We start from the raw sequence: 72,089 nt of genomic DNA, 5'->3' as shown, positions 1-72,089 counted from the left end.
GGTTTAATTGAAATATTATTGATTTTTAATTTATGCAACGCTGTAACCAAAATGTCCAAAAACTATAGTCTAAATAAAGTTTATAAAAAATATATTTAAAAATTCTTTGTTTTGTGCATTAGGCCGGGTATACACTGTGCAATTTACATTCAATTTTGAGCCGAATTCTGACTCGTGCGAGTCGGGCTGGATTTCAACTTTGTCGTGTGTCTTTTGACGTACAGTGTTCAGTGGGTAACAAGAGGTGATTATTAGCCTCTCCCGAGCGGCAATTGGATGGTTGGATGAATTTCTCACATGTCAGAAATTTTGGTTGCCCCTCATGAGGGTATCACACAGTTGAAGCAGAACTATGAACTGACTGCCACAAACTCAGTGCTTTTTCCCTCACTGCGCCTGTGTGAGAGCAGAAATGAAACCATGGCGACATGGTGTGTGGTAGCCTCTGCACATGTTTATTTTGCATGTATAGTGTGATCAGTCAAGTTGCAGCTCGACGAACGGACCGTATAGTACATAAATCACATAAATCCTGAGCTTTGGCTTGACATCGCATACAATTTACTCGTACAGTGAGAGTTGGTATTTAACAAAAACACTGCATTCGCATATCCTGGGACATGATAGCTGAGAATGCAAAGGTCTGTAATGTAGTCTAATGTAATTCAGAACAACTTTTTGGTAACAATTTTGGTAGCATTTCTTAGTGCATTATATTTCACAATATACGCAGTTAGGTGACTAATTTCCTTCGAGACAGACAGAAAGGTCAAATCAACTGTTTTACATGGGTTTAAACCATTATGTCATCGTGATTTTCTCATCTTTCTGTTGTCTCTGACATCAGAAGATGTGTTCTTCATTCTCAGGGAGTATTGTTTTGTAATGTGAAAGCATTGTGATTTGTCCACAACACACAGGGAATTGTGGCATAGCTGGTCTCTGAGACAGCACTGATTACCCTGTCAAACTGCCTCTCTCTCTCTTTCTATTTCTGTCTGTGTCATTGCGAGCCTGCTAATAACACCTCAAAACTGCCGCTGACGACAAGGGCTTGGATGACAACATTCTTCATCTGCTGTACAAACTGCCCTTTTTCAAACTGTGAAGAAAAAATGTATATAATATGCACGGTGATGTTAATGTGTTTGGTATTGGTGGAATAGATGCTGCTGTGGCAGAGCAAGGACCAAGACTTGCTACTGCCAATAAATCCACAAACATGCTGCTGTGAGCATGTAAGAAATACTGCTGCTGCACAAATAACACATATGAAACAACCCCCATTAACATACATGGCAGATCTATACAGGTATTGCTGGGGAAGGTGGAGGGTTTCTGAAGCATGCTGCATCTGCTACAGCAAGCACTAGCCAAGTATTTGAATGTTGAGCAGCAAGCTCATTGCTCACAGATTAAGTTAGAACGTATTGGCCTGCGCCATCTAGAGTTTCATGATAGAAGTTTTTATTTATATTAAACTAAAATACACTTTAGTGTCATTTCTATTTAAACTTGTTTGTAATTATTTTGAAGAAGACATAAGTCAGATTTTTGGAACAAAATGATGGTGAGTAAACAAAAATTTCATGTTTTGTCCGAACTATTCCTTCAATCTTCAATCTAGGTAGAAGATAGAGCATATAAACAGGTTTCACTTGATGAGCTAGTAGTTCTTTGAGAGATGGTGTTCTAAAGGATTTCACAGTGACACCAGGGTTAGATGTCTACTAGGAAAGGACATTCATTATGTCAATGACTTGAAGGCTGGATTTAATATGTCTTAACTTTTCACGAAGTTCTCTTTCTTCTAAGCATATTAAATGTCTATTGTAGATAGGTAAAATTCCAACACTGCTTAGCTTTGATGTGTAAGGAAGGAAAATAGAATGAAGTTTGTTGTTAAGAAAAACAGTTATGTATGTATTCAGAGCCAAAATCTAAGGGTAAGAGAAATTAAATCAGAAGCATGTGTGTTGTGGCCTTGACAGTGAGAGAAGTGATCGAGGTCCGTAGCATAGAATATGTGTGTGTTTTTGTGTGTAGAAAATGATGGTCAAGCGGCAGCTACACTGCTGACACCAGGATTAAATACTTAACGCATTTAAAATATTTTTAGGGGAGGGGGGGCATATATCTGGCACTTTATTCTGTCTAAATATAACTCTGCTGGGGTTATATGGTTGTGTTCTAACTTCCTTCACTCTAAAAAAAATGCTGGGTTGTTTCAGCCCAAATTTGGATCAAATATGGACTAACCTTTACATTTTCAAACCAAAAGTTGGATTAGTCCATATTTGACCCAAGGTTGGGTTGAAACAACCCAGCATTTTTTTTAGAGTGTTGTCTAAATTAAAGAATATAATTTACTGCTTTGTTATCTATACACATGCATAAACCAGAAACATACTTTGTGTTCAAAATAAATAGTATGTATACCCTTCCAACTTGTGAGGAAATATAATAAAATTATACATAAAAAATGGGGAGGAATTATAAATCCTACAATTAAGACGATGACACCAAAATTAACCCTTTTCATTTTCTTAATGCATCTTACTTGTCTTATTGTGAATAATTAATCCATGCATTTTTTATAGGCCATTGTATTTTTAATCCAAATTTCATATCTTTTTCATAACTATTTTTTTAATGTCCCAAAATTGGTTACCAACATTATTTAAAATATTGTTGTCTTCCACAAAAAAAATAAATAATAAATAATAATAATAATAATTCAGACAGTTTTGTGATGAAATGTGAGTGAGTAAATGATTACAGGCATGTTTTATTTTGTGACTGTATTACCCTGACCTGTAATATGTGGCGCTATCACCACCCCTGCTCAATTTTTTGGCTTTTAGCAGGTTTATTTATTATATATATATATTTTTTTTTTGTAATAGGCTGAACATTTATCCAGTTTCTATGGTGTAGAGAGAGCTGCTTGGATTTTTTTTCCATTAGGTTATGATATAGTTTCACTGAGAGACATAAGCAAGATGGAGAGTGGGTACAAAAACCATGAAATTGGGCCAAATATGGGGCTGACGTCTGAGCTGTCTCTGCAGACTGTGCAAAGAATGTCAAAGAATGTTGTATATGCCAGTATACAGCACTGCTCAATCAATTAGTTTCACAATGAATTTGTAATTGTATGTTGGAAATGCATATTTTTGTTGTTTGTAAACACATAGTAAAGACATAATAATTTGGTCAGATAGAGTAGTTAGTCTAACAACAAGGTTAATGGGTCTCATTCACTAACCATGCAACTCCTTGTGGCCTGAATGAAAGATGGCATATATATTAAAACTGTTTTTAAACATGTTTTCAAAGAGATAAAGGCTAAATTGTGCATGCATGTATACAGATAGATATACATAGAACAATAAAGTGTAATAGTATTTTAGCCTCAGAGAGATTAATTGCATGATTATGGCCAATCTGAGCCAGACATGACCTTTAGTGCAGATGTTAGAAATCTTGTCTGGGCAATTAATGGTGTGAAGTATGGCCTGCAAACAAACGCCAGTGGCCCTGACTGTTAATCCATCAGTTCAGTGTGGCTTCATTGATGACAAATGGCTGGTTTGCTTGTTTACTCAGATCAGCATTTGAAACGTGATGAATGATGTCTGGTTTCACAATTCTAGGAAAAAGAGACAAAGCATTGGAAATGCAGTACATATTTTTGACTAAACTGCAAAGCTGACTGTAGACGCTGGCAAGGGATTTCAACACAGCTGTGCTGGTTTAATGCATTTCATATAAACTGAAAACAACATTTCATATAGAAGACCTTTCTTGTTTGCATGCGGGTCCTATTTTATGACATTGACTGGCTGTGCATTATCCCTTACTTATTTTCCAAGTATTATTGTGAGTAACATGTGCACCAAAAAAAAATATGTTTATTCTGTTGTAATAGGGTTTGATGTAAACTTTCAAACATGTTTCCTAGTTCCTGTCAGAGCTGGTTTGTGGGAAAAAATCCAGGACATGACAGACTGTACAGGTTGTCTTTAATTTAAGGCAGTGAGCTGAGACGGAACTGCCTTGAAAAGCTGTCTGCCTTTTTGTTTTGGTAGGAAGAAATTCCAGCTGAACTAGACTCATTTTCACATAGACTGATCATGCCCAACTTTGAACTTTTGGCTATTTCAAGTGGTTTATGTCAATTACATCTTAGGGACCCCTTACAAGACACAAAAACAGTATATCCTCATATTAAGTGTAAGGAGGATTTAGGCCGAGTGGATTCCATGAGCGGGTCTTTATTAAAGGATCTGAGCATAAAATCCAAACGATCACAATTCGTGGTCAGGTCACAGGCTTGGGTCAAAACACAGGCAAAACAATCCACAGGCAGACAAATCCAAAACCGTGAGTCAAAAGAGCAAAAGCAAAGGTCATAACAAATGTCAACAATGGAACAATGGAAGAACGCTTAGTAAGGCAGTGAACTGGCAATACTTCACAATATGGCAGTACAAACACATGACTTAAATACAGGGTGACAGGAAATGACAAGACAGGAACTGATGTGGCAGGAACAGGAAGTGGCAGAGTTCAATATTCAGGTGAAGGCTCCCTCTGGTGGACTGGAGCCTGATCAAACATTACAGATTCCCTCCCCCTTGGAACACCTCTAGGTGTTCTTCTAGGACGACCCCTTGGTCTGGGTGGCGGACGATCTGGGTGAGTTTGGTGAAAGTCTCTGATAAGCGTTGAATCCAAGATGTCCTTATTTGCTACCCACGATCTCTCCTCCGGGCCGTATCCCTCCCAGTCAATGAGATATTGCGTCTGACCCCTCCTCCTGCGAGAATCTAGGATCTCCCGGACTAGGTAGGCAGGAGCTCCCTCGATCTCAAGCGGTGGAGGCAGTTCTTCGTCAGTGGCTTCGGGGCTCAATGGGGCGTGGGCCGGTTTCAGGAGGGACACATGAAAGGAAGGAGAGATGCGGTAATTAGCAGGCAACTCTAAACGGTACGTAACAGGGTTAACTTGACGCATAATCTTAAAAGGTCCAACATACCTTGGACTTAATTTCTTGCACGGGAGTTTCAGGCGTAGGTCACGAGTGGAAAGCCACACCATTTGACCTGGCTGATACTCAGGATGTGGACGTCTATGTCGATCAGCTTGGATCTTTTGAGATCTAATAGCCCGCTGGAGATGGACATGAGCATTGTCCCAGACCTGTTCACTTCTTCTAATCCAATCATCCACAGCAGGCACTCCAGATGGCTCCCCAGACCAGGAAAAAACAGAGGAGGCTGATATCCAAGGACACATTGCAAGGGGGTAAGACCAGTTGAAAAGTGAGTGAGGGAATTTTGGGCATACTCTGCCCATGGGAGGAATATGCTCCATTTCTCCTGTTTCTGGCTACAGTATGATCTCAAGTATCTACCAATCTCCTGATTAAGACACTCTACTTGACCATTATCTTGAGGATGATAGCCAGATGTGAGACTGACATTGATGTTTAAATGTTTGCAAAAAGCTCTCCAAACACAGGATGTGAACTGTGGCCCTCGATCAGAGACAATATCATCTGGTAGTCCGTAAATCCTAAATACTTGATTGAACAAAACTTGGGCAGTTTCAATGGCAGTGGGTCAGTGAAGCGGTCAGTGGAGACCATGATGGTGGTGAATCTTTGAGAGTTAGGCAGATCAGTGACAAAGTCAATAGACAGGTGTGACCAGGGCCGTTGGGGAATTGGTAGCGATTCTAGAAGTCCTGCAGGCAATTGTTGAGGTGTTCGTGACTGAGCACAGATCTGACAAGCACTTACATAATTACTGACATCTGCAGATAATGTGTGCCACCAAAAAGAATTTCTGACCAAAGCTGCGGTGTGATTAATTCCAGGATGTCCAGAAGCAGGGGATGTGTGAACCCATTGAATGGTTGTGTTACGAAGACTGGTTGGAACATAGATTTTTCCAGCTGGGCACTCTGGAGGGGATGGCTCTTCACGTTGGGCATGTTGAATCTCTTCCATGACATCCCACTGGATGGGTGCGATGATGATGGAGGGTGGTAAGATGGTTTCTGGTCTTATCTGTAAATTAGCAGAGTCATGGATATGTGACAATGCATCTGCCTTACTAATTTGGTTTCCTGGACGGTATGTGACTGCGAAATCGAAATGAGTGAAAAAGAGCGGCCTTGATGGATAATAATTCCTTGTTACCAATATCGTAATTGTTTTCGGCCAGGGTTAACTTTCGTGAGAAGAATGCACAAGGGTGTAACTTGCCTGGTGTTCCATGACGCTGAGATAGGACAGCACCGATTCCACAGTCGGAGGCATCAACCTCGACGATGAAGGGAAGTTTAGGATCTGGATGCTTAAGAATGGGAGCTGTGGTGAAACTGGACTTGAGCTTGTTTATTGCTGAAATAGCTGCCTCCATCCATACTAACTTCTTGGGTTTTCCATTAACCCTCTGAAGTCGATTAACGCGTATACGCGTTATGAGGCATTTTCTCCTGATAACCCCGAATGATCGTACAGATAAGAGCAATACATCAATCGAATCTGTAAAGGGTCTACTTTTTTTTGTATACATACATAATAACAACAAAACTTTGTGCATTTATAAAATAAAGATAACAACAAGGTGTGCTGTCTGCAGCCTTTGTCTGGAGTGATCTTCATTTACAAACGCGTCATTAAAATGAACTGTAACTCCGTGAATACTTAACGAAGAGACAAGAGAGATATATCTATAGAAAGCCTGACATGTCTACTTTTAAACTAAACAAGTGGTGCCGAAAACAAATATTCTGTGATAAAGTAATCCATATGAAAACAACGCGATGTCCGTTTTTCACGTCTCCCTTCATTATTTTCTAATGTGACCACGCCCCCGCGCTGAACGCGCATTTGAGATGATAATGTTTCACTGAAGCGCGCGGCTTGAATACGCCTACACAACAGAAGACAACGCAGCGAGATTGTTCTTCAAGTTTTTTTTATTTTACTGTTTGATTCGTGATGAGAGGAATAAGACATAATTCACCCCAAAAAGATGTGATGTGGTTGAGTATTTGAGATTTGGATTTCCTCAGAAAAAAAGAATGAAGCACTTTATTCAGCAGAGATCATAAACATGAGTAAGTCTCTTTTATTTATTTATATACTTATACTAGTTTTCACATAACGTGTAAACATTTTACTAGTTAGACTTTTTCCAAAGACTTTTTCCAAACTATAATTCCTGACTAAATGTATAATCAAGTGAAATATTATGAAGTTTCAATAACAATATACACTACTATACCATTCAAAAGCTTGATCTAAATAATATAAATGTAACAAACAATGCTGTTCTTTCAATTTATCCCCCCTAAAAAACCTGAAAAAAATATTCTCATCTCTTTTCAACATTAATAATAATAATAACAATGATAATAATAACAATAAATGTTTTTTTTTTTTTTTTTGTAGAAAATAAGATTGTTAAAAGGATTTCTGAATGATTGTGTGACTGGAGTAATGATGCAAAAAATTCAGTTTGAAAGTCAGCTTTGATTGTTCCTAATAAACTGTTTAACTGCACTACAAGTGAATATTAAATTATGTTGTGGGATAATTAAATATATTCTAAATAAACTACAAACATAAAATTTTATACATTTATTTTGTCCTTACATTCTTTCTTGTAACTCTTCCCCTCTCAGTGACACAGCTGACTGAATGGCTCATTATGCAGCTCATTATGCAGGCCTTTGTCTTCTCAGGTGTGAATCACAATGATATTCATGATAGTTGACGCCTACTCGCATATTACTTTTTCCAACAAAAAGTGTCTTAGAAAATTTAAATCAATATATTGTTTTCTGTAAGTGAGTAAACAAGATGATTTTCGCATCATTTAGAAAGAAAAATTCTAGGCTACAAGCTCCAGTTCTCAAAAGTCCCGGGAACCAATGTTCTGTATGTATTTTATTGCCTTATTCAAGTGATTCAACATTTTTAGTTTTTCACTGACCACACATAACATTTTTTTTCTCAAAAACACAATCATGTACATACATGCTGCTCACATATTATTATAGCCCAGTTTGTGCTGATTACAGTGAGATTAGACTTTAGCCATTTAGATTTTTATAAGAAACTGAAAAAAGCACAAATTTCAGGGCATGACAAAACTTCTCCAGGCCCCAAAAATACCCTTAGACTCCAGAGGGTTAAGTAGTGAGGTGATAGGTGCAGCTATGGTACTGAAATCATGGATGAATCTACGATAGAAGTTTGCAAATCCTAGAAATCATTGTAACTCCTTGACCGTGCTGGGTATGGGCCAGTCTGTGACAGCTTTTACCTTGGTGGTATCCATCTCAACTCATGAATGGCTAACATTGTATCTCTGGAACTTAATTGATGTAACATGAAACTCACACTTTTCCACCTTGACAAAAAGACCATTCTGGAGCAGACATGACAAAACAGTTCTTACATGAGATATATGTTCTTCCATGGAGCAAGAGTAGATCAAGATATCGTCTATGTAGACAATCACATACTGATTCAAGAGATCTTTGAAAACTTCATTAACGAAGAACTGGAATATTGAAGGTGCACTGGCCAACCCAAATGGCATGACCAAATACTCGTAGTGCCCCCTGCTGGTGAGAAAAGCTGTCTTCCATTCATCACCCTCACGGATTCTGATGAGATTGTAGGCAGATCTGAGGTCCAATTTAGTGAAATAGCTGGCCTCACGTAATAGGCTGTATGCACGGCGGTGAATGACGTACTTCCGGTGAAATCTAAGGATGCTGGATTACTTCCGCCGATTGTAGAGTGCTACGCTATACCTAATAACTTATATTGTCTTCTATACTCTTTGGCTATACTACAGGAACGTTAGTCACAAAAAAACAGACAAAAACAGCCTCCACTCATATTGTTGAAGCATATTTGCTTTATTATATTAAATAAACATATATAATATATATATATATATATATATATATATATATATATATATATATATACATATATATAAAATGACATCTAAACATATGAAAGTATCGTTTCAAAAACGAGAGGACAGCACCTCTAGCCATCACTGCTGTGTGCCGCAGTGTACAGCATCTGCTAAATTTAACACCTTTCTAAGTTTCCACACGTTTCCTAAAGACAAGGAAATACAGAAGAGGCGGGTAGTTAATATAAGACGAGACCATTTTACAGTTACAAACCAGAAAAGAGTGTGTAGCCGACATTTCCAAAGTACAGACCTGATCGAGCCGCAAACGCCGTCCGGCCGCAGACGTCTGAAGAATGGAACTGTCCCGTTGCTTTTTCATTGGAACAACTTCAGTCTTCCAGCCCCACGGACCGGAGTTTGGGAAAGGGTAGAGCGACCAAACACAGACACACTGCATACCGAAGCCCCTTCTATGGATGTGGAATATTCGGACCACGACTACTGCTCTAGTGCTGAGCCTGCTGCCCTGGATTTGTCCCTGGACCACAATGAAGATCAAATAGCGAGGCTGCAAAAACAAATTGAGGAGATAACCATCAGCACCAAGTTCTGTTTGGAGCGGTTTGCTGCCTCCGATGATGACATTAGGTTTTACACAAGGTAAGCTGACTCAGAAGTTCCATGAACATTCATTAACACATTAATTTCACCTCACCAGACATGTACTGCAGCATTGACCAACAGTAAGCACTTGTGCAAATTGCGCATGCCAATCCCTCTCGCCTACGACAAGTCCAAAAGGACATAATATGTTACACACTGATAGGTGTATTATTCTGTAAACGCTGGCATTAGGCTTTTTATTCTATCTCCTAATATAATGTTGTATTAATGGGAATTACGACTAGAATGCTAATAAATCTGCAATTTAAAACTGTCAATGGGCACTTAACACACCATCAAATAAAATATGGGTTGCACTTTATTTTGTGTCCCTGTTACAGTGTAATTTTGCATTTAAGTACTGAGTAATATTAATGAACTACATGTACTTACTGTAGGGTTAGGTGCATGTAATTATGCCTAATTTATAGTTTTTTACAATAATAAATACATGCAACATCTGTAAATTTAGTAACATAAAAATAAAGTGTTACTGAAATACTGTATGTCCCACGGGTTTGCGACTCATGCCCACTTGATGGCCTTTTGGAGGCAGATAGAGCCAGCAACAGGCAGAATCGTGCGTGTGACAAGAGCCCGGACTGAAGCCAGGACAGATGAGGTCCCTCATGCTGTCAATGCAACGGTACATGTATTCTGAAACATTTAATATGATTAAGATATCTTTTTGTTTTACAGTCAAACTTACTGTACCAGTTATGGTGTTTGTGTAATAGTAATAAAATATTTTCTTCTTTTCACAGTCTCTTCAACCCATTGATGAGTTTTTTCTGTTCATGACATATCTGTCATTGGGTCTGGTGCAGAAGGATCTGGCCCACAGATTCAGAATAAGCCGAATAATCAACACATGGGCTAACTTTCTCTACACTGTGCTTGGAGCTGTTGGCATTTGGATGGATGAGGAGACGGTCAAAGCTCACATGCCAGATGTTTTTCAGTCTTACTCAGATACACAAGTGATTTTGGATTGCACTGAACTACGCTGCCAAACACCACACTCTCTTCTCCTTCAGAGCGAAGTATTCTCCAACTACAAATCTCACTGCACTTATCAAAGGGTTGATTGGGATGGCTCCTCACGGTGCTGTAACCTTTGTGTCATCTCTCTATGAAGGAGCCATCAGTGATAGAGAGATTTTAAAGCAGTCTGGTATTGTGTCTCTTCTAAAACCAACAATGGCTGTAATGGTGGATAAGGGTTTCCTTGTGGAAGACTGTGTGCCCTGCAAAGTCCACATACCTACCTTCCTGTCAAAGAGAGCACAACTGTCTGGACCAGAGGTCAGGAAAACACAGTCTATTGCAAGACTCAGAGTCCATGTTGAGTGCCTCATTCGAAGGGTGAAGGAGCACAAGATATTCAGTACAGCAATACCTCTTTCTCTCACAGGAAGCATCAATCAACTGTACACAGTAGCCTGCCTCTTGGTTAACTACCAAAACGGGCCCTTAGTTAAAGCATGGGCAAGCAATTGCTAATGCTGAAGAAGCAGAATTAGACAGGCAGAAATGTTTATACAGTTTATTACTGTATAATCACAGTAATAATCATTTTGGTTTTAACTTTAGAATGAGTCCTTATTCTCTGTACATAATTTGAAATTTGATTTGAAATTAAATTGTCAACAAATATAGAATTGTGAAACAAATATTTTAATGACCTTTTGATGACAAGACAAAATAAAATGACATGTTTGTAAAATCATGCATCAATTCATTTCCGCCGCACTGTGCCTCTTTAGTTACTTGTGCATAGAGAGGTATTTTGGCAGATATGTAAAAAAGAAAAACAAATCACACCTCTGTTTCAGGGAGCTTAACACAGAAGTGTCTCTGTAAATGCGCTTCACAAACATGTCATCATGGGCACAGACAACAAAGTCACACCATTCCATACCCGTCATAAGCAACTGCCCCTGCACTTACCAATAATAAGCATGGATTTCCTTTAATTTATATGTTCCATGATCAACTCTGAGGTACCTGCAGTCAACGTAGCTTAGTGCATTTGGGCATTTCATCTCAACCAAGCCGAATGATGGTCTCTCAAGCGGGTCATATACCAGCCCATCAGGTGACGCACCCAGCCAAGGTGCATCTGGATGAATCACCAGTCCACATTTCCTTAAGTTCAGGTTTTTAAGAGTTGCATAGTCCTTTAAGGCACCTGCCTCCATGTCCAGTCCCCTCTTCATGTGTGTTGTTTGTCGTGTCCCTCGGATGATCCTCTCAGCTAGGTTTTCTGCAGCATTTGGACCTCTAACATGGCTAACCTCCCTAAAATTTGAAGCAGTCACCCTCTCTTTCCTCAGTGAATGCCACTCAGGTGCTGCACTTTGACATCTGGTTGCTTCCTCAATGAGGTGTGACTGCAACAAAGTCACAGACAGTGAGTGGAGATGCAGCTGTTCCTGGTTTGTTGGCACATATTTACAGTCTGTTGGCTTTAACTGGTAGCCCTCTGGTGGCACTTTTGGGAATGGGGGTGCATCCTTATGGGTGATAAAACCATCAGCATGTAGGTGGTGGATGCTGATACGATAGGATACTGCCAGCTTGTACCTTACCGAAAATCGACTCCACGAGTGGCTTGTCAGGTGAGAGATTTATTGTGCAGATAAGGGGAAGAGATCCTGGTTTGAAGTCGGCATAGACAGCTTTAGGGTCGAGTGTTGATGGGTCTGGCAGCTCACCACTGTAGGCCTTGTATAGTGAAGATCTGGAATAACATTATCAGGGAATCAATAAACATTTTTGCTACAGAGTATAGTATAGCATAGCATGCATGTTTACACTGACTGCATACCTGATTCCACTTGCTGAAGTAGCACCTGGTTTGGGCTTCACTACCACCATGGCATCCACCGGTCCCGGCTTCACTCCCTATTTATTAGATGCCATCAAAAGTATAGCAAAAGACTGTAGCAAAACAAACATTATGTCAGATATTTAATTGATACAAACCATTGTTCGTGGTTTATGCCACTTCTGTTCTGTTTGGGTGCATGATAGGACAGGATGGACGACAGACATTCCAGATTCATAGTGATGGGCTGTCTGGTAAAGCAAAGCAACCAAATGGTTGCACATCCCACTCCCAGCCACACAGGAGCAGGAGCTGTTAACCAGCACAACTGGCTCTGAATCACGTAATGCCATCTAAAATAAGTGTAAAAAATAAATAAATAAAAAAGTAGTCATCAAGTATATCAGCTACTCATCCATAAAGTTTAAAACCATGTATCTATGCTTGGAACAGGTAAAGACAACAACAGTTTCAAGGTAGAACATGAGCAGTTTGAAGGGTAGCCGAGTAAGGGAAATTGCCAACATTCTGCATCTGCAGCCATCACATAAAACTACATTTCATATCATTATTCTTCAGATTTTTAACTCCCTGTGTGTTATAGACTAACTAGAAAGCCTGCACACTCTGCTACCCTGTATCTGCAACTGCGGTAAAGTTAGTTTCATATTCATATATTTAGATTTTTACCTTCAATAACTTTCTTATGGTGTATTCAAAATGGTTCATATGAGTAAATTATTATTATAAACAAGTATGACTATCAGCTCCAGCTATTGTTTTCTCTTGTAGTCGTTTTATTTAAAAAAAATGGGAATATTTTTTTTGTAGCTCATTGTCAATGATATTAACTCGTTTTATTGACAAAAAGTCTGAATGTGCGATTATGAAACCAACTTTGCCACAGTGCATCTCCATTACCACTGTTTCAGCTATAATTTGCAGTGATAATGCAGTGCTATTCATCTGTCTTTGATAGAACTGCATTACATTTTTTATTTTGTACAATAATCATCCATACTAGCTAAGATAACAGCTGTGGCGATCCAAGCGGAACAGTGGTAACGTTAGAAAAGTAAAAACTGAACTGGACTGAACATGTCCAATAGAACTTTGAACGTCACTTTTAAGCTACTACTCCTACTCTCAGATAGTCTCTGCTTTCCTCATAGAGCGGTAGCAGTGAGCTTTCACTGAGATCTCATTTGTGGCCCTGCTTTTACCTGACACTTTCAGTCAAAATTACAAACACATTAAATGTCAAACATTTATACTAACGTGATTAACCTGCTGCTGGACGGATCGTAAAAAATAATAACTAGTATTAGCAGTTCAGTTCAGGTGGTTTATGTTGTTTTTTTTTGCATTCATAATTGCAGAGATAAGACGACACATAAAACGTGAAACCTTTCTCAAGTTTGCTCTGTGGCGTTGTACTGCACATCCTTACAATTCTTCGCACATCATTGATTGTAAATTTGGGCAACTCCAGCAAACACCGAGTAAAATTCGAAGACTCTGCCATAATCGCGTTTTCCTCCGCTTCAAACCTCTCCAACCGGAAACGGAAGAGCAGCCTTGCGTCAAACGCGGAAGTACGCGTGCATAGAGCCTATTGCTCCAGAGAAGAAGGGATAAGATGAAAGGATGGCGATTCTTAACAGTGATAGCGTTGAGTGCTCGATAGTCAATACAAGGTCTTAAACCACCATCTTTCTTGTCAACAAAAAAGAACCCAGATGCTGCAGGAAAGGTGGATGGCCTAATAAACCCATAAGATAAGGCTTCTTCAGTGTATTCTTCCATGGCCTTGCTTTCAGGAATAGACAGCGGGTAAACACGACTCTTAGGTGGAGAGGTGTTAGGAAGGAGGTCAATGGCACAGTCCCAGGGGCAATGAGGTGGCAACTCGCCTCGACAACCTACTACGCTCACGACGCTCCTCATGACATTCACATGCTCTATCACCCACCTCCATAGCCATGCCAGACCCTGAACCTCAGAGTCACTCGTCTATCATCGGAGGAGAGAGAGCGCAGGATGAGGAACCATCTATGCCCTTACTGCGGGTTGCCAGGTCATCTGAGAGCCAGCTGCCCTACTAAACAAACCTCCAAAGATACCACCACAGTGAGTTCTAATCCATATACTCTTGAGGTGCCTGTCTATTTAACCATTACCGATGTCACGGTTGAGATGAGGGCTGTGATAATGATTTTGCATTAGACCATCCACCTCTCCAGCATCAGCAGAGTTTTTCTTCGTAAAGAAGGATGGAGGTTTATGGTCATGCATTGATTACCGAAGTCTGAATGATGTCACAGTTAAGTTTCGTTATCCCCTGCTACTGGTTCCATCTGCTCTGGAGCAACTGCGTTTTGGCAGATATTTCACCAAGCTCTATGTCTGCAGTGCCTTTAATCTGATCCGTATCCGGGAGGGAGATGAATGGAAAACAGCCTTCTCAACCACATCCGGGCACTACGAATATTTGGTTATGCCGTTCGGGCTTTCCGACAGTCTGTCTGTCTTCCAAGCCTACATTAATGATGTTTTTCGTGATATGCTCAATCGCTGGGTCATTGTCTACATTGACAACATCCTCATCTACTCGGATTCCCTGGAGATGCACGTGAAACACGTCCTAGCAGTTCTGCAACGTCTAATAGACATGTGTTGCATCTGGTACATGATTCGCCCAGCTCAGGGCACCCCGGGAATCACAGCTTCATTTCAGCTGGTGTCCGAACACTTCTGGTGACAATCCCTATCGCCGGATACAATTACATTTTTTCAGCAATGCCAGGTCTGTAACATGTCCAAATCCTCTCACCAACGCCCTGCCGGTTTATTACCACCCCTTCTTTTTCCTCAACACCCATTTCTCAATTCATGACCACTTTAATGATCATTCCCTGTAGGGCTGGGCGATAAACAATATCATGGTAACGACGATAAGCTCTGGACATTTTTACTCAATATGGATTAATCTAACAGTCTATCACACAGCAGAAATAAAGGCAAATGTAGCCAGTCAATGCATAATATGTTTGCATGTTCTGTGTGTCTCTGTGTTTTCACCAGCTTTACACCGTTTCATTTGAGAAAATACTACCGTCAAATACACACTGAAATGGAAAGTAATAGTGAAAGACCTTCACGATAACCTGCCAAAATAAAAGTCTGGTTTAACTTGAAGAAATTATGACAAAAATATATTGCTATTGTATACAAAAATATAATTCTCAAAGTAATAATAATATTATTATTTTTAAGCAATGTTGTACAACCAAGGCATCTTGCTTGACAATAAAAATGAAATGTTTTGTTATAAAAAAAAATTTTTCCAATGAGCCTGGGTGGTTTTGTACACCCCATGCAGTGCAGCTTTTGTTGGTTCACAGCCTGAAGGCCGGGCCGATTTATAGTACAGTCTTCTGAATCAGCTGAGCAATAGCTAACATATGCAAAGCCCTGGAGGCTGAGAAAAAAACTCAATGGAACTAAACACCTAAAAGTGGTTCATTTTGTCTATGCATAATGTTGTTGTTTTTTTTCTATGCATAATGTCTGATGACACCCTTTGTTTGAAGTGCTAATTATAATAGTCTGTACATTCTTGACTTGTTTCCACACAGTGTTATTTTATAATTTTGAATAGCGTCTTCAGTACTGAAGGTACCAGCCATGAAATCACTGTGCTCCCAGTCAGTGAAAATGAGCTTATGTTCACACTCCCTGGATAGAGTTCTGTTTCCACATTTCTTTTAATCGCCGCTGTTAATGACATCTGTAGCAACAATCACTTTCTGGGGAATAATTAACTCAAATGAAGTGAATATTCATGAGTCTATGAATATGTTGTGCTTATTGCTTACAAATATTAAATTACCCAAAGAGGGAATATTTAATCATTTAAAGGTAATCTTTACTAGAATTAATGTAAGTTATCTAGACAATCTGTTCGTCCCGCGAACTGGATGCTAGACTTCCTTATCAAAGATCAAAAAAAATACCCTTCTTACAAACTCCAACAAATATTAATCTTCTGATCAGGAAAAACAATATTTTCTTTGTCTGTACTATTTAGATTACTGAAATTAATTCCTAGAAAACAAAGCTTGCAGTTTAGATCACACGATTCAGGGACTTCGATCTTGATGAGCAATAAAACGGTTCAATTCAAGCAAATTATTGTATTTAATAAAAGCGGAATAAAGAGTACATAACTACAATTCACACAGAGTAAATATGAGTATATAGCAAAACAAACAGTACAATTTAAACAAGATAATCGAATGAGAATAGTAATGAGATAGAGAGGGAGAGAAAGAGTGAAGGCAGATCTCAGAGTGACAATTTTCAAACAGTTAACTTTGCGAGAGACTCCAAGTCATTGGATAATTTCACAAAAGTGGAATAGCCTAGACAACCTTAAACAGCAATTTTAAGTTGCGATATAAGAAAGTACTTGCTTTGATCTGGCTCTTGTGTGTAGCTGAGCTCAAATTGTCTGTTGTTGTAGCTTCTCCGTTGTGCGTTCCGGAGCAGATGGTGTGCGAGCTCGATGGTTAACGCGAATGTAAACTTTGCCAAAAGATGATTAGACTTAAGTTTGTTTGGCTCGTGAGGACAATTGAACGAAGTCAAATATCAGAAGACAATAAAGAAAAACTAAGATAAAACGAAAAAGTAAAGAAGCACAAACGGAGAGACTTCTTGAGAAGTCCGATCGCGGAGCTGAGAACCCCCTCTTTCTCTGGCGGAATGCCAAGAACAAGGGTTTTCCTTTGTTTTTATGGAAAGGTAGGTTTACACCTATATCACCATATGAACCAATGAAGTGTGAGAAACTGAGGCGGGAAAAATCTTTTTGTCTGCTGATTTCCGCCCACTGGTCTAATTTATGGCAATGACAAAATTATACATTTTTCCTCAGAAAGATTGTACTTCTGAAACAATGCATCTTTTTTTTAATTTGCCGTTGAGATTCGTCACAGTCGGGTTTTTACGATCATACAGACACCATAAACTATAACTTTGTGAGTCAGGGATACAGAGATACAGGATTGTTCCTAACTACATGCATATAAAGTTTGATTAAACACACAGTAAACATTATATCTATTCCACTATACCACATGAAGGCATCTAAGCACATAAATAGATACATTTAATACATTTAGAGGTAGTTTTATCAAAAAGGTTCATGTGCGAGCCAGAAATGCTCGTGTGTGTGTGTGTGTCTGTGTTGTGGAATGTCGTCGTGCCGTGAGTGAAAAAGGCGGGTGTTTGTCTTTCCTTTGAGGCTCACGAGAGTATCTCTGGACTGTCTCAAAGGTGTAAAAACTGTCACCCACGCCAGGATGTTGCCGGCATCGCGGCGCCCGAGTGGGGAGTTATGTTGGAAGATGTTATAAAACAAAAGTCCTTATCTTTTTTAAGTTCTGGTCTCTGAGTGCAGAATGTGTTAGAGAGTCAGGATTCATTAATATGAAACAGATGGTTGAATACCATCCGCTCATTAGTGTTACACATCATACAGTAATCTGGGCACAGTGTTTCTGCTTTTAACGGTTTTGTGAATGCTGTCTTTGATACCCCTCTGAGCAGTAGTTTTTAATTAGCAGCTTTTAATTCATGGTGGTCAGGTTGGTTTTTTATCTAAATGCTGTATGAAGGCTGTAACTCACACCTGATGGCATTTGTGACCCTGTAGCTATTTTTTCATGTCATTATTTTTAGAGACACCTGCCTCTGGTCTAGCCATTAATGAGAGAACAGAAGGTCTTGTAACAGAGGTCTGCAATGACATTGAGTTGAAGAGGGATAGCCAGTGTTCCAGTGTGTGTATAGTGTGTTTCTGAATTTAAGCTTCCAAATTTGCATTTTGTTTTGATACTGGATTTTAAAATTGTTCTCACTTCGGAATCAAATAAATAAAACTTACTTATGAATACAGTATTTGTATTCAGTGTTCATTTTTATAAAATTCGTTATTTATGGATAACTGAACTCCAAAGTTCTGTACACTACACTAATTTGGAGATTCAATGTGAAAATATATTTGTACAGTACAGTATATGTATTTATTGCAATACAGCAGAATGATACATAATTGATGGTGGGGATGGGGATCTTGCTGTAGAGAGACCAATCTACTTCGACTGTAAACTAAATGAGCCAGTGCACATTGGCATGCGATGCCAATGGAAGCGGAAGAGCAAGAGACCATGAGACGGGCGACCCAGAGGTGGAGACAGCTGCTCTTAGGGAGATGGTGAACACACCACTCCCTCCCATGGAGGAGGGCTTGGCAGAGAATCTTTTGTTTAATTTTTTCCCACCACTGACTTCACAGTCAGTGGTTCCCAAAACCTCAACAAAAGAGCAGTTTCCTCTATTTCTGGGTCCCCCTGTCTTGCGTGCAAAGATTGCTGTCCTACTGGCGAAGGACCCGATAGAGCCGGTCCCTCCATCCGATATGAGGAAGGGGTTTAACAACCCTTACCTCACTGTACCTATCGACCTATCGGGTGGGTTACGACCTATCTTGGACTTGCGTGTCCTGAACCAGGCCCTTCACAAGCTACCATTCAGGATGCTCACGCAGAAGCACATCTTCTCGAAGGACGAGCATATAGGTACAATGTCCTGCCCTTTGGGCTGTGCCTGTTGCCCCGTGTCTTCACAAAAGTTGCAGAGGCAGCCCTTGTTCTCCTGAGAGAGGAGGGCATTTGCATTCTCAACTACCTTGATGACTGACTCATACTAGCTCAGTCACCTGTGTGAACTCAGGGACTTGGTGCTCTCGCACCTCAGCCGGTTGGACCTTTGGGACAACTGGGAAAAGAACACACTCTGCCCAACACAGAGGATCTCTTTTCTCGGTATGGAGTTGGATTTGGTCTAACAGACAGCACGCCTCAGACAGGAACGTGCTTGGTCAGTGTTGAACTGCTTGAATATGTTCAAGAGCAGGATGGTGGTCCCACTGAAACAGTTTCAGAGGCTCCTGGGGCATATGGCAACTGCAGCGGGGCTGCTTCATATGAGCAACTGCAGCTGGGGCTGCTTCGTATGAGACCGCTTCAACACTGGCTCCATGGCCGAGTCCCGAGGTGGGTGTGGCAATGCAACACTCCCCAGGTCCAGATCACACAGGCCTGCCACTAAACCTTAACCCTGTGGTCAGACCTTGCATTTCTCCAGGCAGGACTGCCCCTGGAACAGGTCTCCAGGCATGCTGTGGGATACACGGATGCCTTTACCACCGGCTGGGGGGGCACCTACGACGGGTATGCAGTGTCAGGGGGTTTGGATCTGCACTGGCACATCAACTGCTTTTGCTGAGAAGGCGCCACCGCATTCGGACGCCATCCTGGTCGCTCCGCTTAGACTGTGTTTTTATTAAATTTTTTACTTAACATTACTCTCACCTTTTGCACGCATAACATCGTACAACAACATACAAACAAAAGCTCATGAAGGCAGCTCCAGAGAGGCGGGTGGTGAAATGCTGGTCCGCCCAATCAGAAGCAGCGCTACAGGACGCACTCGATGACATAGACTGGGACATGTTTAGGTCTAGTTCCACTGATGTCAGTGAGTTTGCGGATGTATCTATCAGCTTTGTCGGCACTCTGGTTGAAGAGTTAACACAAACTATAACAATAAAAACTTTCTCGAACCAGAAACCATGGGTCGATAAATCAATCCGGGCAGCAGTGAATGCGCGCACGCCCGTGTATAATGCGGGGCTCGTGTCGGGAGACATGAGCAGATACAAAACTGCGTGTTATGCTCTCCGACGCGCTGTGAGAGCCGCTAAACAATGGTACAGAGAACAAGTGGAGTCTCATTTCCAACTGAATGACTCCAGGCGCATATGGCAGGGACTAAGAACTATCAGTTCTTTTAAAAGTAAACCCTCCGTTGCAGTGAGTGCTGACTCTTCACTAGCCAACGAGCTGAACACCTTTTTTGCACGTTTCGAAGCAAACCACTCTGGCGTAATCAATAGTCTGCCGGCATGCACAGAGGAGAAGAACAGCTGCGTCAGTGACATCACAGTATCGGAGGACAAAGTTTGTCAGGCTCTGAAGCGTGTGAACATCAGGAAAGTGGCTGGCCCAGATGGGACATCCACACCAGGAGATGTAAATCTAGGGCTGTTTAGATCCTCAAAGACTCCACCCACCCTGGAAACCCACTGTTTAATCTGCTACAGTCAGGCAGACGCTTCCGCAGTTTGATGGCAAAAACTGAGAGGCTCAGAAGGAGTTTCTTCCCTCACGCTATCAGATTACTAAATATGGGCATTAAACACACTGCACTTTAGAGACCCAATAACTCTTTGCACACTGCACTTTTTTGAGATAACCTAGCTATGCAACTCATCCTCACTGTACATTGTTTACATCTCTGCACAACATCTGAGTAGCAGTTTCTGTGTAGCATCTCTGCCCATCATCTGTGTACTAGTCTAATATATTGTGTATATTTCATTATTTGTATTTAATCATCTTCTTTTTTTCTTCTTATTATTTTTTTGTATATTTCATTATTTGTATTTAATTTTCTCTTATTTTTTTGCACAGTCTAAAAGGAGTATGCCAGACCTGAGTTTCTGTGCTTGTTGTATGAATTTTAACTTGTAAGTGAATAATTTTTAATAAAGCACAAATTTTTGTGTAGAGTTGTTAGCAGTACGCCTTGCTTTGAACTGTCTCAGAGGGCGCTTAATAAGCAAGCTTGTGCTGGAAAGCCTCGGTTTAGTGTCGCCTTGCTAAAACCGCTCCAGAGAGTCCGTACTGTTGATCCTGTCGAGCTCCTCCATCCCCTCGGCAGCCAGGCGTGGCAGAACGTCTGGTGCCAGGCCCTCACTCGATGAATATGTGAGAACTGGCAGAGGGCTGGGTTCCATATGTAGAGACCTAAGCGGAACCCATATGTGTAAAGTCCACAGTATAGCTCAGAGCCCGTGTTTCCCCGGCAGAATGTCTGCTATTCCCAAGAGGGTTGCAATCACATCTAAATCTTCCATATGCAGCTAAATATTTTCGATATGTGTAAGTGCTTCCGAAACCTCCTTTGGGAAGGATGGGGCTTCAGCAACATTCCTGTTCCAAGTGGAATGGGTGGAGTTTCGCAGTGTTATCAAAATCTCACTGAGTGGGTAGTGCTACCACAACAGTTGCTGGTCTTCTTGTTGCGAGCCCCAGTCTACACCAAAATGTGTGCAGGAGGCTGTGCAGGAGGCTCGCACAGGACACTGGAAGGGGCAGCATCCATGGTGCTTCGGTAGGGATGCCAATTTGTCGGTCACCGACGTGACACCAAGAGTGACCAACTGAAAGGCAATGTCTTGGTTACGTATTGTAACCCTCCTTCCCTGAAGGAGGGAACAGAGACATCATGTCCCGTTACCACAGCTGCTGTACCACCACTGAGCGGCTGGGTCACCGGCTTGGCTTCTCAGAGGCAATCTGAGTATGCGTTGCATCTGCTGCCTAATTATACTCACGGTGCGATCAGCGGCAGTTGGATGCAATCATCGCATGCCAATGTGCATTGGCTTGATTTGTTTACACTCGAAGTAGATTGGTCTCTCTAAAGTGAGATCCCAATTCATCGGTCTCCAACATGATGCCTCTGTTCCCTCTTTCAGGGAACAAGGGTTACAATCCATAACCAAGATGTTCCTTATTGTTTGATTGTGTGTAGGGTCTGTATGTTTTAATTATATTGTTTGTGTTTCCTATTCATGAGGAGATAATTATGTTAGTCATCTTTGAATTAAATTTTTTTCCACACGGACTTGTATGAGTTTGGTTACAGCATAAGGTATATGTTGAATGTTATTCTAAGATGGAGCTGCATTTAAAGAGCATGTGAGACACACACACCCTTTTCTCCTGTTATTTGTTTGTGCATTAATAATGGATAATGTCTTCAACTCAGCCCTGAACTTCCATTAGCTAATCGATTATCCTCTTTATAATAATATCTTGTGATTATCTATAATAATCCTGACTTGCTGGAGTTTTGCAGCATTTTGTGTAGATGTGGATACAGTACATTTATTTATGTGTAAGGGAGAAACAATAAAAATGTTACATTTGAGGTTATTAGAAACCATTTAAAAACATATATATTTTATCACATCCAATCTGCATTGCCAAGAACAAATAAAAATGTTAAAGTTTATTTTAGGACTTCTCTGAATGTATATTACCAGTGATGAGTCAAATGTATTGTTCATGAGCCTGCCTCAGAGTGAAACAGAGAAAAAGAAAGAAAGAAAGAAAGAAAGAAAGAAAGAAAGAAAGAAAGAAAGAAAGAAAGAAAGAAAGAAAGAATTAGTTTTTATGTCATGGTGTGGTTTGAAATCTTCCAGTGTGATTTCATTTCTTACAATTGCGACATGTCGTGCATGTCATAACTGTGACAACCGTGACAGCATTGCATTTTTTTTTCTTTGTTATTGACTTTATTTCTTGCATTTGCAACTCTATATATTTTTATGTTACTTTGTATCTCCCAGTCTAATTTCTTGCAACTGCAGATTTTGTGTGTGTGTGTGTGTGTGTGTGTGTGTGTATTTCTATTTTATTATTTCTTAGTTTATCTCACAATTATTATTTTATTGCATTTGCAACTTTGTATATTTTATGTGACTTTGTATCTCCCAGTGGGAACTTTTTTGTATTTCTATTTTTTTTTTTTTTTTTAGCTTATCTCACAATTATTCTTTTATTACTATTTTACTCAGGGGTGGAAGTAGTTTCCATATGAATCAAATAATTTAACTATTGTTACTATTTTCTGGAGATGTATTAATCTTTTTATCACTCCCCTTCCAAACACACACACAGAGAGAGAAAGAGAGAGACTGTGGCAGTTGGTGAACTCTATTCTCTCCTGTGTAAAAAAGACTGTTTAATATGCGGCTGTATGAAAATGAGGCCTGGAATACCAGGGGTCTCACAAACACGCACCACCCCTTTTCTTAGCTCTGTAATAAAAGATCAGTCCCAGGACTGTCTTGAAGCAGGATTAATGTGTTATTTAATTATCAGGGCTGCAGTGGTTGGTGTTTACAATATAATACATTTCACGTACAACAGGGTTTCATAAGAGCACTATCAACTTCACAAAACATCAAAACAATTGGGTAACACTTTATAATAACTGCATGCTATCAATCATTAGTTAAGCATTAGGAAACAGTTAATTCATCATTTATAAAGCATTAATAGACATTAATAAGCAGTTTATAAATACAGATATAAATGCTTTATACTTGATTTAAAAGCATATCTATAATGTATTTAATAATTGTTTTTTCATACTTTATTAATGATCAATTTATCATTTCTAAATTAAGTATAGCATTATTTACACATCAGTTATTAAGGAGTTGTCAGTGGTTCATAAGATCACTTAGAAATTGTAAGTAAATGATTAATAAACTATTTAAATGTGCATTCATACATCTTATTATTCAGACATATAGTAATAGTTACTTAGAGTGTTCATAAATGGTTTATTAACATGTATTTCTACTGTAATTCAGGGTTAATTCAGGTAGTTGTAAAACATACTGTATGTAGTTGTTAGTTAACTATTTATGTGAGCTCATCTAAAGTGAGGACTATTTATGCCTTGTAAAGCTTTTTTTTTATTTATGCCTTGTAAAGCATTTTAAATGAGATTTAAAGGCTGTTAATATTTCTATGTTCTGTGTCACTTTGTTGTGTTTGTTTCCTTTTCCTGTTTAGAAGATAACTGAGACTTTAAATATCCTTTATAAATGTTTTACAAGGCATAACTAGTCCTCACTTTAGATGAGCTCACATAAATAGTTAACTGACCACTACTAAATGCTTTATAACTACCTGAATTTACTACATTTACTTACAATTTCTTGTGATGATATGAATCACTGGCAACTCCTAAATAACTGGTTTGTAAATATTGCTATACTTCATTGAGAAATGATAAATTGATCATGAATAAAGTATTACAATTAAATTATTAAACACATAGATATGCTTTTAAATCAAGAATAAAGCATTTATATCTGTATTTATAAACTGCTTATTAATGTCTATTAATGCTTTATAAATTATGAATTATCTGTTTACCAATGCTTAATTAATGATTAATAGTGTGCAGTTATTATAAAGTGTTACCAACAATGGTGTGAAATGATATTTTAGGAAAGGACTTAGCACACTTACATTAAGTTGAGTCATTTTGTGAGATTCATCTGTTATATTTTTTTGCATGTGCAGGCTCAGCAGAGAGAGTATGTATGTGTGTGACGTAAAATTAGGTAAGAAGGCAGAATAAACTAGACCATCTCAACCCCATTGTTGGAGCTGGATCTTCTCATCTCTGTCTGTTTGCCAGTTTACTAAAAATAGTTCATGTGTATGGCACCATGAATGTATGTGTTTTCTTCTCCACGGCAGAGAGTGTGTTTATTTGTGATCGGGTACTAAGAATGTAGGCTAAGGGTTTGAGGGTGGAGTTTGTGGTGGGTGTTTGTTGTGTGTATTCTGGGGGTGGGGGTCTGAGCTGTAAATCCCCAGTGGGTAGAGATTAGTCTATGTCCAGCTTCTCACTCTCTCCCTCTATGGGGACAGTGTGGGACAGGAACAGATCATAACATGAAAACTTGTGTGGACAAAATTAACAGCTCGCAGAAGTTAGCAGAGATCATTCAAGAGAAGGTGGGTGAATCTTTAGAGAGGCTGTTGTGTGTTTGTATGTCTGAATAACAGTGGAAATATTTTCTCTCATATTATTCCTAGTTATCTATAGATGGTGGCATATTATTTTATAGTCCTGTTCCGCAAGTACAACTCTAACCATGCAGTTACTGTATATTGCCAAGTACTTTCTTAGGTTAGTACACTGTAATTACATGTAAGTGCTCGTACTGTAAAATAAAGTGCAACCAAACAGATAGTCTCTAAATTCTGAATGGATAAGCCAAGTTTGAAGTCATTGACTATAAATGCACACATGTGACCCCATGTCAGGGGTGTCAAAACCTGTTCCTGTAGGGCCACTTCCTGCAGAATGTCCTCCAGCCTTAACTAAACATGCCTAAATCAGCTAATCAAGGTTTTCAGGATTAACAAAAACTTCTGTGAAAGTGTGTTGGAGCTGGTTGGAGCTAAAATCTGCAGGATGTTGGCCCTCCAGGAGCAGGAATGGACACCCTGTTCCATATCAGTGCACATGGTTGCAGTGTTACTTGGCATCCGTAAACATCCTAATGAACTATATTATGTTATTTAATGTAATAATTATAACATGAATTGTTTGAATGTTATAAAATTATTCATTATTAATAATTAATGTAATAATTAGAAATTATTTTTATTATTTTGGAATGAATGTATTAATTTAATGTTTTTATTTTGTTATATAAATAATAAAAAAAAGAGGAAAAGAAAAAGAAAAGAAAACGAAAGAAAGAAAATAAGTCTATGAAAATGATTTTAGGGTTCTAGGTAATCCACATGCCCCACCTGTGGTAAAATTAGTGTAATACTTGGTAAAGTATGAGTGGTTGATTAGGTTGTACAGTAAAGTCCATTTGCCTACCAATCTCTGCAATTGTTTATAGTATCACTTAAATGACATTGCAGAATGTTTTGCATTGACATGACAGGTTGGCATACATTTAAAGCGTTAATGTTCCCATTCAGTGGGAGAAATGAAAGTGTGTGTGTGTGTGTGTGTGTGTGTGTGTGTGTGTGTGTGTGTGTGTGTGTGTGTGTTGTGTGTGTGTGTGTGTGTGTGTGTGTGTGTGTGTGTGTGTGTGTGTGTGTGCAAGTGCGAGTGTGTGTGTGTGTGTGTGTGTGTGTGTGTGTGTGTTAATGTTTGCATGTGCACTAAAGGGTTTCCAAGACTGCTTGCTGCTCAAACTCTGAATCTTCAGCCTGTTGTTCTATGGTCTTATGGCCTTAGCTGCCCAAGCAAACAGTGAACTAATGTTTGAAAGCCTGAAGAGCTGACACATTGACACCAATTACTAAAACACGATGAGCTCTTTGAACTTTGTCTACAGATTATGTTATTGGCATTATGTCATTAAACCATCCTTATATTTTGATTACCTAAACACAAATATTTATGTTTGTAAGCCCCAATGGTCAGGCCTTAGTTTGGGGACCAAATCTCATTGACTGTTAACTATGACTTTTGCCCCAATAAATTTGCAAATGCAAATTACTATTTTTGTTAAACACCCTGAACAGTTACAGTATAATGTCCTAGTATCAGAGGCAGTTCAGATGTAGATTTTGTTCTGTGTAAATGAAAGCAATATTTCTAAGCAAATTATTTCTACAAGTTTTATGAAAACGTTATATATCATGCATTTCAAGTGTATTTTTGACACTTCAGATACAGCTTCTGTGCAGACTTGGCAGTGTTAACATGACAATATTCAGTGTATTTTAACACATTAACTTTCGCAATCCCTGATATTTATTTTCTAACTTATTTAATAGATGAAATTCTAATTTCCTGTTTCTCATGTGTGATTTGTTCAGTATGACCAGGAGAATTCAGGCTGCATTAGTACTGAGCGTTTCCGAGACCTGCTTGCAGCTCATGGATCAGAACTGGACCCCCACAAGCTAGAGGTTCTTCTTGCCCTGGCTGATATAAATGCTGATGGAAAGATCTGCTACCAGGATTTTGTTAACCTGGTGAGTTCTGCAGATGAACTTGAAGTAAGGTTTGTAGAACTTCTGACCCTGAACTAAAAGCCAAAACATGGAATATTTCATTCCACTTGCATGGGAATGCCTTCAAATCTGTGGGAAAATCTGAATGCCACCCATCCTCAATCTCACACCCTCTTCTGCCCTTTTCCCTGTCTCTTTCAAATTCTCTATCAGTCTTTCTTTCAGACATACAGCAACTCTTCAAGGAGTCTCATTGTTCACCACAGTGGCTGGATAATAGATCTATAGTGCTATAAAGCAATGCAGTAAAACATTGAATTTGATTCTATGTTTTGATTGGCTGTAACAGGTCATCTGAAAGTGGGACAAAGGGAATGAGGAGCATGCATTTGGGGTCTCCATACATCTATTGTTCCTGTACAGCTCTCATTCATTGTCCACTATAGCAATGTGAGAACAGAAATACAGGGGAATAACAGATTGTAATAAGTGGTGGATGAAAATTTTATTTCAAGGGATGAGAATAAAACAGGAGAAAGGAAATGCAAGAGGGAGACTAGGCGGGATGAAAACATCTATATACATGCATTAATAGCCATGTTTCAGCATTATGTTCATTGAATGGAAAGCAATTACAGTGTGGCAGCACCACTCCTTTGTGTCTTTTTCTGAGAATCCTTTTTTATTCTTTAGCCTTACAGTCTTTCAGCTGGCTGTACCATGGTGCCCTGACAGTTGAGAACATGGCAGAGATATCACAGTTTGTGTGTGTACTGTCTAAATCCCATATTGTCTGACTTTTCCTTGTGTGGTTTCCATGGAAACAGCCAACACAAAGATCTTCTACAAATCATTATGCCACAGAAAAGTGCATCCCAGGGAGCACTTAATGTCTGTTTGTTTTTGTGGGGAATGTCTAAAGTGTGAATAAAGAGTTATGGCACACAGACTTTAACTGTTAATGTGAGATCTTTTATTAAAGCTGATGGGTAACAGTAGCAAAAAATTAATAGAATGTAGGTTGTTTGTGAGGTTGAAAGCAACTTAAGTAAGAAACATTTCTTTGACATCTTGATAATTATGTGGTTATGTTTCCATCTTCCTTGACTTAATCATATTCACTAACAAAAAATTCTGGAGTGTTGTTAAGAATATGGATTAGTCATCATGAACAAAAAATGAAGAATAATTTGACAGCATTCAATGTTTATTAATGTTACATAAATACATTTTCAGATTTACATTAACAATAGTTAATAAATTATGACTTTAAGCAATAATGAACAACAGCATATTATTAAATTAATGTTAACCTAAGTTAATAAATGTTTCAATGTTCATTATTATAAAGTGTTACCAAATGTGCCATGTTGTTTTTGTTGTTTTATTTTTTGTTTTGTTTTTTGGAAAAACAATGGTATTCCTTATAAAGTATCTTGGAGTATCATCTATCTTGGAGAAATACCTGTCATTATATAATTATTCAGTATTATAGTATATATGAAACCATCAATACTATACTATACTGGTAATACTATCTGATGCCATCAGTGAACCATAGTAAAGCCACAGTAAGGGATAAGTACAATACCTTTTAAATGGAAAAATACAGTAAAAACAATAATATTCTGAATATATCTATTTTAATATATTTTAATATGCAGTTTATACCTGCAATGGCAAAACTGAAGTTGAAATTGAAAGCCTTCATTGTGACATGATCCTGTAGAAATCATTCTAATATTATCATTCTAATATTATAATGTTTTGTGCCCAAGAAATATTTCTTATTATCACACCTGAAAATGATTGTGCTGCTTACATTTTTTTAAGGAAACCATGATGCATATATATATATATATATATATATATATATATATATATATATATATATATATATATATATATTTTTTTTTTTTTTTTTTTTTAAGAACAACATTGACTGTCACCTTTGATCAGTGTAATAAATCCTAGCGGAATGAAAGCATTGATGAAAAAAAACTGATCCTTAATTTTTGAACTATAATCCATATCAAAGTTGGTCAGAGTGTGTACGTATTTTGTTTTGTGTGTACATGTGTATATCTATATCAAACAAACAGGTACTGATGTAACATCAGTAGAAACAGCTTTCAGATGGTTGTGTGCACATTTTCATCCACAGAATCTCATTTGAGATGAGCTGTTATTTAGGCAGGGGTCTGTGGTTGTTATTTTCCAGCTTAATTTTTTCACAAAGTTGGCTTCTTTCCTGTATTTAACAGAGTAAAGTGTTTTTATAGCTTTACCGTATGAATCATGTGAAACTGTAAGCTTTGTAGGTCAGCTTAGTCATGTTTTAAACTATTTAATTTGATCCCAATGTAATGGCAAAGGCAACATCTTTAGGGGCTTTCCAACTAAATGTCTTCGTCCTTCTCAGGGCCTCTTCAACAACTTACATAATGCATGACCTGTATTCCTGATCAGGAGCCTGGCATGAGATAAAAGAACATTCCAGGTTTTTGAGGAGGGCTTTTTGCCTCAGCAATGAAAATATTGTTTGAACAGCATTGTTTCATTCGCACAAACACACACACATGCAATAACTTACACACTGTTTTTTACACAGCTGCTCTTGGAGATGAGTGTGGAATCTTTAATCGGTTGCTAAGTGACAACAGTGGCATTCTGTCTGTAGTGGGCTGGTGGTGGTGGGGGGGTGGGGGGTTAGGTTAGGTGGGATGTAGGATGGGTTGTACTGTCAAAGACAGAAAGACAGCTTATAGACCAATAACATCAGGGATATTTCCCCAAAAAAAAAAAAACCCTGGTGTCACAGATTCTGAAGAAAAAAAAAACATCCATAAAGATTAAGGATTACAGTTAATGCCCTCACAGATAAATATAAAAGTATCTGACAGCCTGTGTATAAAAACCTGCAGGAATGAGGGACTACCAATACTGATTGACTTGGTTACTGATACATGATCATATGCATATTTACATGAAAGCACTGATAAACATGACTGTTCAATTTGTGTCATATTGTTTTTTTTGTTTTTGTTTTTTTCAGGTGAGAAACAAGCGTTCAAACAGCTTCCGTCGAGCAATCCTGCAGGGGAGTCGGCAGCTCAGGAATTCGGCACTGAGAGAGGAAGTGGGCTTGGGTCTGTCTCGGAGACTTGTGCGTCACGTTGCCTATGAGACTTTGCCAAGAGAGGTGGACCGCAAGTGGTACTTTGACAGTTACAACTACTGTCCACCACCATGGCTTATGCTGGCCATCACTATAGCAGAGGTAAGAATGAACTTTACCATTGAAGATTATCAAAAGAAAAAAATATATTTTCCACTGCTTCTGTAAAACTTCTATGAGTATTTTTTTTTTTTAATTGAACCTCAAAACATAACAGCAGATACTTTATAGACACTTTATATCAGGTGACTTTAACTACTCTGTAGGATACTTATGTTGAAAAATGGTGCAGTGTACATATTGTGTTCATGTTGGATTGTAAAGCTGCTATTTAGGTGGGATAAGGGTAAGGTTACAGATGGGTTTGGTTTAAAGTTGGGTTAAGGTGTATGGGCACTGATCTATAATAGAGAACCGTATTGCTCATGACGTCATAAAAGTGAAGCCACCGCACCACCATATTGGTATTCCCTTACATTCTATTGAATTTATAGGAAATCTTACGATTTTAATGAGAAAATATCACCTAACAAGTCAGCGTTTATATATCTGAAGTATCCCTGTACATTCTTACAACGCAAATGTCCTATCCATGCTAACGGTAATTTGTTTAATGTCTGAATTTCCCCTGCTTATTAAAAAGTTACGCTCATATACATTACTGTAGGGAACATCAGATGAAAATGATGAACATCAGATGGACGGAATCTTCAACATATGCATTTCAAATGACAAAGTGCTTACGAAATCTGAATGAAGATTTATGCTTTGTACACACATAACTTAATTCGCCTTGTACAGTTATTCACTGTTTATGTAATTTTGTTATAGTGTTTTTATTCATACAGTAGGCTAACTGCTTATATTTCAACAATGATTTTGTTCATTTTGAAGCAGGTAATGATTTAAACTTTGGTTAAATTAATGATTAATTCAACATATATGCCTATACATAACATTTTACTGCTATGGAAACTATAATGCTATTTAAACATAGAATTTGTGTGGAGAGTTTGATTTGATTAATCAGGACATTAAAAATATACACATAACTACATACAGTACGGACTTAAAGACATGAAGCTTTATTTCCAAGATGATGCATGGTAACTGAAGCTCTGAATTTCAATACAACATCGAGCAATAAAGTAACAGAGGCTTGTATTGTATTATTGATTGTATATTCAAATCAATTTCTGATACTAATACCAGACATATGTTCATGCTACATATTTCCTGCATAATTACGTACATAAAGAAATCTATTTTGTTTAGATCAGTCACCTGTGTCAGCAGTGTGCAGCAGACACACCCACCCTAATGATTTAAATATATCGCTCATGCTGCCTGAAAAATAACATAAACATTGCAGATAACATCTAAAGTAACAATTAATTTACATACACGTATCTTAAAAACTAATCCTGTGTGACTGATACACTTCAAATCGGGTGATTTTAGGTCAGTGTTTTGGCTGTCAGTCAATGATGCTGTCTGCCTGTAGGGAATAGTAAGATAGCAGCTCAAACACCGAATGGCAGTTTAGAACGCAATGAGCAATCCAGTCATTATATAGATCAGTGGGTATGGTAGTTTCTGTAATTATTCATGTAAATGCAGATATTAAGTACAAATGTAATTGCATGCAGGTATTTTTAAAAGTAATGTAAAATATGTAAACACACAATTGAAAGACTGTATCAAATGATCAATTTAAATGTTAGTACATAGTAGTTTAAAACATGTAATACTGTATAAATTGTTGTTCTAAATAGATTAAAATCACTAGAGAGCACACTAGTCAGATGCCTGTGCTTGAACTCACATTTCAAATTAATGAACAAATAATGAATAGAAAGTCATTAAATAGAAAGTCTTCCTCCAGTTCCAGTAAAAATGCAAGTAATATTCAAATCTTTATACCAGGTCCCACTTTTCAGTAGGAGATAATATGAATTAAAGCTCAACAGATTCTAGTAAGCTGCCTCAATACCTACATGTGCAGCTGCTGCAGCTGAATAATTACCTCTGTTGTAGTGCACTACAAACTTGAACTTTCAAAACTGTGCTCTGCACCAGAGACCCCCTTTTCATCCTGGACAGATGGCTGGTTCATCTCAGGCCTATAACACACATTCACACTCTCTCTCATACCTACTGGCAATGTAGTGTCTCTAATTCATCTGACCAGCATGACTTTAGACTGTGGGAGTACCCAGAGAAAACCCATGCTGAGAAAAACATTCACTCTAAATTAAAAGGCCTCCTGGCTCACCCAAGACCTGAACCGGGGACCTTCTTGGTGTGAGGTGACAAAGTCAATTAAAAGCAATTAATTTTCATTAAGTTTGACATTAACACGTCGATAAGCTAAAGATAATGTTCTAATAAGCATAAAAACACAGATTTGGGGTAAAATAATAAATGTTTAATTACAATAAATATTTTTATTATTTAGTAGTGAATTAAATGTTTACTAAAATTTAACATTAACATTTTTCTCATCATCTCCACTGAGCTAATCACTTTAATACATAATATACAAAACAGCAAATTGGAATGATTCTTGAAGAGTCATGTGACACAGAATTGCAATTTAATAGTATATTAAAGTAGAAAAGGTTTTTAAATTATTTTAAATTGTAATAATATTTCTCAATGTTACAGTTTTTGCTGTATTTTTGATCAAATACATGCAGCCTTGGTGTAGGGTGACAAATGTGCCATTTTCCCAGGACACGTCCTGGCCAGTATTTCTATATTGCCTAAAATATCCACGTTTTGGCTTTGTTTGCGCTGCGCAGACCAATTGTTGTACAAAGTACCGTGAGAGCTCTAGAGAGCAGACGGCTTCTTGTGCTTTTGAATCACTCTCATGGTACTTTGATGTCATACACCGATCAGTATGCTCAGTGCTGCTTCAAGTCGCACACTAATATGTACATGTATTTGCATCGCTTTGACTGTTCTCTGTAGATCCCACCTTCTCACGCACCACAACTGGTCGATTACGTACAATGTCAGCATGATATTGGTCAAACGATCATTACCTTCATTAAGTATGAAAACAGGAAACCAAAGCCAAAACCTGGATATTTTAGGCAATATAGAAATCCTGGCCAGGACATGTCATGGGAAAATGGCATGTTTGGTCACCCTACCTTGGTGAGCATAAAAGGCCCCTGATTTTTGGATGGTACAGTATGTTTGTCTTATCCTGCCTTAAAATTATACAACTAGCTTCTAAGGCAACATAATTATGTTTCCTACCATTCAGAACAGCCACTGTGTGAAGAGTGCACTTAAAATGCTTCTTCTGTAGGCAGGCCACTATATTTTGAAGCACAGCACAAGTGTCACATTAGTAACAGCCTTTTACTTTCCACATTGTCCTCAGGTTATTGTCTTTATGTATTATGGATTACAACTTAACCGCTGGGTTCTGCAAGTCTCGTCACCATACTTCCTGAAGGGCCCATTGCCATATCACCCACAGCTCAGAGCTCAGGCCTGGCGCTACCTTAGCTACATCTTCATGCATGCAGGGTGAGTTACACACTAGCTATATTATAACGGGATACAGTGACTGATTATGTTAATATGATTATGTCAATACATGGACATAAAATATTTATTTGACTTTAAATTATTTTAATGTTAAAGTGAGATAAGCTTAAACTTCTTTTACAGAAAAATAGTCCATTACAATCATCCTGGCAGCAACATTAAAATATTAATTTATATATAGTATAGTACTATTATATAATAATTTATATAATAGCAATTAAGTATTGAACTGAAGTTACTTTTCTGCATACTAGCTAGCCAAAATACAGTAATCATCATGTCTCTTATGATCTCTTACCCACAATGAAACCTGTTCCTGAGCATGTTAGTCGTTGCATGTAGCATACGTTACCATGAACACCACCTAAAACCATCCACCTTCTTGAAACTGAAAAAATACTGAATTAAACTCAAACTTGCATGAATAGCCACTAAAACCAGCAACAGTCCTCTGAGCCTATAGCCATCTATTAAATTGTATATATGCTTACTGTAGCATATATGTATTAAAATAAATATTAGAGTTGTCCAAGCCTTATATTTATTATATTTTCTAGTTAATGCTTTTGGGATACAGTAAAAAAAAAAAAAAAAAAAAAAAATTGCATGAAAAGAGAAAGAGACTGCTAAGTGATATGAGATACATCAAACCACTGGTATGTAACAGTTTAGTGGTCATTACACAAAAATAAAGTTGACAAATTTGAATACAGAGAGCTGTAAATAAGCAGGAATAAAAATTTCTCAGGTGTATATCAGGCTTTCATGGTGCTTAACAAATACATTTCCCTTTTCTCTGTTGTAATTTAAATAGTTATTTGTATCTCAAATCATGCAAAAGTATTGCAGCCACAAAATGTAGCTCACTGCTGCTAATTCATGCCATTTTTAGATACTGTTTTGATTAGCTGTTTTTCTGGCATTTTGAAATGCGTACACCCTCACTGCAACATTTCCAAACACACAAAATGATATTAAACCACATTTCCACAGCTTGAAATGGGGGATTGAAGTCCTATGTCCCCGATTGTGTCCCCAGCTTGAGCCCCTATGATGTGCCTGATGTGCTGTGATCTGTGGGGTTTAATGTTTTATATTACAATCATCTACAGAGTAATCTCTCCATTAACCCAAGCTAGTGATCCGCTCTGTCTGTTGCACCAACAGAATCTCAATAGGAGAACACACAGGCATTTTCAAAAGTCACTCTCTAACCTGGTTTCATCAGCAGCAGTGGGCAGGACATGACTCATTCAGAGACTGTGTCACAGCATTGCAGCATTAAACACCACATGATATCATCCTCATGGTCTCAGATGATCCGCAGTTGTATCAAACATCATTTTGTTTTGGAGCCATTTTAAAGGTCAATGCCAGAATAAAATGGGTACTTACTGTACGCGTGTTATCCTGTCCTTGAAATTCTTTTAATATATCTCACCACACAACAGATTGCTGGGACAATTTTTACTCCACATGTTAATGCAATTCCTTAGAAAATGGATTTTAATGTTTAAATTGTAAACTATACTTTGGATCACATCTTTACACTTTCTAAATGTACTTTCACAAAATTATATTTATTTATTTATTTATTTTTTATGAGTGGCGAATTATCTTTACTGCATGTCTTATATGTGTGAGTGAAATGTGTACTTGCTTTATCAGTTAAAAATGTTCCCTTTATTTAATCTTTTCACAGCAGTGATTTAATTATCTTTTATTCTGGAAACTGTGAATTTTGTTGAAGTAGAACTCAGTTTCAGATCAGACCCCTAGCCATTCACAATTTAAAATCATTCATGCAGATTGTCCTGATAAGTAATTCAGTTACGTTTATATTTTGTTTCTGGGGACATGAACTGTCTCTTGTTGTATAAGTTGGATTGTGCTTATACTGAAGATTGGCTAATACATTCAGAGATGTTAATTTTCAGTTCAGACATTTCATTAAAGGCTCTCCAGTTTCAATTCTTTGTTTCTATTGTCTATCGGGCTGGTGTTTTCATCAGCATCCTGAATAAGCTGTCTGTCAGTGATTCTTTCTTTTAGCTCTCTATGATCATCGTACACCATGACTTAAGTTACATGCCCCAGTTATCTGAAGCTTAGTGAATTTCAGGTCCTTGTTCTATGAGGATAATTATTCTGACCTTGTCCTGCTTCTTATTATTTTAGATCTGGGTCCAGATTTTGCCCCACTGGGCTTCTATTGGATCCATTTGGTAATGTTGAGAAGAGTCAAGTATGTGACATGAGGAACATTAACTGTAATTAAGTGTTTCTCTGTCACCCAGATATGTCACTATTAAATGCCAAAGTCATGTACACTTTTGTAGATGTGAAGGACATAAAGTGTAACAGTTTTCCATGTGCAGTGCTGGAAAGTCAGAGAATTAGAGCAGTTGGTGAAGTGATCAGGGCTTTAGAAAAAAGCTGGGCTAAACGAGTTGGAATATGGGTGGAATTGGGAAATGACTCATGCCTGAATTAGGTCACTCATGTGTCAGAGTATTTTAAGTATTATAAAGTATTTGAAACTTTTATCTAAGATCACAGCATCATCATTTTCAGTTCTTCCATAAATTAAGGTTTATTGAAACAAGAGCTTGTAGAGAAACAAAAATGTATTAGAAAACCTGTTCTCCTTTAATTAAACCTAATAGCGTAATTTAAAGTTACCCGTAGAAAAGTCCAGACAACCTTCAAAAAGTACATTGAGATATCATGAAAGTAATCCAAATGAATAGAGCAATGTAATCCAAGTCTTCTGAAAAGACATGATTACTTTATATGATAAACAGATTTAATTAAGGCTTTTATTCACGTATAAACATTGATGAGTGCACATATGTAGAGCACATCAAATATGGTAAACAGAAGCGTAATGTGAGAAATGGATTGCTGAGGTTTTAATTGGAGTGTACCAAATTGTAAAAATCAAGCTACTACTGAAAATAACTAAATATACAGACACTGTAATCTAATGAGGAAAAAAAGTATTAACCCCTTCCTCGGACACATCTGAAATTGTGCTAATGGCTGATTTATATGTTTCAGAATTGAACACCTGGGTCTAAACATGGCCATGCAGCTTTTGGTGGGTGTCCCATTAGAGATGGTCCATGGAGCTTTGAGAATAGGCCTGGTGTATGTGTGTGGTGTACTGGCAGGTGAGTCAAACTCAGCATATATTTTAAGGTTTTTTTGTTTTTTGTTTTTTTGTGCAAACTCCTTAAAGTTCCCCTATTATGCATTTTCTGATGTTACCTTTCATGTAGTGTGTAGCTGTTTGTGAATGTTTCAAAAAGGTTTTCAAAGATCAAAGAAAAATGTATTGTCCCCCAAAATAAGCACCAATTCTGAACTGCCTAAAACATGTCACTAGTAATCCCAGCCTTACTTCCTGCAAAAACAGGATATAGGTTACAAATTTGCATAATTTCCACCTATTGTCTTCATTGGCTGCCTGTGAACAATGTGTACTTTGACCCACCCTCAAAAACTGTAGTCGTGGCCTGGAAGAGTTTGGTTTGTGTTGTCGCCATATCTAAAAGATGCTGTTTTCTGCACTGTGCAAGAAAAAAACACTTTGCATGTATTGTATTCCCAAAGAATGAGGATATAAAGAGTCAGTTGTTAAAATACATTTTTACAGTGACACTACAGCAGTATAACTCCAACCTTTTGTTGTGTTCCCATCATTTTACTGATGACTGCTTCTCAAATCTTGCCTCAACATGGGATTTGCAAAATGCTTATTCACTAAAGATACAGCAGTACCCCCTTTATTTGTACCATCTTGTGCCTCTGAGTCACAACCTGTAAGTAAGATTAATCATTTATGTACATATTTAAGTATTCAAAATAAGTATTTTTTTATATGTGTACATCCAGTGCACAGCTGTAACATTCTGCTAACTCAAATTATTGTCTTGAAATAATGTGGGCCCACTATTACCTAAAATTGTGTTAATTAATGCAGACTGTCTGTCGTTCTTGCTACTTTGAATATAGTGATAAAATGTGGAGCAACATTTTTTTACATCTATATGTGTAAAACTGCTGAGGAAGCCTTCTGAGCCTGCATTCAGATACGGGAGTTTAGTTTCCGACATGCACTGTTTGCAGTAGACCAATCACAACAGACTGGGCCAGAGCAGAGTAGAGCAGAGTAGGTGCTCGGAAAGGATTGGTTTAGAGAGACCGGATCCTTAACTGAACCATTTTAGAAAAAAGAGCTAAAACTGCTTTGTATATTATCAGAGAATTAAAGTGTTTTTGGATCTAGAATGCATTTAACCCTCCAAAATGTTAGAATAGCATATAAGAAGGGTATTTTTAAGTCATGGAAGTCATAGGAACATGGGAAAGTTTCTTGCTCTTTTAACTTAGAACTGAACTTTTTCAAATGTAGTGCAAAACATGACCATTCTGGCAACATTACATTGTATGCTTCTGCTTGTAGATGCCTTGATATCATCCTAGGGTTCTTTGAGACTTTCTGAAGCATCTTGTGCTCTGTTCTTGAGGTGGTTTTGGTGAAATGGTCCAGCCTGGACAGATTACCAATGCTCTGAAACCTTCTCCATTTGTAGGTTATTTCCAGGCACAGTGAAAAAAAAAGTTAGAGATGGCTGTAACAGAAGGGCACATCCTTTTAAGGCTGGATATCTAGCTATGTCATCAAGCTATGTCAAAGGACGTCTCAATTTGAAGGATCTTTATCTGCATTTTGTGTCATTCTTTTGGCCTATTTTGAGGGTTGTATCTGGTGTAACCTTCACATCCTTTAATCGCCCACAATCCTTTGCATAGGTTCCAATTTACAAAAAAACAATTAACAAAGAATCGACACTGAGCTTGTTCAGTTTCATTATGTTATGCAAGACAAAAAAAAATGTAGTTATTTGTAAATGAATCACATAATGCTAAACTGTGCATTAGTAAAGCACTGGGAGACTGCATTAATACAGTAAGTTAATAAAAAAAAAGAAAACATTCAATATAAAGTATTCTTTAAATTACAATTTTATTAGTATTTTCATTCCGTAACCATAGCCATGCACACTTACTAGACTGTCTCATTCAAGCATTTGATGCTAAGAAGGACTCTATCCTTGCATCTTCAGAAGGATTGGTGTGGGTAGGATACATCTTTTGAGAAACACTCATCATCCCTTTTCAGACTGCTAATACTCAACAGCCTTCATTCAGGAGTTCAATAAGCTCTTTTGATCATGACATGAGACTTATAATTTAACCAGACTAGTTAATTGAAGTCACTTTCATCTTATTTGTTGTTCTATTAATTTGCCCTTCTTTCTACTAATTGCTCTTAATTCTGTTTCTAATTCTAACCACCTGTTTCTAATTTTGGGCATTGAATTTTAGTGATACATGTGCAAACTTTTTCCACACCTTTACAAATTATTAAATATAAATTCAAAGAGTCATCAGTTTTGTAATTTTTTATATATATTTTCACTGGTAAAATTTCAATTTTGGTTTGTCGTGGTTCATTACACTTATTCCAACTGCTCATAATTTATGTAATTTACTTGTTAAACAAATGAAGTGGAAATATTTAAAACTCATAAATCAAGTCAAAATCCTGGAAATTATTCAGATGAGTGAACTGGGTAGAAGCAAACATGTTTGTATAATTATTTCCATGTCTAGCCATGTGCTTTCAGACTTGTGAAGATTAACAAATGGAAAGCTGATTAAACGCTACAAACACTCCGAGCATTTCCAACATAAGAAAACCTCACACAACAGTCTATAACCCCTGCTGAGAGGAACAGAGAGGTAAAAACAAAAACAAATAAACTGGAGGATGCAAGAAAACTAGAGATGAAGAGACATAAGTAGTGAAAGTGTGAGAGATGGAGAGCAAAGGAGAGAAGAAAGGAGGGGGCAAGTCCACCTGCATTTTCCATCAGCTGTAGGGTTTTATTTGAAGTGGAAATGTCATTTCATTCTCCCTAATGACATTTGCAGCTAATATCTGTGTGCGTGTGTGTGTGTGTGTGTGTGTGTGTGTGTGTGTGTGTGTGTGTGTGTGTGTGTGTGTGTGTGTGTGTGTGTGTGTGTGTGTGTGTGTGTGTGTGTGTGTGTGTGTGTGTGTACTCCCAGAGAATCAGCAGCAGATGTCATGAGGGAGGAGTTTAACCCCAGCCTTCACTTTACTGCAGCCCAGACCTAGAGCTGGGAAATTAGACATACATTTTTGGAATATTTTAGAACAGGTGGAATTTAGAAGTTAGAAGCTTGCAGCATATAAACCAGTCTAGTTATTGTAAAATTGACCAATTTTATATTGCACTACTTTTACAAAGACTTACCTGATCTTATGCCTAAACTGAGTGGCATTTCAGAGAAAAGAATGAAAGGTAGGATATTGTTGTATAAATACCTTCCATTTTTACAAAGAGAAAAGACTGAACCAAGCTAACTGAGTGTAAAGAATGCAAAATCTTATATCAATATCTTTATATCTTTATTCATTTCATCAATCAATTAATCAATCAACCAATAAATAAATAAAAATATTAACAGCTTTGAAGCCTAAAATACAATATATTTCTGCAACAGAAGTGCCTTTATTATGTAAAAACAAGATCATGAGGGGCACGTGTCTCGAATATTCAGATTAATGGTCATTATATTTTTTTTTAAATTCTTACATTCTTACATTTATTACATTAGCTTCTCCCCAATCATAAATATGTTCTTACATTTTTGACTTACTCACATGAGGATGAGTAAATGATGACATAATTTTAATTTTTTTAGTGAACTTTTAAAATCTGATAGTTCTTCTGCACATTTAATTTCCTTTATTAGCACATGGAAGTGGTATGTGTGTATTCACTCTGTGTGAATGTGGATGTACATAATTACATCTTTACAAGGAACTGCCTTTCTCTGCCTAGAGAAACTTGATATATTAATTAGAGGTTGCGTGTCTCCACATACAGACATTACACTTTTTACACTTGTTCACTTGATGTTGCTGTTTTCTTCAGTAGTATCCAAATAACATTATCAGAATGGGTGCCTAAATTTCACCAGATACAGAACTTTTTGCATTTGTGTGTGTGTGTGTGTGTGTGTGTGTGTGTGTGTGTGTGTGTGTGTGTGTGTGTGTGTGTGTGTGTGTGTGTGTGTGTGTGTGTGTGTGTGTGTGTGTTTACATTGCATTACAGAGTTGAAACAGAATAAACATATGGTACATTGTGCAATCTATTTTAAAAATATGTTATCTTATATCTTATCTTAAAATATAAAATCTTCACAGGGATGCCTTGATACAGTACATTGGGTTTCAATTTGTTCTGATTTTATTTAAAACACCCAAATTAAGGAATATTCACAATTTTATTAAAATTTTGTAATTATTTACACCCATTCCAACCCCATTATTTTCTTTCTTCTGGTAAACACAAAAGGAGATTTTAGGCAGAATGTTTAAGGAATTTACAATAGCTTTTAAGTCATTCGTTGATACTCTTTCCATTTTCCGGCTTTTAAATCGTATTTGCCATCATTAGTTCAAATGTCATTTGGTCAGTCGTTAATGGTTTTCTTTCATATGATTTTAATTCCACTTTATAAGAGAGTGAAAATGTTGGTGATGCCTGAACATGTTTGTGTCATGGTGACTTTTGTCTACACTGTCTTCCTGCAGGTTCATTGGCTGTGTCAGTGGCTGACATGACAGCACCTGTGGTTGGTTCATCAGGCGGAGTCTACGCTCTGGTCTCTGCCCACCTAGCCAACGTTGTCATGGTAATCAAGAAATTACTATATAGAAAATTTTGAAAATGAATATTGTTCAGCATCAATATTATGCTTAGAAATATCAAATAATCCATTAATCACAGTGGTGACACTAAGTGGTACTATATGTGTAGAATATAGACTTCAGTCTTAATTCAGCTCCTGTTTAAAATCTCTTTTGAAAATTATCAGGATGCCCATGACTCAGACTGTCAGGATAAATAATGAGTGTGAAGTTCAGCCTGATGTCTCTTGTCACAAGCTATTAACCCTCTCTGACGTGGATGTGCCTGATTCATCTGCCTCTTTTTCCACCTTTATTTCAGACACAGATTATCAAATATCTGAAATATTGCAAGGTTCGTCCTTTAAGCCATGCATATGATATATACAGTGCACTCCACTAATATTGGCACCCTTGGTAAATATGAGCAAAGGTGACTGTGAAAATAAATCTGCATCATTTATCCTTTTGATTTTTCATTCAAAAACTCCTATTATGAAATAAATGTTTTTCTCTAGTTCATGATGGCCACAATTATAGGCACCCAATTATTGTAATGTCTTTTTTCTCAAGATAACAGCTCTGAGTTTTCTCCTATAATGCCTGATGAGTTTGGAGATCTCTTAATAAGACATCAGAGGCTAATCCTTCATACAGAATCACTCCAGATCCTTCAGATTCCCAGCTCTATGTTGGTGCTTCTTCTCTTCAGTTTACTCCACTCATTTTCTATAAAGGTTAGGTCAGGGAACTGTGACGGCCATGGAAGAAACTTCATTTTGTGCTCAGTGACCCATTTTTGTGTTGATTTTGATGTTTGTTTTGGATCATTGTCCAAATAGGCCCACAACATTAAAGATCTAGTTGCATAGTTAACTGTGGACATGCGGTACTTTTTCTCCCTGTTTGCACCAAACCCATCTAGTTGGTTTGCTGCCAAAAATATTTTTTATTTTAGTTTCATCTGACCATAGAAGCCAGTCCTGTTGATGTTCCAGTCATGTCTGACAACTGAATTTGCTGGAGTTTGTTTCTGGATGAGCGAGGAGGAGTAGGGACTATGTGATTTTTTTTAAGCTTTCTGACCCCAAGACTCAACTTATCTCTGCAATTCTCCAGCTGTGATCCTGGGAGAGTTTTTGGCCACTCAAACTCACCTCCTCACCGTGCATTAGGATGATATAGACACACGTCCTCTTCAGGGAATATTTGTACCATATTGAACTGAACTATATTCTTTGGTTTTACTCTTTGTAATGGACGATTAAGGAAATTTGGCCTTTGTGTCCTTCTATTTACAACCCTTTGGAACAGGAAGTCATAGCTGGACAATTTCATGCTCCTAGTCACCCTGGTGTGCTAAAAAACATGGGAATATACTTATTTTACTCATGAGAATTTGTAGGGGTGCCAATAATTATGGCCAACTTGCATTGGAGAAAAACTTAATTTCATTATGTGAGTTTCCCCCCACTTTCCATTGTTTTACTTCAAAGAAAGGTTAGAATTTTGTGATTTTTTTGAATGAAAGATCAAAAAGATAAACAATGCAGATTTATTTTCACAGCTGCCTTTGCTCATATTTACCAAGGGTGCCAATATAAGTAGAGGGCACTGTATTTGTTTTGATCACTGCATAAAGACGTTATACTTTTTATAGTTTATGGTCACTTCTTGTTGCTGTTTTCTTCAGTAGTATCCAAATAGCATGGTCAGAACCAATGCCAAATTTTCCCCAGAAACATAATTTTGTTTTTTCTCTTGCATTATCACAGTCGATAAAGAATCAATTTATAGTACATTGTGTAATTTATATACAGTGGCGGTACATTGAATTACACCCTGGGCGAGAAACAACAACACATAATTCTGCACAAACAGTTATATTTTATTTAAACAACATAAGTGAAAGAGAAAATTATTTTTCTCAATTGCACATATCCTTCATTAGAACATTTGAAAAACACATAATCGTTTTGTATTACCTATTTTTATTAGTCATTTCACACAATTCAGAAAAAACAAAAATATGCAGGAACTATAGGCTTGTATTCATAATATTATGAATGAAATGTGAGTTATTTGAAAGAAAGTCGAGGTGTGACTGACTTTAGCCCACTAATTCCTCCCTTGACCATTCCATTTGGGAGAGACCCAGAGGTGAACTGTCCCCGGCTCCGCGCCCCGCTCCCCTTTCGCCTTCTCACACAGCTTCTGTGCACGGCACCTTCTCAGCAAGCAGGGGCGCCAATTTGCCAATTCCCCACACAGTGAAATGATAGATAATAGAAAACCGCTTCACGGCCGCTACTGCTTATATATACATTTCAAAATAACAATACAGTACAATAATTGCCTACTTTGTAGATCCTCCTCCTCTGTCACTGACCAATCAAAGACCTCTGTGCTACTGCTCGAAGCTTTGAGCTTCTTTCTAAGTGAATGGAGGTGTTTTGCGCTGACCTGGTCAGAGTCATTAAATATTAACACCAGGACTGTCCACAGTTCCCTCCAGTCAAATAATGAACCCTTCTGTACTTGCTCAGCATTTCAGATAGAACTTTAGAACTAGAACGGAGTCAGCATTGTTATATGGTATGGTCCATGTACACATAATACACAATACACATAATATGTCTACAACAAAACTTATCTCTCATCAGGTCAAATCAAATTTGACTCGGTTATTATTTATAAAACCTGCAAAACAGCAAGCCAAACCTTGAAGTAGCTGAAGAATCACAGATACTAATGCTGCTCCCTTTGCCAGATGTCACTACATCACTGAAAATGCCAGAACAAATATCCTTCTGAAGCAACATTGATAAAATGGGGTACCTAAACCAATTTTCCGGAACAACACCAGAACTGTCTAAGAACAAATACTGAAGTGTTTTCTCTCTTAACTACCTGTTTTTTATTTTTTTTTTATGTTTCTCTCCCTCTCTTCACAGAACTGGTCAGGGATGAAGTGTCAGTTTAAGCTCTTTCGCATGGCAATGGCTCTAGTGTGCAGTATGTAAACTCTTTTTTATGTTATTTATGCTAAAATAGTATTTTGTTTATGAGACTGTAATTCTGTGCTGGAAATATTGCATGACCATGCTATTTAAGTAAATTCTTGGGGGTTAACAATGTATATATACCATATTGCTTATCGGCTGATTTTAGAGGAGTTTTTTTTATTTATTGGATATTTAGTTGTGCATTCTCATTTCCTCTATATATTCTTAGATTAACTTTTACATGAATATCATCTTTAAAAGTTGTAGATATAATGTAAATGTGAAAAATCCATTTTATAATTTTGCAATGCTTAACTTTAAATTCAGCATGTAAAATAGAATTTTAAAACAGTTGTCAGGGGTTGTAGTTCACATGCACAACACAGAATAAATTATAGACACTTTATTTAGCCAAGAAAATCAACACCACAAACTACACAAAATCACAGACAACACTGAACAATGAACAGAAAGAACTTAAATACACAGAGAGAATAATCAGTGGAACAGGGAACAGGTGTGAATTTAAAACAGAAGCTATTGGAACAAATGAGTAGCAGGAAAATGGGAACAAAATGCACACTAGAACAAAAACAAAACAGAGCATACTCATGGTAATAGTCCAGTTATTCCAGAACTAGGATGACACAGTAGGCCTATGTGCAGAATTGTTCTAATCAATGAAACTGCATTAAGTAATTTTTTCTCACAATTTTATTGTACACAAGGTGATTTACAAGATAAGATGACCAGCTAAATGCTACTCACTTTATCTTGGCCTATCAATAATTGTAGGTACCAAATACCTGCAAATAGAACATTTCTACAATGACACAGATAACTGAAACCTTTTGCATCCACTGTATGTATAAGTTCAAGAAACATAAAAATATAAACATAAACATTTACTTAGTGCACTTTTCAGTTTACTGTATTAAAGATTTGCTGTCTTTTTTTTAATGAAATGTGTAATATATGTAAACCTTCACATCGCTTTCTGTATCTGCAGTGAGTGTGGAGTTTGGTCGTGCCGTCTGGCTTCGATTCTATCCCCCAGCCTTCCCGCCATGCCCTAATCCCAGCTTTGTGGCCCATCTGGGGGGTGTGGCAGTGGGCCTCACCCTTGGCATTGTGGTTCTTCAGAACTATGAACAGCGTTTGCAGGAACAGTCCTTGTTCTGGATCTTCTTCAGTGTCTACACACTCTTTATCCTATGTGGAATCTTTTGGAACATTTTTGCTTACAGTCTCTTGGATGTCAAGTTACCCCCACCTCCATGAAGCCCAGTGTGTGTGTGTGTGTGTGTGTGTGTGTGTGTGTGTGTGTGTGTGTGTGAAAGCATGCAGATAAAACAGCAGATTCCTATTTCTGAGCAATGGTGAATGTAAATTTGCGGAGAAGCCCAAAGGTTAATCCCTTTTACAGTTACATAATTTCTGCCAGCCACCGAGGGCTGTCAACAATAGCACGAGTATTCATTTCAAAATAAAACTTGAGTTTAGAATCTATGGTTTTCATTTGGTGAAGGAATGAATACATTCCTTTAAAGCACATAATCTGAGGTTGCATGAGCAAAGAGAAATATCAGTATTTTTGTGGACATTTAATGTGTTCTGTATTTTTATAAACTACATGAGGTAGAATGAGAGCACTGTTACAGCTTATTGTATGTGAAGGACCTTTACAAGATATTTAAGAATAACCGAAGTAGCAAGGAAACAGCTAGATTAATTTATCTCTATTTTACAAACAATGTGTTATTTTCTAATAAATGTTTCACTGTTAAAAGGTCAGTTTAAAAACAATTGCAGTCCCATTCACAGTGGCGGTCTGCAAAATAATTTCCCAATCTTTAAAATATAAATCAATATTGATCTAATTAATAAAGGATTATAGTACATTATATTACTGATAATCATGTATCTTTACAACAGAAGATTTCTCCCTAATGTCTAAAAATATTAGTAATTAACTTGATAATTAATAATCTTTCTAATAAGAGTTTGTACTTTAATTTTTAGGCTACATGTTTGAAAGTCTCTAACTTGTTACTTTAAGCACAGTCTTCATGATGTACTGAAATATTACTGAAAGCTAGTTAGCTTGAATGGTTACCTCTCATTTATGCCAAAGGAAGTAAAATTTATTTATTTTTTCTCCCTTTTGACTTTTTACATTGCATTATTTGAATATTATTTGAATATCCATTCTGTCGATTTACTAATCAGTAGAGCCGTCACACTGAAACACTGGCATTTGTGATTGAAACTCCTCTGACTGACTGACACTGTTCATTCTTTTTGTTGCTATTAAGAAATGTAATTTGCAGTACCACAAATAGCACAATTGGTTAGATTTATTGAATCATATTTGATTATATATTTGAATCATGTGTTAGTGGAACAACAGCACCACCAGGGAGTTTTCAGAACTCAATTTCAAATCATTGATCATCTCAATAATAAAAAACAAGTATTTTATTTTTAATGGCAATGGCTGATATACATGCAACAAATAACTAAATTGATCTGTTTAATATAATAATAATATGTATTGCAGTAGTTTTTTAATGAATTGTGATTGTGTGACATCTACTGTACCTCAAATACTGTGCCTCCAGTAACTGGTTAGCTCCTCTCAGTTCTGTGCACAGCCATTCTTTACAGCAAAACTGATCCTGGTACAGCTTTGTGTGTACTCTGTTCTGCATGTAGTGTGTGTTGCCATTGTTTCTCAAGCTAACAGGAAAAGAGGAAACTTTAAATAAAATCTTTAACTTCTAAAAATTATTTAATCCAGTACTTCAATCCCAGATTATACTAGTATGCTGTGAACAAATTGATCTAATTTAACTGTGTGTTTAAGATACTTTTGAAGTGCCAGTATACTTTTTGTTTTGCATTGTGCTGACCTTACTGTGTCAAAATGTAATGCTGGAATGTAAGTAACCTGGAATTGTGTGTTAAGGGCTATGGGACCGGAAATAATGAGGTTACCAAGCATATTTTAACATGCACCTATTTTGTAGATTTGATATGTAAATAATAGAGTCCATTAAAAATCTGTGATTGGAAATGCCATTTTCTTTGCGTTCATTGTAAATCAATACAGTGGTTCTGTATTAGTGTGTATAGTGTAAATCTCTTTACATAGACTTATATTCCAATATGAAAATCCAATGACGGGGTCATCCAGAGGTAGAACTTGTTTGTCTGATGTTAATACTCTCTGGTTTGAATCCTATGCATCACATATGAATCCATGTACATATGAATCTATGCTTTTGTAATCAATTTAAGTTGTAATTCTAAGCTAGTGGATGTATAACAGGATATAACAGCAGCCGGGTCTAATTTGGTTCCATTTTAGTCAGTGAATTCACTGACTTGATTAACTTGATCTCAAAGCAGTGTTGAATCTTAAACATAAATGTAGTCATGCACTAAATATTAGAATTACCCATTAAAATTACACTAATATTCAGCACAAAATTAAGTCAAGTCATCACCTTTAGCCATATTCATAGCTTTGGGCAGAAAGTGAAACCATCCTCATGCAGACAGCCACACCAGTAGTGTGCGGTGGGCAGCTCCCCTGCGTGCTTCAGCACAAAAAGAGCATTTCTCTAAAAGAGCAACATGGGTGATCGTGTCTTTTTAAAGATGGCTTATCACCCGTGCGTTTCTGGGTGCAGTCGCTATCTGGCGCCTCGGGACAGTCACGATCGCTGTCTCACATGTCTGGGCATTGAGCAAGCTGAGCATAGATTTGTGGATGGTGCATGTTCCACTTGTGAAAAAGTGAAGTGAAAGTGACGTGACATACAGCCAAGTATGGTGACCCATACTCAGAATTCGTGCTCTGCATTTAACCCATCCAAAGTGCACACATACAGCAGTGAACACACACACACCATGAACATACACCCGGAGCAGTGGGCAGCCATTTATGCTGCGACGCCCGGGGAGCACTTGGGGGGTCGGTGCCTTGCTCAAGGGCACCTCAGTCATGGTATTGCCAGCCCAAGACTTGAACCCACAACCTTAGGGTTAGGAATCAAACTCTCTAACCGTTAGGCCACGACTTCCCCATGGTGGGTTACAACAGATCTTGGACCTGCGAGTTTTTTTAATAGTACGCTTCACAAGCTGCCGTTCAAGATGTTGACACAGAAATGCATTTTCGAGTGCATCCGTCCCCAAGATTGGTTTGCAGTGATCGACTTGAAGGACATGTAATTTTATTTGTCGAACCTCCAGCGGCACATGCCATTCTTGCGGTTCACGTTTGAGGGTCGGGCATATCAGTACAAGGTCCTGCTTTTTGGGCTGTTCCTGTTGCCTCGCGTCATCACCAAAGTCATGGAGGCAGCCCTTGTACCTTTGAGAGAACAGGGGGTGCACATTCTCAACTATCTCTACGACTGGCTCATACTCGCACAGTCTTGCTTTCAGTTGTGCGCACACAGGGACCTGGTGCTCAGACACCTCAGCCCGTTGGATCTTTGGGTCAACTGGAAAAAAGAGCAAACTCGTGCCAACGCAGAGGATCTCTTTTCTCAGCATGGAGTTGGATTCGGTCAGTCAGACAGCACTCCTCACCTAGGGATGTGCTCAGTCGGTGCTGAACTGCCTCAAGACTTTATCAGGCAGGACAGCAGTCCCACTGAAATTCTTTCAGAGGCTCCTGGGGCATATGGGTGCAGCTGCGGTGGTAGTTCCGCTCTGGATCCATGGCCAAGTCCCTGAAACAGGCCCTGAAACAGGTATACATGCATGCTGTGGTATTCACAGATGCCTCGGCCACCGGCTGGTGGGCCACGTACAATGGGCATGCAGTGTCAGGGGTTTGGACAGGTCCCCAACTGCGTTGGCATATCAATTGCCTCGATTTGCTAGCAGTAGAGCCACCTCAGAGGGCTCCTTCATGGCAGGGATGTTCTGGTCCACACGGACAACACTGAGACCGTTGCGTATATCAACTGGCAAGGTGGTTTATGCTCCACTCGCATGTCGCAACCTGCCCATCACCTCGTCCTATGGAGTCAGAAGCATCTGAGGTCCCTTTGTGCCATCCACAATCAGATTAAAAATTGTTCAATTGGGCAGCCGACGAGCTGTCTCAAGCAGCACTTCCAGTAGAGTGGAGACTCCACCCCCAGGTGGTTCAGCTGATCTGGAGACGGTTAGGAGTTGCTCAAGCAGAAACCACCCACTGCCAGTGGTTCTACTCCCTAACCGAGGCAACGCTTTGCACGGACGCACTGGCATACAGCTGGCCCCAGGGCCTATGCAAATATGCGTTACCCCCAATGAGTCTGCTCGCACAGACACTGTGCAAGATCAGGGAGGACGAGCAGCAGGTCTTGTTAGTGGCTCCATATTGGGCCAACAGGTCCTGGTTCCCGGAACTCATGCTCCTCGCAACATCCCCTCTCTGGCCGATTCCTCTATGGAAGGATCTGCTTTCTCAGAGATGGGGCACCCTTTGGCACCCGCAACCAGACCTGTGGAAACTGCAGGTGTGGTCCCTGGATGGGACGGGGAGATTCTAAGTGACCTACCCCAGGAGGTAGCCCTCACTATCGTTCAGCGCGTGCTCCATCCACGAGAGAGGCCTATGTTGCTAAAATTGTGTCTCTACAATATTTAGTAGTAGCTTATCAGTGGTGACTGTCAGTTTATGTACATATGGCAGAAAGGTACGGAAAAATCAATTAAAGATGTAATCAAACAGACGATGAACACTATTAACAGCAATTATTATATGATGCAATCAAACTTATAGCAAAATTTGGTAGTTCTGTATGTTGTTTCAGAGTTGGCATCATCTGAGGTCCTCTGAGGGGTTTGCATCATCTCTTCTCAGGTGTTCTGGATCCAGACTGAAGCTTGTGTAAATCCTAGTTACTACGGGATGTCAATCCTGTGGCAAAACAGAGGAACAAATAGAGACATAATTAGCGTAGCTGCTGTTCCAACTAAGTAAAATTAATTTGTTTAACCCAAGCTAAAGAACAATAATGCACATTTGATCAGATATAACTGCAGTCCAAGATTATGAGATGTGATTAAAGAGATGTGTTTTTAATCTAGATTTAAACAGAGAGTGTGTCTGAACCCCAAACGTTATCAGGAAGGCTATTCCAGAGTTTGGGAGCCAAATGCGTAAAAGCTCTACCTCCTTTAGTGGACTTTGCTATCCTAGGTACTACCAAAAGTCCAGAGTTTTGTGACCTTAGGGAGCATGATGGATTGTAGCGTGGAGGAAGACTAGTTAGGTATGCAAGAGCTAAACCATTAAGGGCCTTATATGTAAGTAATAATATTTTGTAACTGATACAGAACTTAATAGATAGCCAGTGCAGAGACTGTAAAATTGGGGTAATATCATCATATTTTCTTGACCTGGTAAGGACTCTAGCCGCTGCATTTTGGACTACCTGTAGCCTGTTTATTGAAGATGCAGGACAAAAACCTAGCAGTACATTACAATAGTCCAGTCTAGAGGTCATGAATGCATGAACTAGCTTTTCTACATCAGACAAAGGTAACATGTTTCGTAGCTTGGCAATGTTTCTGAAATGGAAGAATGCTGTTTTTGTAACATGGGAAATATGGTTTTCAAAAGACAAGTTGCTGTCTTATATAACACCCAGATTTTTGACTGTAGGGGAAGTAACAGTACATCTGTCAATTGCAAATTGTAATCTGCGAGATTCTGTGTTCTGTTTTTTGGTCCAATAAGTAATATCTCTGTCTTATTCAAATTTAATAGTAAAAAATTATTGGTCATCCAATCTTTTACATTTTTAACACACTCTGTTAGCTTAGATAACTGTAGCAGTTTCATCTGGTCTCCTTTTTTTTCTACTAATATTACCAAGGGGCAACATGTATATTGAAAATAGCAGAGGACCTATGACAGATCCTTGTGACACTCCATATTTTACTGGTGATAAATAAGATGACTCCCCAATTAAATAAACAAAGTGGCATCAATTGGACAGGTAGGACCTAAACCATCTTAAAGCCTGCCCTTGAATACCTGTATAGTTTTGTAATCAATCTATGAGTATGTATTGATCTATGGTGTTGAACACAGCACTGAGATCAAGTAAAACTAGCAATGAGATGCAGCCTTGGTCTGACGCAAGAAGCAAGTCATTTGTAATTTTGACAAGTGCAGTTTCTGTGCTATGGTGGGGCCTGAAACCTGACTGAAATTTTTCATAGATATCTTTTTTTTTTTTTTTTTTTTTTTTTTTTTTTGCAGGAAGGGGCACAGTTGAGCAGACACAACTTTTCTAAAAATTTTAGACATACAGTAAATGGAAGATTTGAAATGGGTCTGTAAACTGGTCAGTTCACTAGGATCTAGTTGTGGTTTCTTAATAAGAGGCTTAATAACCGCCATCTTGAATGGTTTTGGGATGTGACCTAAAGATAACGATGAGTTAATAATATTGAGAAGTGGTTCTTCTGCTACAGTTAACAACTCTTTCAGTAATTTAGTGGGTAGAGGATCTAATAAACATGTTGTTGGTTTAGGTGCAGTGATAAGTTTATTTTGCTCTTCCTGTGTTATAGTTGTAAAGCACTGCAGTTTATCTTTGGATGCAATGAATGTAGCTGAAGTATTAAATGCTGTCGAATCTACATTTGTTATTGTATTTATGATGTTATCTATTTTATCAGTGAAGAAATTCATAAAGTCATTACTATTAAACTGTGAGGGAATATTTAGATCAGGTGGCGTCTGGTTATTTGGTAATCTAACCACTGTGCTAAATAAAAATCTTGGATTGTTTTGGTTATTTTCTATGAGTTTGTGGATATTCTCGGTCCTGGTAGTTTTTAGAGCCTGTCTATCACTGGACATACTGTTTTTCCATGCAATTCTAAAAACTTCTAAGTTAGTTTTTCTCCATTTGCGCTCAAGACTACGAGTTTCTTTCTTGAGAGAGTGGGTATTACTGTTGTACCAGGCCACAGTATGTTTTTCTCTAACCTTTTTCAATTTGATGGTCTTTGGATGGATTTCATTGGATGGATTTCAAGTCTGCTGGAATGGAGTCTAAAGAGAACTATGTGCAACCTGAATGGTCATCAAGGATCGTAAAGCCTTCTAGATGGAACCAAGATTACACTGTGATTAAGTTAAATCTTTCAACTCATTAAAGGACAATCTTCACATGAGCCAGAGGATTCAAGCCACCTGGAGGTGTCACAAAGAATCTCCCTTACTGCAACACAAGGGAAGGTGAAGTGTTTGTCTGAGGAGATCAAGCAAATAAAGAGAATGTTGCTGGATGTGGGCCAGATAACAAAGGACAAGCAAAAACAGAAGTTTCTCATTTTCTCTTAGCTCAGAATGTAGTTCTATAACCAAGCTTCCCCTGTTTAAAATCCAATCCAGTTCAGTTGGCAAGAGGATGTGAATAATAGAGCTTCTCTCGTGGATGAGTTGAGTTGTCTGCAACAATACCAGGCACAGCAAGACAGAGCAAGGCAAAGTACTATACTTTTTACACCTGAGCCTGTGCTTCTATCATCTCAGCATCCACAAGTATAGAGAACTATCAGAGAGATACCACCTACAGCTTCCTGACTCCAGCACCTGTTGCAAATAATTCTAGGCTCTAACCTTCCTTAAATCCCACTGCAATAAATGAATGCTTGACTCAGAAACTAAGTGGTCCCCCATTGATATTTTAAGTCTGTCATCATACAATGAACCCAGGTCTTTATCCAGGTCTGAGATACCATTGATTTAATTGACAATTGATTTAATCTAAGGCTGTGTTTGTGAATCAGTTGTGGTTGTGCTGTCTCCTCACCTCTTTTTTTCTGTTCTTGCTTTTCTGATCTTCAGTGATTTTGCTTGGCAACTGCAAGTGCCATCACTAATGACCCAAAAGATAACATATGCCGGTCCACCAGCAAACCAGGATCCCAAGATGGTCCCAGCATGCAAAACATACCTTATTCTGGTCCATCAGCACACCAACTTCCCATGCTGGGGACCAGCAAACCAGCAACCAGCATTCCAAAAAAGGAAACCGGGAACCTGCAAACCAGCAACCAGCATCCCATACTAGTCCCAGCATTCAAAACATACATTATGCTGGTGACCAGCAATGCTGGATTTTACAGCAGGCATTATGACAGGGATTAGGAAGAAGTCTTCAAAAAATCATCAGCTTTCCAGATGAGAAGTGCCCTAACAAGATTTGATTCACTTACCACCATTAGTTGCTTATGAATGGAACTTAGTGTCTCCAAGAAACTGTCTTTAGATAGCCTCATTTGCGTGAAGAACACCATGTTAGATGTTGCTAGAATTATCTGTACTGTTCCAAACCTGTAGAAATTATGAAAACAGACTATCCCTATAAGACTATATGTTTCTGTATTCTACGTTAGTAGGCTAGCTCCTCTTACTCATTTTCTACGGCTTTTGGAAGTGTGGAGAACTGTCTTCAGTAAACTCTGTCAACTGATTGAACTTCAACTTGACTACTAGTCTACATTGAGCATGTTGGTCTCTCTATAGGGTTTAACTTTAATTCCCTAACACCTGACTTCTGTTTAAAGGGGGAAGCCTTCAATTATTTCCTTCAACTCATGTAGATAGAAAGGGACCATAGATAGGGAAGGTCCACTCATTTTCTTTCTTTTTCCCCCTAGCTTGACTGGGAAACATCCTACAAAGTTGTAGCTAGAACTTTGAGTGTCCCAATGACAATGATACAGTGCATAGGGCATGCAAGACTATCTGTAAAGCACTAATAAAGTATCGCTCCTTTCACTCCTTACATTTTTACACAAATATCTGTACTTTCTACTTCTTACATTTTCAAAACAGACTCATTATTTAAGTTTTAATCTGTATTTTGGCCATTATAAATTTCTAATAAATCATGAATCGGTTAGTCTTGACTGGCAACGCTCCAATTTGAAGCTTTTGATCAGAGTAATAAATGCGAGAGACTAGAGAATGCTGTAGCAGAAAGACAAAACTACCGATCTGTTCAGGACTTCAAGTGCAGGTCAGTTCAATCTGTAAATAGGCTACTATAGTTTTGTCTTTGTTTACTTCGTTAAGCAAGGCCTGAATTTCGGCACAGGATTGCACATAATTCTACACATTCCTGCAGGTTTCGTGTTTATAATGCAGAAAATTCCCACAAAAATATTTATGCACTATAGCATGTATATTGAATTCAAACAGATTATAAGAGCAGTTCAGTCATTTTAAAACATTCTGTGAGACATAATTTCACAAACAGTGTAAGTGATTCAGCAGTACAATGTCTCTTTAACTTGAAAATTGACTTTGCTGACTCTATCGATTTTAAACCAGTGTAGCTTAGTCATTTGTTGTCCGATTCCATCAAATCATTCTGAAGATCTTTTAATGGAGAATGTAAACATAAAAATATTTTTTTTTTTAAATTTGCTCATTGCTCTACAATCTCAATTAGAAGTGTCAATGGTCCATTTGAGAGATAGGGGGTGGTAATGCACTTATAAGTCTGCGAGCCGACATAAGAAGAAGAAGAAGATGCCTCACAGGCCTGCTGCTGAGAATGCGCGCTCACAAGAGTTCTAACAGTTCGGACATTGCGTGAATCAGAGGTAAAAAACTATATAAATACTGTTCAGTTTCTTGCACAGACCGATCATTTTGTGTCTTTACACATCAATTTATCGTCATGAGCCGCAGGGTTTAATTTGGTTTTGTTTTTGTATGTTTTTTTATTTATTTATTTTATTGTATGTTTTAGCCATGATTTCCATCCACTTCAGTTATAAGACTGATAGACTACAACGGTTTGTGTTAAAAATCTTTGTCTGTGTTCTACTGAAGAAACAAAGTCACCTACAGTACATCTTGGATGCTGGGGGTAAGCAGATAAACATCAAATTTTCATTTTTGGGTGAACTATCCCTTTAAGGGCTGTAGAGGTCGTCTCTAGGTCCTGATCCACCACATCTGGACTGCATACAGGTGACTGCAATGACCATCTGATCTGGATTTGGACTGTATCTGGATGGTTACAGTGACCTCGGAATAAGAATGAAACAGACTGATATTAGTATAGATGCCATTCTTATGATGTAGCAAGTACATCGGATGTTATAGGAAGTGTTCCTGGTTCCGTTGACCTAATTAATGCAGCCTAACAATCCTTTAACGGATCCGAATGATAGAAATGTGATAGTATATTATGTGTAAGCCAGGTTAAAGAGATGGGTCTTTATGCAGACAAATCTCAATGCAGACAAACATTTATTTCACCCTTAGGTAAAGCTTGATGGAACTTTTTAGGTACTGTAGTGAACCAAATACACTTGTTGAAATCAAATGATAGATCTACAAGAAGAAAATTAATATCTCTGGAGATGATAAAACTAACACACCACTGAAGCGCAACAACATTGTAAAAGCATCAACTGGATGAGGACTCTTACCTTACACTGAACTGCTAGTCACAGAGTTAAACATCCAAATCTGCACTAAAATCTCAACCTTTCACAATTTACATGGGGAGTGCTGTTGCCCTCATGCGGTACAAATTTGAATTGCAACAGATGTGAAGATTAGATTTGTGGCAAATTTGTGAAAATAGACTGAAACCTTTCAAGAAACAAACACAATTATAAACTGAGAAAATAATAAAAGCACTCTGAAACTTCTATAAAGCCTAAGAAGGTGCTCAATTTCTACACTACAAGATAGAAGTTGGCAAAACAATTGAGTGTCAACGAGCAAAAGATCTGAGCGCAGAACTACAAATGTAAATGAATATGTTCTGCTTTCAAGGATTTCATGCAGATACTCAGTTATTGATATCTCACTTGTTGTTTTGACCCAGGTAAAAACCTTAACCTGAAGCATAATTTCATGGTGTCCATTTGAAAAATAAAAAATACAAATAATCACATAAGAACACAAAGTTCCTTTGCAAATCTGCAATGAAAGATTTATAACATCTTCTCTCTTAATAGTTATATTTTGCTGAGGATTTACAGGTCTCAGTGCAGAAAAACATTTATTCCACCCTTGGAGTAAAGCTTGAATGCACTAATTAGCTACTGTAGTAAACCAAATGCATTTGTTGAAAACATGGAGCTTTACAAACTTTATGAATGTTCATTTAAGAACAAATACAAACATGCATACTGTGCCTTACATTGTTTCGGGAAAATTTTTAATTGCAATTGCTGCTTTTTATTATTAATGTTACAATGTTTGATGTGTAATCAAAATTCAATAGTTTAATTCTTTCATTAAAAATATTAAATGTTTAAGAGAATTACTCACTCTGATAGCTCTCTTATCTAGAAACTGATAACTGTGATATAATGAGATAATCCTCTATTTTTTATTTGCATATGAACATACAGGTGCATCTCAATAAATTAGAATGTCATGGAAAAGTTCATTTATTTCAGTAATTCAAATCAAATTGTGAAACTTGTGTATTAAATAAATTCAGTGCACACAGACTGAAGTAGTTTAAGTCTTTGGTTCTTTTAATTGTGATGATTTTGGCTCACATTTAACAAAAACCCACCAATTCACTATCTCAACAAATTATAATATGGTGACATTCCAATCAGCTAATCAACTCAAAACACATGCAAAGGTTTACTAAGCCTTCAAAATGGTTTTGAAGTTTGGTTCACTAGGCTACACAATCATGGGGAAGACTGCTGATCTGACAGTTGTCCAGAAGACAATCACTGACACCCTTTACAAGGAGGGTAAGCCACAAAAATTCATTGCCAAATAAGCTGGCTGTTCACAGAGTGCTGTATCCAAGCATGTTAACAGAAAGTTGAGTGGAAGGAAAAAGTGTGTAAGAAAAAGATGCACAACCAACCGAGAGAACCGCAGCCTTATGAGGATTGTCAAGCAAAATCAATTCAAGAATTTGAGTGAACTTCACTAGGAATGGACTGAGGCTGGGGTCAAGGCATCGAGAGCCACCACACACAGACGTGTCAAGGAATTTGGCTACAGTTGTCGTAATCCTCTTGTAAGCCACTCCGGAACCACAGACAACATCATAGGCGTCTTACCTGGGCTAAGAAGAAGAAGAACTGGACTGTTGCCCAGTGGTCCAAAGTCCTCTTTTTAGATGAGAGAAAGTTTTGTATTTCATTTGGAAACCAAAGTCCTAGAGTCTGGAGGAAGGGTGGAGAAGCTCATAGCTCAAGTTGCTTGAAGTCCAGTGTTAAGTTTCCACAGTCTGTGATGATTTGGGATGCAATGTCATCTGCTGGTGTTGGTCCATTGTGTTTTTTTAAAACCAAAGTCACTGTACCCGTTTACCAAGAAATTTTGGAGCACTTCATGCTTCCTTCTGCTGACCAACTTTTTGAAGATGCTTATTTCATTTTCCAGCAGGACCTGCCTACACTGCCAAAAGCACCAAAAGTTGGTTAAATGACCATGGTGTTCGTGTGCTTGACTGGCCAGTAAACTCACCAGACCTGAACCCTAGAGAATCTATGGGGTATTGTCAGGAGGAAAATGGAAAAACAAGAGACCAAAAAATGCAGATGAGCTGAAGGCCACTGTCAAAGAAACCTGGGCTTCCATACCACCTCAGCAGTGCCACAAACTGATCACCTCCATGCCACGCCGAATTGAGGCAGTAATTAAGGCAAAAGGAGCCCCTACCAAGTATTGAGTACATGTACAGTAAATTAACATACTTTCTAGAAGGCCAACAATTCAATAAAAATGTTTTTTTTTTTTATTGGTCTTATGAAGTATTCTAATTTGTTGAGATAATGAATTGTTGGGTTTTTGTTAAATGTGAGCCAAAATAATCAAAATTAAAAGAACCAAAGACTTAAACTACTTCAGTCTGTGTGCATTGAATTTATTTAATATACGAGTTTCACAATTTGAGAAAAAAATGAACTTTTCCACGACATTCTAATTTATTGAGATGCACCTGTATATAACAACAAGATAATTACAACGTTGCATATAAATGCCATCAGTACACATTATTACAAGTAAAATAAAAATTAGCCAGAGGAATAAAGAGAGAGAGAGAGAGAGAGAGAGAGAAACATACAAATAATGAAGATGGTACAGTTTACTTGTATATTTCAAATTTGCAGATAATATTAGAAGTCCTGAGAGCTTTTTTGTTTTACATTTATATACAATATTGCAGTATTGTTTAAATTTGTTGATAAAAAAAAATAAAAACTGGCTTACCACCCGACCACTTCATTTGATCTATATAAAACTTCCCCATCACTGTCATGCCCATGGACAGTTTTGTGTGTGTTTTCCTCACCCATGTCCTAGTTTGTGGTGTTTGCAGAAGGCTGGTCGGAAGTTGGATAGATATGTGGAGGAATTTCTTGAGCTTTCCAACCGGGTGAGCTGGTGCAACGCTGCTCTTGGTGCATGTTTTCTGCTGGGGCTGGACAATGAAACAATCCGCTGCGACATGTGATTTCCCCCTGATCGATCTGATTGATCTTGTCCTTTATTTGAACGATTCTGATTACGAAGTGGAAGAAGTAAGGGATAATTTAAAGTCACCTCGTCCAGCCCCCTTTGGAAAGCATTGTGTCGCCCAAGCTCACTCCACGCCAGGAACCCCCGCATAACTCAGCAACAGTTCCGACTGCCTGCCCAACCAAAGGTACCCCCGAGTTCTCCAAAGTTCTTACTTGGTCCTCAGCTCGGAGCCGCCGGCCGCTCCAAAGACAACCCCACTGGCCACTCGGAAGCCATGGCTGCCAGCCGCACTCTCAAGCATGCCGACCGCTCCATTGACAAGCCCACCGACCAATTATCTCCCAAGCCTTCAGCTGACAGCTGACTGTGGGCTCCAGCCCCTGAGCCGACTCCAGTGTCAGCTCTAGCCCCCACATTCAGCCCGAAGAGGGCTCCAGTTACCACGTCCAGCCCAAGGAGGGCTCCCGTCCCCACGTCCAGCCCAGTGAGGGCCGCAGTTCCCATATCCTGACCACAGAGGGCCTCAGAAGCTAATATTCTCCCCAAGGATTTTTTGGGTGGGGGTTACATCTGTCCGTAAAGGTCGGGCCGAGTGCCGAGGCCTGGCCTTCTGAACTGTTCACTCAGCCATGGGACCCGGACTGCCTGTTCCGCCATGGCCCCCTGAGCTCCCTGATTCGCCCTGGGGGCCTTCCTTGTTCCCGTTCTGTACCAGCCTCCAGGGCGCCCACCTTCCGGGAGGTGGGAGTAATGTCACAAAACACACACAGTTTTGTGTGTTTTGTGACGCTTTTTTTTTTTTTTTTTGATAGTATTTAAAATATGTTTTTATACCCGACCAATTCATTTTGTGTGTTGTAGTGAGTTTTCTTGTCATGAAATTCTTGACATCAACCCAAAATATATTTGTATCAATGCAATGAAAACATAAATGAAACATTGTTACAAAATTCACAAGAATAGTCACTATTAAATTTAAAAAGGTCCAATACAAGTCTCACTGGATAAATTTTATGCAATATTTTATATAAAACTTCCTTTACTTTGTGATTAACAAAGGTTTTATCAACCATTCTCCAAGCCTTACACCAATTTAAATACCCAAATATTGATGACCAGAAAAATCTAGCTGGAGGATATGTAACATCATTTACTACATTTCTAATGTATTTATTTTGTATGTTGTTTTTTAAAATATTACAATTTCCAATTAAAATTGTATTAGTTATGTAGTCCATATTAGGGTTTTTACTACATTCATTTTTAAGAAGACATAATACTTTACGAGGTATAGCATGCATTACAATTGCATATTCTCTGGTTCTAATTGGGAATTTTAAATTTGTCACGAAACTCTGTGTTTGATAATAAGCCTCCATCACTATTCTTCAACTGACTAACCAAAAATATATTATTTTCAAACCATACATTTAAAAAAGGGGGGATTTATGTTTATATAAAATGTCTCCATTGTACAAGCCATAAGAGCTTGTTGATGAAATCTTGCAAGTTTTACTGGAATTTTGTCAGTACAATAATTACATTTCAACAAAAATTCAAGACCACCGACTGACTTAAAAAAAAAAAAAAATGGGAATGTTTTCCACATATAATCTTTCTTTTTTTTTAAATACTGTGTAATCCAATTAATTTTAAATACACTGTTTAGTGTATCACAATTTAATACCTCCAGGCCCCCATTGTCCTTTAAATTGCGTAATATCTCTTTTCTCAAATAATGTGGTTTTCTTTTCCAAATAAAGTCGAAAACTAATTAGTCCAACATTTTAACTACTTTAGAAGGTATATCAAGTGAAAGCAAACATGAACTGATCTGGAAATTCCTTCGCCTTGGACAAAAGGACCCTCCCCTGCAAAGATAAATCCCTTTGTAACCACAAATTAAATCTATTGTTAGTTTTTCAGATTATTGGATCAAAGTTTAAATCACTGCACATTTTTTCATCTTTACATATGATTACTCCAAGGTAAGACACAATGGTTTTGATTGGAATACCAGATATATTTGATAAATTGCTTTTTTTAAGGGAAAAATAACCGATTTACTCTGATTCATACTTAATTCTAGTGCAAATGAAAAATCATTAATACAGTCAACAGGGTCCGTGTACGTTTTGATAGTTTGTTTTTTCGTTTGAAACAGAAAACAAAATAAAGAGAAAGGTCAGGGTATATTCTGGCAAACCGTTTACCAATCACGTTTCGCAATCGGCAAAGCAAACTGTGGTACATGCCACTACCAACACGCGATGGGTAACTCGCAAAGCACATTAATCCTTGCTGTTTTCCCATCACGATACCATAGACAGTACGAGGTTGAGAAGTAGAAGGCGGGGCAACAGTTAAAACATTTCAAAGTAAAAGTTCATGCAAACAGATATTAATAGACAAGTTTCAGTCAAATATTTATGGTTATAGCAAAATCCAGTGTTAAAGTAGAGTACAAACAATTATATTTGGAACATTACAATATTGTATCCAATATGCGGTCATTTCAGCGTATTCATTCCCGGGCTAAAGAACACACTTTTTTAGGGATCACATGCATAGTTATGCACAAATAAAGAGTACAATACACAACAAACACAATATAAGAAAAATGAGATATAGTTTAAATGTCCTTTGAAATAACATTGAGCTCTTGTATTGGTATGCTGGTAATTTTAAGTAGATCATTAATTATTAAATACATTTACATTTAATCATTTAGCAGAAGCTTTTATGCAAAGCGACTTACAAATGATGACAATAGAAGCAATCAAATCCAACAAAAGAGCAATAAAATTCAAATGCTATGACAAGCCTCAGTTAGCCTAACACAGTACACGTACAGGATTTTCATTTTATTTTTGTTTTTTGTTTTTCTATATAAATATACACATATATCACACACACACACACACACACACACACACACACACACATATATATATATATATATATATATATATATATATATATATATATATATATACATACACACACACAACAAAAATATTTATACAAAAAGTATTAAAAAAAAACATAATAATAGTCCTCCGCTTCTACAGATTCTTAATGACTTTTATTTCTACTACATGTAATCTCTTTCTCTTCATCAAACAGCCAGATTTAATGAATGGCTTGACGCAAACCTTATACCAAGGCAGACAAAGCTTGCTTTTGGGTAGGCAGCATACATTCTGCAACCTACCCATGAAATATTCATTTATCTCATGAATTTACTTCATACCTGCAACAAGAAATAAACCAGAGATGATTCTATCAGTGTCAGAAATTAACTTTCCCATAAGTGACAACTGATTTTTTTTTTTAACCCATTTATACAGAATTTCATATTAGGCCTAAAATGTATGTCATCCTTAATGTTAAATTCTTAAATGTTAATGTTAAATTGGAATACATGTAATATGACAATAGGCTGTTACCAATTAAATCAGTATTAACTTAGATGTAGGCCTATTACCAGTTTAATGCTGATCAGACGGTTGTACATGCAGTTACATAGTAATTACAACTGTATAATGAAATGAGATTAATATTTTATATAACATTTGTAATATAGAAATATGTAATGACAAAATGAAATGATAGGTCTACTTTATGTAATGAAGTTGGTTAGTTATTAGTAGTTTATCTTAGATTGTGTTTTTATTTACTTTTTTACCTACTTTTGCTTTCTCTTTTTACACACATAACCTCTGCACTGATCACTTACGACAAAGGAACACTTTTGGACATTGGATACTGCTTCACTAACCTGTTTCAGGACACTTTATCCCTCAACCCATCGTGGCCATCTGAGATTCTCCGGAACGCCGAGATGAACAATGGCCACCTGAATAACCACCCGAGGCGACGGATCAAGAAACACAGCGGGAAACGCCCTGGGATCCGCAACAGACTGAGAAAAAGAGCTCACAGTCCTCCTCTGCTGAGCATTCTGCTCGCCAATGTCCAGTCTCTGGAGAATAAGATGGACGATCTTAGAGCCAAGATAAGCTTCCAACGGGACATTAGGGACTGTAACAGCCTTTGTTTGTCTGAAACATGGCTCATGCCCTCGGTGCCGGATGCTGCTGTAATGCCGTCTGAAAACTTCTCTGTTTTACGGATGGACAGGACAGCCGAGGCCGGTAAATCCAAAGGTGGTGGAGTGTGTTTCATGATTAACAAGAAATGGTGTGACCCCAGGAATATCTCCACACTGTCGTGCTCCTGCTCGCCTCATCTGGAACATTTATCCATTATTTGCCGCCCATTCTATCTGCCCCGGGAGTTTTCATCGATCATCATCACTGCTGTTTGCATCCCACCACAAGCAGACACCGGTTTGGCTTTGTCCGAGCTTCACGATGCGCTCAGCGGCAACATCAACAAACATCCTGAAGCTGCTGTTATGTTCCAAGGCTGTGTCCTGAGTCCCCTGCTCTACTCTCTCTACACTCATGACTGTGTGTCTTCCCACAGCTCCACATCTATTATCAAATTTGCTGATGATACTGTGGTTCTGGGTCTCATTCACAACAATAATGAAACCGCATACTTGGATGAGGTAGAGAAATTAACATCAGGGTGCCAGGACAATTGTCTCTCTCTGAATGTGAGCAAAACTAAAGAGCTGATTGTTGACTTCAGGAAGAGACAGCAGCAGCCCTATACTCCACTTATGATCAGCGGGACCCCTGTGGAGAGGGTGAGCAGCTTCAAGTACCTCGGTGTAAACCTCTCCGAGGACCTGACTTGGACTACCCACATTCAAACAACACAGGTTAATAAAGCCAGGCAAAGACTGTACCATCTGCGACAGCTGAGGGAATTCAGGGTTTCAGCTGCAATCCTGAAAAACTTTCTATTCAGGGGCCATAGAAAGTGTATTGACTCAGTGTATATTAGTGTGGTATGGGAACAGCTCCAGTCATGACTGCAAAGCCCTGCAGAGAGTTGTGCGCTTAGCTGAGCGCATCTCAGGGTCTGCTCTCCCCTCTCTGCAGGACATCTACCTCAAACGCTGCAAAAGCAGAGCTGTTAAAATAATCAAGGACTCCATTCACCCCAGTAACCATCTTTTCACTTTGCTGCCATCAGGTAAGCGCTTCTGTAGCCTGATGGCAAAAACCGAGATGATTATGTGGAGTTTATTATGCAAGGACATGAGGCTCCTAAACTCAAAACCAGCCTCTTAACATCTTCATGTCTCCACTTAATATTCACTTTATTAGTAAGATATTCATCATTCACTACCTCACATTGACATACTGAAAGTGTCAACCTGTTTGCACATTTGCCTCTTGTACATTCCTGTGTATCTTAATATTTAAGACTACAGTTTAATGCACATATGCACATTGCCTCTTGTAAATCCCTGTGTATCTTAATATTTAAGACTACAGTGTACTTTCATGCACATTATTTTCCACTATATATTTAATTCTACAGTATACATCTTTTTTTATATTTTATATTTTATTCTTATATTTTTATATTTTTTTTGTTTACTTTTATTTCATTCTTTCATAGCTATATTTATGTATATTTTCATCTGTGTTGTATTCTTTAATAATTGCACTGTCCATGGAGCGGACCTGACTCACATTTCACTGCTGGTTATATATGCTCTATATAATTCTGTATGTGACAAATAAAAATCTTGAATTTTGAATCTTATGATACTTACTTTATGATACGCCACTAGGTGTCGGTAAGTCATTGTGTTAAAGAAGCCTTTTATTGAATCTATTCATTCAAGATTCTGATTCATTCAGGAATAAATTCAAGTGTCTGTCTTTTATATAATTGGTCACTGAATTGTCTATAATAATGGGTCTTTCAAAGACTCAGATTCATATCAGGATTCAGGAATGATACACCACTCAATGCGCCTAATGTGACTTTGGTTTGATGAAGTCAAGAAAATACCCGCCCCACCCATTCACATCTGAGAACCACTATCCTTACCCATCATGCCACACAATGTTACTGTAAAAAAAAGTTCTGTACATATTTGTTTACATGTTTACATTTAAATAAAAACACTTCACTGTACCTTCACTCTCTATTCGTTTTTATAACTGCTTGTTTTTCTTTAAAAAAAAAAAAAAAAAAAAACCACTATAGATTTCTATTCTATCAACTTGTTTTCTTTGTATGTGTGTGTGTGTGTGTGTTTTTAGGGCTATATATATGCAGGGCACGAACTGAGGTGGGATGCGGGGCAATGGCATCCCCCTGGTGGAAAAAATTGACAATACACAGTGCATCAGTTTATCCCCTTTAGATTAATAATGTTCTGTATTAGCCTATGTAAAATTTATTGTGCAGATTAAATGTTAAAATTCTCTACTTATGATAATTCACGAACTAAACAACGGCGATTGACCAATTAGAACTCGGTACTGTAACAAGCTGCGCACAAGCTGAAGCAAGTTTCAGTCATTTTTCATGCAAAATGGTTCAAGCGCAACTTTTGAAGTTCTTTAAAAAGAAGAAAACTGAAGGTATGATTTTTCCTTGATTAGAATTTAAAGACATTCCCCTGACATAATGCAGTTGTGCTGTATGTGTAATTGTGAGGGATTGAGAGACCCTAGATTTGCAAAAAAACAAACAAAAAAACACACACAAAAAAACACATCTTAAGAGCCCAGAAGCATTCACTGCGTGATGAAGCCCATTAGAATGCAGTTAGAATGCCCTTATAATTCAAGCAATGAAAGAAAAAATACCTATGTATGAGTTTTTGTGTTGTTTTATTCATTGCACAAGCAATACTTTTCTGAATATCAGCACATATATATGCTAATAATTTTATACATCAGTGTAGAGCAACACGGTGTTTCATTCCTTGAATGAATCTGTTTTTGAACGAATCGTGTGAGCCAGTGATTCAAGAACGAAATCTCTTGTTTCGTTTCTAACTGAATCATCCGTTTTGAGTGAATCGTATGATTTGAATGATTCAATAAATCATTTATTAAAACAGGGATTTGCTGCCAACCACGGGAGGTTTTATTATCATCTTTATTTATCCATGACAGTCCAAAACCAACCAAGGTGCCAGCACGAAAACACATTTAGCAAAATATTGTTTAATTAGCAGTATTGACCCAAATTCCTCCATTTCAGAAAAAAGCTTAAAAATAATAGTTTGTTTTATAAGGCAAATTTTTTATTAATTAAAAAAAAAAGTTAGAAAATTTTTGTATTTACTGTTTAAAATTAGCTACTGGACAAACCCCAAATACATTTTCCCCCCCCCCCCCCCCCCCCCACCCACACACACAACACACAACACACACACAAACACAAATTGACCAAGAAATTACCATCCCCCTTGGAATATTTTTACAATTCGACCACTGTGTATATGTATGTGTGTGATATGGATGTGTGTTTTATATATATATAATATATATATATATATAAATATTATATATATATGTGTATATATATATTAAACATTGCAGTGTAGGCCTACTGCATTGGGCTAACTGGCTTGTCATAGCATTTGAATTTTATTGCTCTTTTATTGGTTTTGATTGCTTCTATTGTCGTCATTTGTAAGTCGCTTTGCATAAAAGCTTCTGCTAAATGATTAAATGTAAATGTATTTAATAATTAATGATCTACTTAAAATTACCAGCATACCAATACAAGTGCTCATTGTTATTTCAAAGGACATTTAAACTATATCTGATTTTTCTTATAATGTGTTTGTTGTATATTATACTCTTCATTGTGCATAACTATGCTATGCATGTGATCCCTAAAAAAAAGTGTGTTCTTTAGCCCAGGAATGAATACGCTGAAGTGACCGCATATTGCATGGATACAATATTCTAATGTTCCAAATATAATTGTTTGCGCTCTACTTTAAAACTGGGTTCTGCTATAACCATAAATATTTGACTGAAACTTGTCTATTAATATCTGTGTGCATGAACTTTAACTTTGAAATGTTTTAACTGTTGCCCCGCCTTCTACTTCTCAACCTCGTACTTTCTATGGTATTGTGATGGGAAAACAGCAAGGATTAATGTGCTTTGTGAGTTACCCATCACGTGTTGGTAGTGGCGTGTTCACAGTTTGCTTTGCTGTTTGCGAAACGTGATTGGTAAACGGTTTGCCAGAATATACCCTGACCGAGAATTGGATTTTTTGTTTAATATTGAAAGTAGAAAAATGAGAAACGGCTCCTTTTTCGTTTTTAAATTTTTTGCAAAAAACGAAAAACAAGAATTCGGCTTAATTTGTAGTTTTTCTTTCAGGGGTAGAAAAATGAATAAACAGCTTGAATATTCGATTTCTACACGTGGGTGGGAATTAAACGCCCCTTTCTGCTGATTGGTCAGACAAAAAAAAAAAAGATCAAACTGTCATCAGTTCTTCTGCAGTTCCTCGCGGCAGAATACTAGTCCTCTGCTGCTGCTGGGGGGGATTTCATAGCCTACCATATTTTCCAAAGTGTAAAGTCACTTTTTATCATGATATATACTGTGATTTATTCTAAAATGACTTAAATAATGCATGTAACGTCAAATAACCTTAATGTAGACTTATAAAAATAGGCGCATCAAGCAGCCTACTAGCTGTGTATTGGTTCATGTTTTGCGCTAAAGCAGTGCATTCTGTTGTTTTCTTTATTTTTCAACAGGACGACATTTTGTAGTCATTTTGAATGTACACAAATAAAATTATGCATTTTACCATATGACTATAAATGACAACTTATTCAATTATTTCCCCTCTTGAGGAACAAATCCAGGTGAACATCAACTAATTCTCAATATTAATTAAATAAACTGTTTAGATTGCTGCATATTTCCTGTGCACTTCAATACTGGTCTGTGCTTGACAGTAGTCGCGTTTTTCTGTTTTATTTAACTAGGGCAACTAGTCAGATGTTGTTCTAAAGGCTTATTAGGTCTACCTTCTTTTTTCCGAAACAGACACACAAAAATGTCCTGCTCGCACTTACCCATTTAATGGCAGAGAACGGTGACTTTCACTTTTCATTCTTTAAGCGGATGCAAATCTGTCATAAAATAATATGCATCTCGTGGCGTATGCTATATTCCAAACGTTCTGAAGGCATACAGTATAAGGTTTGGTGAGAAACAAACCAAATGGCAATTAATTACATTTATGTAAATCTTGTGTTACATTCCTGTGTGCGAGAGCACAAGTGTCAGACTAAATCAGACTACAGTTACCTTTTTTATAGATTACCTATTATTCACACAATAGAAATAAATGATTAATCGTTTATTGATTCTCTCTAATTCCTCTTTTTTTTTTTTTTTTTTTTTAATGTTCCTTTCTAAAATAGTCTACTGCTTATATACACTCAGAAAGTCTTCAAGTTTGTGGACATTCACACAGTTATCAGTCATTAATCCGGTGGCTATACAGCATTTGACCAATGGGTTTACAAAAATAATTTCAGGTTTAAGAAGTGTTTCAACATTGCATCAACTACTGATGAACGCATTATTTTTTATTTAAATGATCACTCAGTAGGTTAAACCATGTATTATTATGTATTATTGAAAGGCTTTTGTCTTTCAAACTCATTAAAATGCACAAATTCTCATTATTTCTTATTTGCAGACATTCTCAAAACTCTTTGTCCTCTGAACCTCTTTCACCTAACATATTTACTTTAAAGGGGTGGTCAATCAGCAATTCTGTAAAAGACAATATCTCCCTTGCGTTAAACTTTGAGCATCGTAACTTTGCAGATGTTTTTTATGCTCAAACAGCAACATTACACACTAAAGTTAAAAAAAGTACCCTCTGACATAGATGAATGGTCATATGGCACAAACAAATGAAGGTAAACATAAAATATTTCATCTTTTTTAGTAAGTGTATGATTTATTTTAATTTTACATTTTTATGATTTAATTACTTTTCAGCCTTTCATTAAACTCTACTCTACATTTTTATGATTTAATTACTTTTCAGCCTTTCATTTAATTTTAGAACTGTTTTTTTGTGTGCCCTGACGTAATATAATGTTTAATGCACTTCATGTTGTTAATTACAATGAAAGGAATATATTTTCTCACTATTTGTATGTTTACATCATTATGGTACAAGATTATCCTGTTTAAATCAGTGTGATAAACGAGTTAGGTCAAAAGTAATCAAAAAGTAATCTGACTATATTACCTAAAACGTGAAATGTAGTGGATTAGTTACTGACTAAATTTTTTTGTCATGTAATTTGGAATCAGTAACGGATTACAATTTGTAAGTAATCTACCCAGCTCTGAATATACCCAAGTCAAAGCATTATTCTTTCCCTTTTTGTATTAGTGTTTAAAATATTTATTTTGAAATAATTAATAATATTTATAATAATAATAATTAATTACTTAATTAACACAAACAAACTTACTGGGGGACCAGGGTAGGATATAGCCTGCCCTGGCATGCCCAGCTGATGCAAAGCATAGAATTTATATCTTCACAGAAGAAAGCCCTAGGCTCTGCCACAGAACAGGTTGTGTCGAGCCATTCATTGTCTGGTTGTTTGATGAGAAAAAGATTTAAATGTAGTTGCAATAAAAAAGTTTAAGAATCTGTACAACTGCTGCTGCAGCAGAGGACTAGTATTCTGCCGCGCGGAACTGAAGAAGGACTGATGACAGCATGGTTTGATCTTTTTTTTTTGTCTGACCAATCAGCAGAAAGGGGAGTTTAATTCCCGCCCACGTGTAGAAATCGAATATTCAAGCTGTTTATTCATTTTTCTAACCCTGAACGAAAAACAAAAAATTAAGCCGAATTCTTGTTTTTCGTTTTTTGCAAAAAAATTAAAAAACGAAAAAGGAGCTGTTTTTCATTTTTTTACTTACAAAATTAAACAAAAAATCAAATGACCAAAAGATACACGGAAACCACCTGTTTTTCGTTTGTCGTTTAAAACCAAAAACAAAGAAACGGTAAAAAAAAGAGCCGTTCTCCCATTTTTTGGTTCTGAATCCAAAAACGAAAAATGACAAAACCAAAATCAAATATCGGTCCGATTTTGGTTTTTTGAAATTCCTTTTTTTTTTTCCATTTTTTCGTTTGAAGATCTACATTGAAATACAGACAGGTTGGCCACGTGACCCGGAAGTAATAGTAAACATGGCACTGTGTCTGCTTTGTGCGAGCTACTGTCATGGAGATATTAATTTATGTTCTGTAATTAAAACACTTCCCATTATTTTCATTACAACTGTGCTTTAAAAAATCACGTTTCTTAGCACAGCTGCTTAAGGCATTAGCCTACTCAATAAAATGCTCTTTCTCCTCATGTTTGATTGTCTGATTTACATGTGCTATTATACTGCGTGAAGTTTTAGGAGTTGACTGTAACACTCACAAATTTAAAAAACATGTCTCACATATAGGCCTTCAGTCCAGTGGGTGTGTGTGGTTCTAGTGTGTATAATAGACAACAAGCAGTATGTCATGCAAGTGAACATAATTTATTTTATTAAAATATTTATATTAATTTATTATTTGCATAAAATAACATAAAATGAATACAACAAAAGGAGTTCTGCAAGTGAGAATAATAGAAAATAAAATTGAGCAATTTATTAATTGCATAAAATAACATAACAGATGAACATAACCAAACTTCACCATTTAACTTAACTTAAAACCTAAACCTAAAAAAAAAAACTAACTAAAGCAATTCCCTAACTAATAGTGTCCTTCAAAACATTCACAATCTCCCCCATCCCTGTAATTTCAAATTTTTTTCTTGGAACATCTCGTCCCTGCATTTTGGGCAGTGCGGCGAGGTAGTTGGCCACTGCTCAACGCAGACCCGGCATCCAACGAGGCTGCGGCAGCACGGTGCCACAACTGGGTTTTCCATCACATCTGCAAGATTCTGAATATTTTTTCAACAAATATTTCAACAGTTGTCTCAAGCAATTTTCATCTGTCTCATTTCACTTGTTAGTGTTACAGTGTGTTAATAGTTATATATTCCCATTGCCTGCAATAATTAAATTTTAATAAAAATTGTAGTCATAGTAATGATATGTCTAAACATTCCCTTGTATCCCCTATATATCTCTGGTGTCATAAGCCTCTTGTTCTATATTGTATGACAGTAACATCCATATTTTTTTTCTGCTGGTTACATCTTCACTGAAGCTACATAACACTTATATTGATACAAATATTAAAATCCAATATGCCATTGTTTTATAGCTGCAGGATTACATTAAACATAAAATGTTTTGGCACATTTCCCTGTAATTAAGCAGTACATATTTGTTTTCTTCTGAAACCCTGGGTTCTGTAAAGGCAAATAAAATCAAAAACAAAATAAAATGAACAACAATAAATACATCTGTATCAGTAATCTTGATTTAAAACAGTTACCCAAAGACACCATACAGTCAGTCATTGAAATACTGCCACCTGCTGGTAGAAAGGGGGAACAGTTATCCATTACGGTGGAAACCACATTAAATATAAATTTAATTATATAATATAGCGCTAACAGTAACAACTCCGCACACACAATAAGTTCTTAGGTTAACCTATATTACCAACTGTATTGAGCCAAACAATGCGCTCATTAAACGTGACTGGTGATGTCTGGATAGGCACGATATTAAATAGCTGTAATAAACTACTGTTGCTAACATATTTATTCCGGTCCAGGTTTATATAAGGCTATTTATTAATTGATTTTTCTTCTTCTAACGTTACTCTGGTATAACGTTAGCGCTGCATATTATGACCGTTCTAAACATAGACATCATATCTATATTATGTCTATGGTTCTAAAAGCTTGGCTTTTATTTTGATAGGCCATATTTACTATTACTTCCGGGTCACGTGGCCAACC

At 37.5% G+C, this 72,089-nt stretch overlaps 1 protein-coding gene across 1 annotated transcript; it reads left to right on the top strand.

The window, feature by feature from the left end:
* Positions 1–25,031: 25,031 nt before the first annotated feature.
* On the top strand, positions 25,032–47,784 carry LOC109071711 (rhomboid-related protein 3-like). Its single transcript, XM_042758144.1, has 8 exons — positions 25,032–25,190; positions 27,027–27,185; positions 30,220–30,444; positions 33,740–33,888; positions 36,970–37,082; positions 41,603–41,703; positions 44,653–44,713; positions 45,713–47,784. Exons 1-8 carry the CDS (start codon positions 25,128–25,130, stop codon positions 45,982–45,984), a joined length of 1,143 nt encoding a protein of 380 aa, XP_042614078.1. The 5' UTR covers positions 25,032–25,127; the 3' UTR covers positions 45,985–47,784.
* The last annotated feature ends 24,305 nt before the right edge of the window (positions 47,785–72,089 follow it).

This window comes from Cyprinus carpio, chromosome A6 (genome assembly GCF_018340385.1).
Source record: "Cyprinus carpio isolate SPL01 chromosome A6, ASM1834038v1, whole genome shotgun sequence".
Classification (NCBI taxonomy): domain Eukaryota; kingdom Metazoa; phylum Chordata; class Actinopteri; order Cypriniformes; family Cyprinidae; genus Cyprinus; species Cyprinus carpio.
The sequence above is the reverse complement of the archived record's forward strand: the minus strand, read 5'-3'. Positions and strand labels throughout refer to the sequence as shown.

Excerpts from the sequence above, each read along its gene's own strand:
- LOC109071711 (XM_042758144.1), top strand. The coding sequence starts at position 25,128 with ATGAAAACTTGTGTGGACAAAATTAACAGCTCGCAGAAGTTAGCAGAG. Across the intron at positions 27,186-30,219 it reads ACCAGGATTTTGTTAACCTG|GTGAGAAACAAGCGTTCAAA; the intron begins GTGAGTTCTGCA and ends TGTTTTTTTCAG. Across the intron at positions 30,445-33,739 it reads TGGCCATCACTATAGCAGAG|GTTATTGTCTTTATGTATTA; the intron begins GTAAGAATGAAC and ends CATTGTCCTCAG.